General features: G+C 40.6%; 4 protein-coding genes across 5 annotated transcripts; 3 read left to right on the forward strand and 1 right to left on the reverse strand.

Annotated features, from left to right (window-relative positions):
• Nucleotides 1-16,438: 16,438 nt before the first annotated feature.
• On the reverse strand, nucleotides 16,439-19,484 carry trim13 (tripartite motif containing 13). The gene is made up of 2 exons (XM_069663510.1): nucleotides 19,002-19,484; nucleotides 16,439-18,904 (listed from the first exon to the last, which is right to left on the reverse strand). Exon 2 carries the CDS (start codon nucleotides 18,896-18,898, stop codon nucleotides 17,696-17,698), a length of 1,203 nt encoding a protein of 400 aa, XP_069519611.1. The 5' UTR covers nucleotides 18,899-18,904; nucleotides 19,002-19,484; the 3' UTR covers nucleotides 16,439-17,695.
• Nucleotides 19,485-20,550: 1,066 nt separating this feature from the next.
• spryd7b (SPRY domain containing 7b) lies at nucleotides 20,551-28,395 on the forward strand. The gene is made up of 5 exons (XM_069663511.1): nucleotides 20,551-20,668; nucleotides 22,362-22,478; nucleotides 22,860-23,026; nucleotides 24,637-24,739; nucleotides 26,776-28,395. Exons 1-5 carry the CDS (start codon nucleotides 20,563-20,565, stop codon nucleotides 26,871-26,873), a joined length of 591 nt encoding a protein of 196 aa, XP_069519612.1. The 5' UTR covers nucleotides 20,551-20,562; the 3' UTR covers nucleotides 26,874-28,395.
• A 526-nt stretch (nucleotides 28,396-28,921) lies between these two features.
• kpna3 (karyopherin alpha 3 (importin alpha 4)) lies at nucleotides 28,922-51,302 on the forward strand. Its single transcript, XM_069662728.1, has 17 exons — nucleotides 28,922-29,043; nucleotides 32,341-32,385; nucleotides 36,317-36,406; nucleotides 38,930-38,959; nucleotides 39,076-39,128; nucleotides 39,216-39,311; nucleotides 41,553-41,638; nucleotides 43,693-43,779; nucleotides 43,864-44,033; nucleotides 44,359-44,403; nucleotides 44,532-44,663; nucleotides 44,761-44,889; nucleotides 46,193-46,297; nucleotides 46,581-46,652; nucleotides 46,943-47,105; nucleotides 48,183-48,277; nucleotides 48,381-51,302. Exons 1-17 carry the CDS (start codon nucleotides 28,975-28,977, stop codon nucleotides 48,477-48,479), a joined length of 1,566 nt encoding a protein of 521 aa, XP_069518829.1. The 5' UTR covers nucleotides 28,922-28,974; the 3' UTR covers nucleotides 48,480-51,302.
• Nucleotides 51,303-52,832: 1,530 nt separating this feature from the next.
• On the forward strand, nucleotides 52,833-66,184 carry LOC138592225 (RCC1 and BTB domain-containing protein 1-like). 2 transcript variants are annotated; one of them, XM_069662929.1, is made up of 12 exons: nucleotides 52,833-52,938; nucleotides 55,089-55,334; nucleotides 56,722-56,872; nucleotides 56,956-57,122; nucleotides 58,704-58,862; nucleotides 59,449-59,556; nucleotides 59,773-59,915; nucleotides 60,005-60,195; nucleotides 61,664-61,790; nucleotides 61,875-62,026; nucleotides 62,118-62,248; nucleotides 64,111-66,184. In XM_069662929.1, the coding sequence occupies exons 2-12, from the start codon at nucleotides 55,209-55,211 to the stop codon at nucleotides 64,249-64,251; spliced, it is 1,596 nt and encodes a 531-aa protein (XP_069519030.1). In that variant the 5' UTR covers nucleotides 52,833-52,938; nucleotides 55,089-55,208; the 3' UTR covers nucleotides 64,252-66,184. The 2 variants fall into 2 exon arrangements, with proteins under 2 accessions (XP_069519030.1, XP_069519031.1); XM_069662930.1 differs by lacking the exons at nucleotides 61,875-62,026; nucleotides 62,118-62,248; nucleotides 64,111-66,184 and having other exon boundaries at nucleotides 60,005-60,205; nucleotides 61,664-61,720.
• The last annotated feature ends 2,705 nt before the right edge of the window (nucleotides 66,185-68,889 follow it).

Genomic DNA, 68,889 nt, shown 5'->3' on the forward strand with positions numbered 1-68,889 from the left:
GCATGCATGTGTGTGTTTGTGTGTATGTACGTGTGAGATGTCTTTGAGTACCGCATCATGATCTTCCCCATGGTCACGGTAGTGTTTTTGCTGGCTCATCCCTGCCTCTCCACATGCCTGTTTAACAACACAGAGCTCCTCCTTACTGGCTTCCTGTCCAAACCAGTTTATCTGTAAACAAGTGTGTTTTTTTCCTCTCCGCCCCATTGTCCACACTACACCAGAATGCACACACAATGGGCGCCCTCTCTCTCCCGGGCTGCTCTTGTACTCCAAAGTAAAAAACATTATGTCTTTACCAACACAATGCAAAGAAATTATATGCTGCTTGAAACTTTTGTATGCTTTTACCATGGCTGCAAATAAAAAAGTAAAATAACCTCTTTATCTGTTTATAAAAAATGTTGCATTGAAAGATTAGCCTTTATTCACTTAGGCACACCTTAAATCTAATAGCAGGTTGCAGCCTGGTGGAGCCTACTACTGACAGAGCAGGTGAATGTTATGTATTGTTATTATGTGTGCATTGGGATGAAATGGCCGTCTCTGTTTATCTTGCCCGAGGTACACTATGCTACAGCAGATATGATAACAGCAGGGTTATTGTGGCAGAGCCCAGCCCGTCCCTGCTTTGGCCGTTGCATGTACACTACGGCAGATTATGTGTGTGTGTGTGTGTGTGTGTGTGTGTGTATTCGCGTGGTGTTGCCAAGCTTATCTCAAATTGAGAAGGAGTGGTTATGCCATGTAATTTACTTATGGAATTTGTTTCTTTTCAAAGCTGGATGTCCAAGTGTTGTTAAAAAGGTGTTGGAAAAAGTTTAAAAAATGGGGCAACTGAAAGGGAAACTTCATTAAAATTAGAGAGGGCAATATGATGTCACAGCAATTTCAGATAAGAAAGCAATGTCCTCATTCAAACTGTGGAAAATAAACTAAGACAGAGTGGATGAGAACATAACTGCTGACTGAGCCGCAGCTCTTTTACCTCACTGACTCAAATTTAAGGCTTTTATTGCTTTCTGTTCCCCGACATCCTTCATGATTTGGTTTGCATCTCCTCGGCCTTACGAGTAATCTCACAGATTCCTTTACTTCTCCATGTAATAATACGCATATACCAGCTGTTACACTCCTGTCATCTTTGGCCGCAGTAATGTGTTTTATTCTGCCATTGTTTTTGATGTGCCTGTCACTCCAAGACAAGCACCATTGTGCTAACTGCAGATATATTCTGTAAATAAGGAACACATTTTGAATAGACATTCATTGCACTTGTATGAGGTAGGTAAAAAAAAGTATTCAGTGTTCTTTTACACCAGTAAGACGATGTTCAAACCTAAAGTGACTCTCCATATATTTATGACATGATGTATAAAAAGGCTTTATAAATGTCTGTAGGCTTTATGTTAACTGTAAATAGTGTGTTATATGTCTGCAGTTTAAAAGGTGTTTTGTGCGCTCTGACAAACAGCTTTTTAAAGGCCTTTACTCATATTTCATATCGGACAGGAAGTGATGAAACAAGTACTCAAATCCCTTAAGAAAAAGTACCAACACAACAAAACAAGTACAATCCTTCACTCAAAATCCTTCTCAAGTATTGTTAGAAAAATCTACTTAAAGCATCAAAAGTAAAACCCGCTCTGCTGAAAAAGGACCCCAGTGAATTTTATGTTATTATCCCTGGGGAAGTGGCTCTCAACCTGGGGGTCAGGCCCCGCCAAAGGTCCACAATATAATTCTGGATGGCCTTTTCTTTGATCTTTGCTATTTTTAATGAATATTTGACCTCTTGTGACCTCAAACGTTTACTCAAATGAAACCTAGTCAGAAGTTTTGTGTGGAAATGTCTCTTTTGTCGAACTTATAATGACTAATAGATGTCTTAAACGTGACCGAGGGGCCCTCACAAGTACACACTACTTTTTAAAAAAAGGGATCAAAGGCCAAAAAGGTTGTCTGGCAATGGTTTTATCTTTTGTTTATTATATTTCATGAGATATTGGTGTACTTTTATTGTGTTCATCTAAATCTGAACAATAACTTTACCTGTCAGACAAATGTTCAGGTAAAAAAAGAATACAATATTTGCCTCTGAAATGTAGTTGAAATAGATGAAGAGTCAGAAATTGGACATACTTAAGTAAAGTAGGAACACCTCAACACTGTAAGTGCAGTACTTCATTAAATGTCCTCAGTTGCGGTCCACCACTTACAGAATGTTGTTTGCAGGAATAATCAGTGGATTAAAGTGCAATAGCAGACTTACTTTTTAATCCAGGCCATCTGAGTGAAGAACAGGGTGTTTTAACCAGGAGGTCAATTGCATCTCTCAGTCATCGCTGAGTCATTTGCTCAGTTCAGTTAGAAGCATGGACATTGCAGGCTTTCCTTAAAGATTTTAGGGAATTGCTGAGAAACCTGGAGGAGAAACAGTGGTGAGAAACGTTTGTTGGGTTGTTGTTTGGTATAACATTAAGGCAATTAACCTTTTGCAAGTATATATTTTCTAAAATATACAGGATTTATAGTTGTGTTTGTAAATACAGTGTGTCTAAGTAACTGAATAATACTATTTCTACTGACCTCATTGCACTTTTGACTTCTTTTAAACTTCTGTTTTTTGTTTTTGTGGTACATCTTGTGACTTATAAAAGCTGCCTGGTGCAACAGTGCACAGTCCTTACAAAGAATCGTGGCATTCATTTCATATAAAAAACTGGTTTGAACAAGTTTGAACGTTTAGGTTTTAGCATTGCTGGTTACTGTAAAAGTCGTTGAGGGACCTAAAGAGTTAATTTGTCTCTCTCTGTTCAACGCTGCGTGGGCTTGCGAGATCATTCGAGAGTGCATTTTCAGCAGCCAATCAGCTGCGCGGAGTCCACTCCGCATTCAGCCAATAGGGAGAATGGGAGGCTCTATCGAATTTGAATGAGGAGTGTATCTTTCGGCGCCATTTTCGAGTGAGCAGCGATTGCCTCAGCAGCTGCGGAGAGAGGATGCTGCGAATATAGAAAGCTGTCGCTGAGACGGAGGAAAACCGAGCGCTCAAAATTAAACTGCGCTTTTAGAGAGGGGACTCGCGTATTTCAATGGAAACACAGGTAATTCAAGCCACAAAGTATTTTTATTGATTTTTATCGGACAGTTTAAACGGACCTGGGGAGAAGAATACGTGGAAAAGAGGAGAGACCGACCGTGGCGGGGAGACGTTAGCCATTTGGCCAGCTTTGCCAGCTTCTACTTCTCCTAGCAGCTAGCCTGCTAGCTTAGCTTGCTAGCACGTATAGAGGGATTTCTGAGTTTGCTGCGCTGTAACGGTAGAAAAAAAAATGCGCTCATACAGCGGTCCGTTTTATGCAGGAGGTGAAGGGGAAATATTTGAAAAGAAATGAATAGATGGAAAATTATATAGCATGGAGGAGACACTTTAACATAGAGGTTATAAGTACAAAGTTGAACTATATTGGACTATTTTTTTTCGACCGGTTTTGAGCGGGAGGTGCAAAAGCAGCCAGGCTCGAGCAGAGGAGAAGCCCAGTCGGCAGTGTCAACAAATGCACACGGCACCTACACTGGCTTGGGAGGGAAAAAAATCAATAGGAGAGACCGTGACAGACACAGTGCCTTTTGTGGTAACTTAATTTTGACAAGCTTGTTACCTACGGCAGACTTCTTGTCCGAGCTGGTAAACAGCATATGTGTTGTTGAAGGTTTTTTTTGATAGTTAGACAGAAAACACCCGGTAAGTTTTTCTTTATATGCTGTTTGACCTTACACTCAGTGATGCCCTTAATAATAATAATGACGGAGTTTGGTTTGTTTTCTTGCATGTGTCGTGAAGTGGTTGTTAACGTCTGTTTGCAGTCTTGACGTTGCCAGGTCAACTCTTATATTAACGTATTGACGAGTAACATATTCAACATTGCTTCATATGTTGTCGCGTTAAAAGATGTGAATATCTCGCATTCATCATTATTTTGTCTCTCAGCCAAGACACAACAAGCATAACTTTAGATGATTCAACTTTAACAGCTGTGTAGAACGTTAAACGGTCGAATGTTCGAACCAGTAACGGTCCAATAAAGTTGAAATAACGTTCGATATGTGAAATAAAGACAGTATTGTTAGTTGCGGTGATGCTCGTGGTTTGCTGTAATGTTTGTGATTCTGGGTACATCGTAGTTAGATGAAGGGTTTTCAGTCATTCCTTTCTGTCTCCTTTTGCCTTTTTTGCCCTCACTAGCCTCGCTCCACTTTCTGTGTGCCATACACCCTGATTAAATTCACGTACATTGAAGGGGGGAAAAACCCTCTGCGTGGTCTAATCGGTTTAGTAAAGAGTGATAAAACGGACCTAGTCATTAGTACGGGAGAGGTTGTTTTTTGTGGTATTTTATGTTGCCTTTTGCTTCTCATAATGACTAATAAAGCATAGGAGAGGAAAAGAGAGGCTCAATATAATTGTGCGTCTAAACCCGCCCCTTCTACTTCCTTCTAAGTAGAGATCGGTTTAATGTGTTACATAATGCGAGGCCTTCCTATCTTTTGCAGTGTTGCATTCATTTAATCAAATGGCTGTCAAGTATAATGTTTAAATTAAAGAAAAATAATTCAGATTCAAATGAACTGCATTGAGGAAGAGTGAGGCAGACTGTAAGCACCTAATTTCCCCTGCAATGCCTTTTCCCCCCCTCTTGGCCCGTCACAAATGACAGTGTGCTTACTAATAGCATTTTTCCAGGACTTTTATTTTGCCATACATATTCTGCAGCAGTAAGGTAAATAGTTGTGCTCCACTTTAATTAAAAAGCATGATCTGAGTGAAAATTTAACTAAATAGAAGGACCATAGTCTTAGGCATCGTTTTATCCACCACAGCTGCAGATTGTACCCTTTTATATAAGAATTGTTGTAGAAGTGAAACAGCATCTTCCAAATGTAACTCCCCGCCTCATATCGTAAGTTTTTGTGTATTTTTCTCGGAGGGTATTTAGTTGGTGGGAAATAAGCTATCGTGATATGAGGGAAAGAGCTTTTACAGTTCTGTAGCAGAGCAAAAAGGTGGAGGAGGAGGAAATTACTGTACTGTAACATCTGATGTGTCTGTCTGACAAGCAAACTTTAATTTGTGGGTGTATGAAACACGATGAATAGTGTGATAACTTCCAAATCTGACAGGCATGTGATTATCAGCTTTAGAAATCAGGGAATTTGTTGATATTTATTTTACACCACATAGTGTATGTAAAATGCAAGGGAAATTTAGACCCAATAGAAAAATAGACCCGAGTTTACATGTTAATCTCTATGTGTACCTGTTTTAATAGTCATGCTCTTAAGACATACACACATAATGTAAAAAAAAAACCTAAATGTTTTTTGATAATTAGGAGGGGAAAATCTGCTTGTAAATAAATCAGTCTAGTGTGTCTAAAACGTAAAAATAGACTTTTGACTCAGGTCTCTACACCTAAGTGACGAAGTGGAAGCATTATTAGAAACGGTGTAAAAGTAGTGGATGGAAAATAATTATTCAAAGTATGTATCTATTTCCTTTTATAAAATCTTTTCCTAGTCTAATGTATGCTCAAAGGTATTGCAAGACGAAGTACACCTACCTGTTTATTTTGTGCTTAAAGTTGAAATTGTCCGTCTCCTAGTCTGGCATTATGTAAATTCAGCCACATAGCTGATAGTTGTTTTAAAGATAGGATGTTAAATTTTGAATACCATAATTTTATAAAAAATATTACTGATCACTTGGCTGTGAGAGTGTAGATATAAAAAATACATTACAAATGGTAGGATTTATATGGTTTGTCTATATGTAAAAAGGGAGAGGGGCTTAAACACAAATGTTAAACATTTTACTTTAATGTTTTTTAGCTGATTCAGCATTAGTGATTATTAAAATACTAGTTCACAAGTTTTATTGATGTAGGCAATTTTTGTGATCAATTTTACAATATCAGCTGCAGTGTGTGTGTATTTCTGTTATTCGCGTTTGCTAAAAACTACAGATTTGAATATGTTAGATGTCATCTCTAGAGGGGAGGAAGTATCACTTTGTCATAGAGAAATTTTATGACCAAGAATCTTAGTAATACATAAACTTTTACACACAGGCTGCCTAGTTTAAGAATACGTATCTAATGTGCTCATACAGGTGAAGTAGGTGTAAATATTTCGCCCATATTCCTCTTAAGTGGGATTACAGTTCATTTGACAAATAGTAGTGGTGTATTTTAGCAGTTTTATTTAAATCGTGCCTGCAGTTAATCTCCTTTTAAATGCTACAGGTCTGTGTCTTCCCTCCGTTCTCTGGTATTTGCCTTTTCACTCTCTTTGCAGAGCACCGTTGTGCTGTTTCAGACTGTTAGCATGACATTGTGTGACTCATCATTCTGTCTTCTCAGACCCCTCCAGCAAAATGGGCTCCCACCCCCATTTCCTGGTGAAACTGTGCCTCTCTTCTTGTACTTGCTCACATGTGTTGTAGCCAGACTGAAGAGAACCCCCACCCTTCTCTTCCTTCTTTCTGCACCACTCAGCACAAACTTTATAGTATTCAAATCTGCAGTGATGGGAACAGGTTTTCGCGGGTCTAGTTGGTTTTGTTCCAGATGCTGGCGTTGGTTTTAGTTCTTTACCTCAACAGCATTAAATTGAGCCTGTCAAATAGTTTTATGTGCATCACTCAGTTCTCTAGAAAATATCATTTAAGTTTTTGTGTAGTTGGAATAGTGGACAATACAATATACCTCAAGTTAAGATGTAGCAATGAGTTTCCATGTATTTGCATGATGATGTACTTGTCTATAAAATTAAGGCTGATAACACTTGTGCTAGCAGAGCAGAATATGAGGATGCCAGGTCCTTGAATGCTTCTTACAAGCGTATGTTTTGCATTGGCTTTGGTTTTTGCATATAGAAAGTGATGCATCACTGTAGTGTGCTGGGTTTACACCTTGTTTGACTAAAATGAAAATGTTTAATTAAAAAAAGGTGAATTAGATTGCATTAGATATTTTAATTAATTGTCAGTTATGTGCTCAGCTACTGCTATTGCTTGTGTACACTCTACCACCTTTTCAGTTAATCTGAAAAAAATTTAAAAAAAATGTTTCACTAAAGTTTGATCATCTATTGTGTACACTGATGTATTTAGTTGGAAAAGGAGCAGCTTTGAAAATGTTAATACATTTTAAAAGCTCAAAGCTTCTCTAAAAATGAGATCTTTTGAACCCCTGCACTACAAAATGTGCAGACTCCCTTTAACTGTTGCTTTGTTTGGAGACAGGAGTACCTATGGACTTGGACAGCATGTTTAGAAAGAATATGTAAGCTGTTAAAGTCCTGGTGAATTCTCTGCCTGATAATTAGATTTCAGGTAGTAATATGATAACCTGCAACAGCACTGGCAGTAAGATCTGACATAGCAAGAGTGTTCCTCCTCTGAGTACACACACATGGTGTTTTCATTTCTGCTGCACCAGCCTTTTTTCACCTGAGGGTGCTAGATTAGACGGCCGTATTAACATGTAAGCAGTTAGATTGGAAATAGTTCTAATAAACCTAAAATGTTGGTGGCTGGTTGTTCGTGTATTTCTATCTTAATATCCCTGACCTGGTAAGCAGGTAACACCACAGACTGCCTACAGTCAGGCTGGGTGCTTGGGTGCAGAGTGACCTGATATTTTCTCACTAAGTGTGACCAACAATGTCTTATTTGGACAGTTATAAAATGTTACCCGGCACATGTAATTTGGGGTATTTTTCACAGTGATATAAACATACATCATTTTGGATTTTCTGTTGTCGCTTATGTAGATCTGCTGGTGTGTAATTGCATCTGCCTATACAGTTGTAAGTAGTAAGGTCAAGCCTAGCAAGGAATGTGGCGAATCATTAGCGATTAAAGATGCTTGTATTTAAAGTTAATTATTTTTGACTGGAGCTTTACCTACTCCTGAGCCATATTACACTGCATTTACTTATTATTTAAAATTTTGTGTCGACATTTAAACTCAGCAAACAGTGTGACAACAAAACTGAAAGCCTTTGGGAAGCCTCATTATTTTTAGTATGAAATATTTTGGTTGTTTTTACTCTGAACCTGAGTAATGTCACCATGTGAATTCAACCTAGACATTTGAGTGGGAATATGTACAGAAAAAAAGCCAAATATAGTCTGTGTTTGTGTAATTGTTGCATGAATGTATGGGTGTGACAGTCAACTCTCACACTTTTGCTTTGCTTCCTCTTTCGCCCCTCTTGCTTATGTGTGCATGTACAACAGAGTTTACACTGACTAGGATCCGAATTTCAGCCTTGCTGGTGGTTCTGTAAGTAGTTATTTACTGCACTTAAAAAGGTTGTTGTGGCCATGTTTCATATTGTGGTAGTTATAACATTTTAATTTGATTAGGTGGTTGTAGCTGAGCTTTTAAAAAAAAATATAGTTCAATGTTTTTGGTCAAGTGTCCTCAGGTCGTAGTTTTGACATTGCATCACCGTGTACTGCTTTGTCTGCATCCTGTTTATTGCTGCTCTGTGTTTCGTGGGGGCACTGGTTAGTTCAAATGAAGTAGTAAATAAATGTTGAGATCAGAAATTAGTTTGTTGTGGGATGAGTAACACTGAGTTGAAATGCACTGTTTATGAGTAAAGGCAGGTACAGCAATTTGTGTTCAGTTTAAATATTACACTTTGTGGACATGCTGGTGTGTTTAGATGACAGACACTGCTGTTGGTCATAAGGAACCTTGTAATGTGGTCCACAGTTTCATTCTAAGTGGTTAAAAATGTCTTAATCTATTATTAACCCTTTTAAAGACGTGCACTGTCCTGTTGTGAGAGCTGCTGTCACTAATTCAAAACAGTACAATGAATCATATTAAAGTTTACATGTAAAATGATTGTTGTGCTTTCACCAAACCGGTTTCAGGGATTGGTTACATCATACTTTTATTTTATCATTTGACAAAACAAAACTGAATTTCCCATCCAGTGTTTGCAATGATTTTAATTCATAAGTTTGGATATTGTGTTCCTGAAGTGTGAAGAGTCTGTCACACTCACACTATACAGTAAATGGAGGGGGTGGTGTTTACCTGTGGAGAATGACTCAGAGGTCACTCTCTTACCTGCTAGTGTTGTCCTGTGAAATACGTTTATTCACTTGTCGATCTTAGGGATGTGTGTTCACATGTTTCCGGACCTTTCTGTAATTAATTTGACAAGATACGACTGAGGCCTCACTCTAACTTGCTGTGGATATGATATGATGGGTATGCAAATGTTATGTCTAGGATTAACACTTCTCATTACAGTACTGGTGTTTATATGAAACTGAGTCAGTCTTTATAGGTAGCATCCCTATTCAACAATTAACAATAAAACTGTTAGCCACCCCCTGGGTTGGTTTTTGACTCACACACTCTCTCAAAATAGTTTTGGTAAAGCTTTTTTTCTGTTATGGAAATGTTATTGCAATTGGTTGCTTTGTAATTATGGTTGAATTGGTTTTATATTTGCTTTTACAACTGTAGAGATCTCATGCTGTGTACACGCTGCCCCTGTAGCTGATGAAACATTTTATCACACCTTATAAAGTTGTGCCACAGTGAAAATAGTTTATTTGTACTGTGTGTGTGTTGTCTTGCCAAACAGAAGACAACAATGACTGGGCTAGCCTATTACCTGGTGTTTATTCAGCTTAAAAATTTCAAGTGGTGGATTTGTTATTGTGTAGAGTTTATGTTTCTTGATTCAAAGTGAAAAGGAAAGAAACAGTGCTCTAACCTTATTGTATCCTTGGATCTAATATACTGTGAAACTAGTATTAATCAGTAATGTTTTTAAGATGTCAGTGCTCTCAGAGTAGGAGTTGTGTCTGCAGATATTTAACTTGTAGGAGTTTTTAATGTCCCAATGACTACAGACAGAAAGCTTATGAACACAGCAGGAAACCTTAATTTGCATGGGCCTTTTCATGTGGATAAATGTGATCGCCAGTCATGTTTTTTTCCCTCCACAGCTGATGGCATTGTAGATCTCCTTTTAGTTTGTGCTTATGCCGGCATAAGACGCTGTTACACAAGAGAGGCCGGCCCAGACCACTTCTGGGGAGGTGATGAGTTGTCATGTCCACATCCCAGTACCCGATGGGGTGTAGGGGGTTACTTGACCTTCAACCTCGGGGTCAGGTGACTCTTTGAGGCCATTGTATAGGGAGCAAATGTCGTAGGAACGGGTTAAAAAGGCTGAGCAGTGAAGGTGACATGTCTGGGCATGCTTCCTTAAAGAAGAGAGAGAAAAATAGGGAGAGGTTAGAGTCATTGATGTGAACAATTCCACTAGGATTTGTCAAGAAATTATCAGCTTAGAAGAAAAATACACAGCTTACCTGGTTAGTACCCTTTAGTGTTAAGTAATTTATAATAATGGATATGGTAAAAATATTGTTTCATAGCTTCTACTGAAGTTTCCTCGTATAATACTGTCTCTGCATAGATATGAATGTACACATGGAAGAAGATAAGGAAATGATTGGGTAAAAATTCTGTTAGTGTGGGTTTTTCTTTTTTATGTGTTTCCACTTTGCATCTTGCAGATACACAGTATGCCACAAATGCATCAGCTTTTTCTAATGGACCGTCCATTAACTGCCTTAGCTGTGGTCTGTAATTGCAGCTTACACATGGGTAAGCAACAAACTATACATTTATTGTTTAGCTGATTTTATATTTTTCCATTTAAAAAAAAATATTTTATTCATTCTTTTTTCAAATGTTATAAGTGACTAACACCGGTATCCACCTGTGACTTTGTGGAGCCCATTTACCTTTATAAATATCTTACTTTGGCTGAATGCCCAAGACGGTTGTTTCAGTTTACAAACATACAACACTCAGAATAGCTGCAAATTCTCATGTTTGAAAAGCAGAGACGAACAAATATTTGGCCTTATTATGAAACAAACTGTTAACTGACTTTATATGTTATTTTATTTAATTTAATTTTTTCTCACACTTTTTTTAATAAGGCACTGCACAGTATGACGGCCATGACGTCCTTTTCTTTATGGTAGGTGATGCACATTTTGACAGAGGATGTGGAACCTATTAGCCAAGGACTGATAAAGGGAGATCTGCTCATGCCCCACGGATCTGATAATTACCCAGCCCTGATGTGAAGTTGTAAATTAACCTCGGTATAACTTGTGGTGTCTGACGTCTCAAACATCCTTATGAGATGCCAAAAATATTTGTGATATTGGTGTTCATTGTAAAACATAAAGGAGTGCTTTGTTTTCATACTAAAGTATCTTGTAACATGATTTTCATTGCTATGGTTGTAGATTTCATTGGAGTCATGATGCATGTTTTATATGGGCCAGGCCTCTACACACATTAAAAAATGTCCTGCACTCAGTGTGTTCCCACCCTCCTGCAACTTTCTGGTGTGTCTTACTGTGAAACATTGTTGAACTTGTCTCTCTACCTGTGCATGAAATTTTTTGCTGTGTTATGGATGCAGGGTAATGCCATTTATTGGAAAGATCACTTTGAAAACTGTTTTAGTGTTTGTGTGACACTGACATCCAAAGTTTAAAGTCACATTACTTTTTGAATGCAAGAATCAACCTAAATTCATATATCCTCTCCCAGTGTAACCTTCTGGGTTTAATCGACTGACAGTATAACTGACTGAAGCAATATGTTTGTGCAGCTGACCCTCAAATCTTAAGCAGAGTTGTTGTTGTTATTTTTTTTATTTTTTTTTATTTTTATCCAGGGTTGAAGCTTTATTGCTACAAGACAAAAATGTGACTCAGACAGGGAAAAAGCCACAAATTGTTAATTATTATCTCAGTCAAGGAAATGAATTTTTTTTTTACTGCCATCAGCTCTTAGCTGCTCTGAAGTTTTGTGTACGTATGTGTGAGTGAGTGTGTGTGTGTGTGTGTGTGTGTGTGAGAGTGAAAAGGGTCTTTTTGGAAAGGAAGTCTGTCAGAGGCATTATCAGGGTCAGGCTATCAGGTCCATTTCAGGGGTCATAATTACAGGTCCATTGAGACCTCTAGTGGCAACACATCCATTGGAGCCAATCTCCTACAGGATTATTATCAGGATAAAATTTGTTCTTACACCTTTGCTCACAAATTTTGTTAGAGGAGCTTTGTTTTAAGAATAAGTGATATTGTTGATATAAACTAGGACAGCCTAAAACTTCTCGGTAGAAAAGTCGACACATTCTTGTTGTAACTGGACAGAGCTCCTTGTTATGGTACTTTATCGATTCCATCAGTAGATTAATTCTGTCTTTCAGTAGCGTGAGATTAGCTATTGAACTACTCTGGTGCTGGTAGAGTTTTAGTGATTTGCTAAATGACACTTGAACAGACAAAATCTCTTGTCACTTGTTCAAACTTGGAATTTGCAGGCGCACAAATACTTTGACTCTCTTGCTTCATTAAAAGAGTTGAAGTGCATTTTTAAAATACCAGAGGCTTGCTTCTCCACAATGAAACTGTCATCTAGGAAGTCAACTTTCTTTTTTTATTTTGCTTTGTTGTAGTTTTTCCAGGCACAGTGGTTTCTGTTGCATACTAAGCTGAGTACAATGGAGCAGTAATTATCTTTGTAACATAAGAACCAGTGAATGAGATACTGAACTCCCCCTCTTACAAGACACCATCTCTGTAGCTCTGACAAAATGCTCACTTTACATTTAAGTGTCAATGGATCTCCTGTCAATAGCAATACTGTTTGTTACAGGGCATGGAAATTAGTGACACAGGGACTCTGTAGAGAATGGAATATTAATGGAGTCATGCAATCTGTTAATCTTCTGTGTTAACTGCTGTTTTATTTTCAGATTGTTTAGCTAACACACACCTGTGTAAATCAATTGTTTTATCTGTACCATGTTCTTGTCATTAAATTGCTTGTAACATTAGCTTTGCTACCACTTGCCTCAACAGTATCAAATTTGCAAATGCAGTTTTTCCTCAAATAGTTTTGAAGTTGTGCAGCTTCTGTTACAGTAAAAGCAGGTTTAAACTTCTCATATTTCTACTGAATGACATCATTTGTTACATTCAGCTCTATTAGAAAAATATGATTTAATCCAAGTCCCAGTCCTTGGAATCTAGATGTAAAATACCTGTAGTACACTATGTGGCCAGTATGGGGACAACCCTCTCCATTTAAGAAGAAGTTAAAGCATGCAATGATAATTAAGACACCCGTGTGCTACCAGTGTCATAGCAGCAGGTTAGAGAAGACCCTTTTCTGTTTCTAAGCCCTCCCTGTTCATTAAGCAACCCAAACAGCTTTGGGGGCAATTGGAGGCTGACATTGACCCAGGCCTTTCTCACCCAACATCAATGCCCAGCCTCACATTTTGCCTAAATTAATGCAAATCCCTGCAGCAAGGTTTCAAGATCTCGTGGAGAGTTTTCCTAGAGAAGTCGAGGCAGTTAAAGCAACATCATAATTCTCCACAGTGAATTCAACCCTATGGGTGAAACATTCCGGTGTCCACATACTTTTGGCCATATGGTGCATTTCTTTGCATAATGCTGCAATTTAAACCCACGGATCTCAATGACATTAAACTGCATTGTCTTTTTGTGTGTTTCAGGTGGAGAACCTTCCTCGCCTGCTTAAAGAGCGAACAGAAGACTTGCCTCTGCAAAAGGCTTCTGCTGACCATCTGAACGTCTTTAGGTACATAAATGATAGGTGATAAGTCTGTGGCCATCTTTAAACATGTGGTTTGGACCAGAAGCCTGCAGAATGACAGGAGGGGGAAGCAGAGGGACCATGACTGCAGTTCTGGTGATGCTGTAGCAGCACGGAATGGTTTGTGGGTTACACTGAGATGCAGGCCATACTGTGCTGCCGCAGTACAGCCTGAATACACAACCTGGCTGCCACCTTGCACTTCAACCTGTTGCACCTTTTCCCTGACTTGATGTTAGCTTGTTTACTATTTGGCACATTTTCTTTCCTGTCTGACATACTGCCACATAAATTATCGCTGTTTTGATGTTAAAAAAGTTGGTTCGATTGTTCCTATCTGCCGGTCGCCTTACTGTAGCAGCACGTAAATATTGGAGTTAAGACTCTAGCTGAAGCCTCCAGTATTGATCGTGCTGCTGAAGCAAAGCAGACCACTCACAGTCAGTGCCACCAACCGCTGGGATGCTCACAGGTACACCGTTTCCACACAGGTTTAGAGTCAACCTCCAACACCATGTTTTATTAATGTAATATGAACACACCACCTGTTTACATTTCACTGCTATGTTTGCACACTTGAAGAAATAAAAAATGAAATTGCTTCTGTCTGTATGTGTTTTGATTACGATCGTTTACAGAATGCTGTCACTGTCGTGTCTTACCGTTTTTGAAGTTGTACTTCAAATTTTAGTTTACACAGAAAAAGGTTTACATGGTTTTAAATAGCCGCGTCCCCCGCACAGAAGGAGTCACGCACATGACGGCCTGCGTGGCCTCTCCGCAGCGCTGCTGGTGTGTCCAGTCTGTTCAGTGTGAGCCGTGATGCGGACAGATTTTCACCGGATTAAAATTTTAGGATTCTACAGACTGTGCAGCAGAATTATTAAAAAATATCGAAATGATTTCAATTTGTGAAAGTGGACATATTTTTCTTGCATAAATATTTCTGCTTGTTTAAAAACCCTGCCGGATTTATTAATCTGTTTACCCTGCTTATATTACGCCTATCTCTTTGGACTATCGTGCATAATGATTGCCTTATACCTGGAAACCTTTGATTATTTTCTGATGTTCTCTGGTAGAACCCCGCGTGCTGTCACGAATGTAATATAGTTCCGTAACATGGCTAAAAACCTCCATTTTAAGTCGTGTCGCGTGCGGACTGCATGCATCTCTATTGTAACAGATCATTCGATGACGGTAATCCCAAATCAGACTTTCCTGACAAATGACTACATCCGTGTTGTCACAGGCCTTTAAAATAACGTGGCATGCTTTGTTAAATGTGTTTTTCATAACATTTCAGACCTCCTGCTTTATGTAAATTTACGGTCAAATAAAACACACCACAGAGAAGAAAGTGACTGAGTGGTTACACTTGTTAACACAGGCATGCGAACCACACCTTTCTTTAGGTTAAAATATTAGGAATAAAAAACCCTGATCTATTTTATTATAATATTGACATTTTTCACGGTGACACGGATCTTTTTGTTAACAACTGAAGGCCCTGTATTATTTTCTGCTGGCCAATGAACAGACGCTTCTTTCAGCAGTCACGTTTCCATTTGGCCTTGCAGGCCTTTTTAATCATAATTCTGAAATCTTCTATTTTATTTCTCGACTATAATTATAAACAAGCTGGAATTAAAGCATCTGGCAAAGGTGACATTTATGCAAAAGGATATTAGGGAGAAAACCGTGAGATTTGTGCGCATTTCAGGATTACCTCTTCGCTTCGCACTTCGAGCCTGCATTTTTTTTTATTTTTAATTGCGAGAAAATACATCTAAAATAAATCTAATAACATTCATATCTCTATCATTTTGTATTAATTTAAAATAAGCCTGAACACAATATTGTGCATTATTTTATAATAGTTGTGGCTGCAATGCGGAGTTGGTGTGTGTGTGTGAGGGAGTGTGTGTGTGTGTGTGTAAATATAAACCACCTCAATACAATTCAATTGAAATTAGAAGGGAAATTTTTACATTCTTGCATTTTTTCCTATTTGTAGTCGTTAAAATTTAAAGTATTTCTGGCTGTTTTTCGTTTTTAAAATACCTACAGCACACCCGGATGTGGAATCGTCTTTCTGCGGCTTTAAATTCCACATTTTCTCTCACACTTTATGTTCAGCTTCCTTTTTTTTTGCTCTAACTTTTTCTACACGTTTCCCTCTTTTTATATCGGTCGTACTTATTTTATTCTCTTTATATTTACATAATTACACGCCCGTTTGTACTTTATTTGCAACCTTTTCCAGTAAACTTAAAAAAATGACTTGTGTATAAAATTAATATTTTACCAACCGCAAATAAAACGAGAAAATTAGCTTTAAACACGAATACTAAAACAGGTCCTCACTTTATTTCCCATCACACACTCAGAGCCAGTGTGTGAAGGAGTGTAAGAGTGCGGGACCTCATCTAGTGATGTGATAACACACTGGATACACTTAATATGCTTCTCACTCATTATTAGAACATGAAGTCATCGTGATTTACTTGATCGATGGTGATTTCCACTTTATTTTCGAGGACCCTCACACAGGCCCACTGCTGAGTCAAAGTGACTGACCGTGCGGAATGCCTTCATGAAAATGTGTCACAAAAGTCTCATTTATTCACTTACTCACACGAGTTTGTCTTAATATGAATGGAGTTGACGTTTTTCGGGCTATATTTAAATTCGCGTGCCGTGACAATTAAAATATTAATGTAGAGTGCTATATTTATTTTCATCCTATATTTGCCTGGCAACAGAAGGCTATATATATGTACGTGCGTGCCATGACGTACATCCTGAATTATGGTCAGTGCTGACATCACGGATTCACTTTGTGGTCTGATCTTTGGATTGTTTTGTTCACATTGCATTTCTGTCCAGGATAATAAATAAATAAATAAATGACCAGTTGACGATGTGTCCCTTTGCTCTGACCTATTAAAATAAAGAGGGCTGTTGGCGATGTGCCAAAGATTTTATTGAGCTAACATGATTTTACAAGAATTTTAATAACTTCCTTTTACCCACAGTTATATTTAGATTTAAGGTTTGAAAGTCAGTTTTCTAAAAATTCAGATGCACAGCATGAAAATAGGCCCGTGCACACTGTACTTTCAACAGCCTGCAGATGTTTGACTTTATAGTCCGAACGAGTCATGCAACGAATGAGTCACATCCACAAATAAATCTTGTGTAGAAATAAAGTGAGTGCCTGACGATCAAGTACCCCTGTTTTATTATAAATGATTAACATAATACAGAATCAGCTTTTTAAGGCTTCATGTAAAAATCAAAATCAGATGAGTGCTCTGTTTTTCTTTTCCTGCACCGTGGCTGCAGCCTGGTGAATATTTCACACGGGCCCTGTTATGCAACGTGTGTAACCTTGAAGAGGTTGCAGCATCACTGTGGTGCGGATGCGCTCTGTGGGGAAGAGGCCGGGAATTACGCTGTGTGTCTCTTTTATTATCACTCGCTTGGTTCACAGGCTCCTTTATGCCCCTAAATAGTGATAGCTGGTTTGGCCCGTGGCACTTGATAAAAAACAAACTGAAAATGGATGTGACTTGAATTTGTTTTATTTATCATGATCGTCTGGACAAGTAAAAAAAAAAAAAAAAAAAAGTCATCGTTTTTATAAAAAGAGAGATGGTACATTCGTGGAAAGAAATAATCAGTGTTGTTTGTCTTATGTAGGAAAAAAAGATGCCACAACCTCTGTGGATTAAGGATTGGTTCAATGGCTCAATGAGGTAAAAGCTTGTTAAACAAAAACAAAACAAAAGACATGAAACTACTGGGTAAGGAAGTGTTTCCATATATTCAGGTGCATGCCTGAATACCGTATCTCTTGGTAAATGCACCTCACGGATCACTTACGTAACATTTAGTAGCTGTGAGTGCATGGCAGTGATGCCACAGGCTGGTGTTTAATACAACTTACAGCTGCCAATAAATTTGACAGTGTAGTCAATAAAGTTCACGATACATTCCTGACCTGCACCCATTAATCGTGCGTACATGTCAATCATTTCCCGCAGGTACACACCGGTGTGGGAAATGTGCGAGGAAGCTGCAGCGAGAAACGGTTCGATCTGCAGAGACACAGAGGATGCAGGGATGTGCGGCTGCAGCAGCAGCAGCAGTGATGGCAGTAATATACTCGATAGAATTAAGATGATCCATCTGGTCGCTGACATCCGTGAGCCCCCCACTCGGTAGGAGCCACTCTCGTGGGGGACTGAGATCTTGTCCACTTCTCTGAGCCTCAGTGAGTCCCACTTTTTAACATCGAAATTACGCACGAGGGGACCGACGTCCGTGTCTTTTCGAGAGGGCAGCGGAGTCTCTTTAAGGACCCCCAACTTGTCACGAAACTCCTGCATCTGCTGCAGAAAGCACAGGGGGTCGGACACGCTCCTGAAAGACTCGGCGATGCTGAGCGCCCGTCTGTGCTCCTCCATCGCTGCGCTCAGCTTTGTGATCTCCGGGTCGTATGATTGCAACACCACCAGCTTTAGTGTTTCGAAATCGGAGAGGATCTCATTCTTTTTGCATTCGAGGGCACTGATGAGTTTGTCGAAATAGTCGGTTACCTTTTCTGCGTCTTTGGTCACCGACTGAAGCGCCTTTTTCTTACTGGCTTGTAGTGTCTCCAGGCAGGACAGGATGTCTGCGCTCTGCCAGCTCTCCACCCCCTGAAGCAGATCTTCAAATGCCTCCTTCTCCCGCTCGTACGCCTCCTCCAAGGAACAGAATTTATGCCCTCTGTGGTCATCTGTTGTGGCGCAAAACCCACAAATGAGTTTTAAGTCCGTGGCGCAAAATATGTTGAGAGGCTGGCCGCAGTGTTGTTTACAAACAGACATCTTAGGCATGAACCTTATTCTGCTGTATTTCTCCACTATTCCGCGCAGAGAATAGTTGATCTGGAGGCTGTTCGCACCGTTGTGAGGGGTCTCTTTGCGGCATGTGGGGCATTTGAAAGGTGTTCTGAAAGCTGGACCTCGGTTCCCCTCCAGGAGTCCCTCCAAGCATTTCTTGCAGAAGCTGTGCGAGCACAGCAGCACCCGTGGGTCCTCGAAGAGACCGCAGCAGATTGGGCACGTAAGTTCCTCTTCTAGCTGCTCCATGGTGTCCTGTAAACACATTATCCTTGTGTCAAATCGATGTTTAAATTAAGTAAAGAAAACTCAATAAATCAGCAGTTGTTAAAACAGGCTACATAATACGCACCCACACTCAGAGGGATGCAGACCCATAAGGCAGCACAGGCAATAAATTACACACGAAAATGCTGAAGCATCGCAAAGGATACAGATTTGCAGTCATGTTCCAGCTGTTTCTGGAGTATTCCCATCCTGAAAGTGAAACTGAGTCTCATCGCTGTGCCCGCGTAAAAGGAGGTTGGCACAAGCTCTGCCAAAAGCTCCGTTCGCCCATCTAACGTTAAGTAACATCCTGCTTTCTGATGTCTTTCTGTAACCAGCTGGCGTTGAAGGAAACTTAAAAGCGCGTCTCAAACCCAGGCTGGATGCAAGTCAAAATCGTTAACAACTTTGAAGATGCAGAATAAAACAGCGAAGAATTCTCTCCTAGCTTTGTATTACATAAAAGCAGGACAGTGGTTAGCTGAGTAGAGCCCTAAATTCCCGCCGTCTACCCAATCCAATGCGACAAATTATCGACAAACAGGGTGCGCGTTAGCGTTGCTCCTGTTGGCAAGGTACTGAAGTAGAGCTGTGACAGATTTTGCAAGCGCATAGTAACATGCAACTACTGGACCAAAAGAATCACTCACCAGCTGCTGAGACGCACAGTGCAACGCAATCATGGCGCTTGTTGCTGTGCAGACTTCGCCCTTTCCGGGTTTAGATTTAACCATTTCAGTGGCGCACAGAAAATGTAAATACACGGAATCATCAGTATTTGTGCACATGTTCACAATGATGTACAGTACAATGCATCTTACACGAAAGCTTCTGGTATTATGAGGTTTTTTGACGATACAATTTTAATTAATGGGGTGTTTTTCGTTTTTGTCCCAGCTGGGTAATTTGCAGAGGATCCCTGCATGCCAGATGGGGGAGGGGCTGTTGCTATGCAAAACATTACAGCGTGAAAAACTGTCAACTAGGTTTTAGTCCCAGCTTGGCATCGCAGGTTTTTCTGCTGCCCCACTTCAGTCGACTCGCACGTGTGGGTACTTGTCAACATCTGTAAACGGTTAACGTGAATAAGGGCGCAAGTGAAGGCGCCCAGCTGCATGTACTGATATAACAAGTAAACTTCATTGCTGTGTCGCAATGAGCAGATAATTTGCACATTATCTTGGCACTATGGCCAAACCGAGACTCTGAAAACCAACAATATCATACATTAGCACTTTATAAGTATGGTTTTACATTTGAGCCAACTGTTCTCAACCACTGAGGATGTCCCTCTGCTATGCCCGGATATTAGCAAATCAGCATTTCTCCACAAAACATTTAACATGATTTCCTAAACTTACTTTCTTTTCACTTGTGGTTATGTAACATCGATACCCAATAGTTACCAAGTCACGTGTAGAAATTTTGACCTTGATTTTCTTCCCTTGTTTCCATGCCATCAGGAGCAACTGCCTATCTTAGCCACTGTGATTGGATACAGTCGGGTACCAGGGGCTTATGTAGTACCGAGCTCTGCCGCGGGATGTCGCTGTTGTGTTGGAGGAGTCTGACGTTTGAACGCTGAGCACTCTTTGGTTTGATGGTTTGAGTTTGTTTCCGGATGTGTAGCTAGCATCAAGACAAGAATGGCTGCCCTGTTTACGTGTTGTCTAGGCTGCTGTGGAGATGGCGGATCGGGGCATATTCCCCTCAAAGAAATGCCCACCGTTCAGTTAGATACTCACCACATGGGTACGTACGTGTGTATTTAAATTTAATCTCGAAACACACATAGTTTGCTGTGTGTGTGACGTGATGGTTTGCTACTTCCGCCGTTAGCATTAGCTAGCTAACCGATAGCTGCTCGTAGTGTTATAATCTGAAAGTATGTGTGTATTCTGGTTGTTAGGACTGGTTGCAGGGGTTTATTTAAACACGCCCCTGAATAAACTTCTTAAAAGGCTACACCTTGTTAAATACAATTCGACTGAACACGCACAACATATAATTTTAACTCAATAAACTGATGATTGCTGTCAGAATAAATATTTCCTATTTTTCCACTAACTAATCACTAAATATCCTCTACACAGATATTTTAAAGAAAAAACAACCTCTTTTCTTCGAGTAATATTTTTTTCTGATGTGTTTTTCTAGTTCAGTAACCTTTTAAAGCACATCTACTCCTTCACACTCATTGAAAAATCCACATTATGCAAATGTTTGCCATTTTAAATTAATACCTATTTGACCCAAGGTTTCTCCCACCTCACTGAAATGTTGACAATATTGAATTTTATCTGGCTACAGAATTGAAAATAAGGGATGCACGATATTGGATTTTTTTTGCCGATATCCAATATGCAGATATTTTCCAACCATTTCTGCCGATTGCCGATTTATATATCGTTATATTAGGCACATGTCTTTTTCCACCTAACTGCAGAGAACATCAAGTCTCCCCTGTAGTGGAATTGATATCATGCCTACTCTTATTGTAGTGGCCCACTGGCAGATGCAGAAATAACATAATACAGTGCTTTTTAAAATGTACACATTCACTGTACAATATAAGGAGAGTACTTAAGCTTAGGTTATGCACAAAATGCCATATTTTTTTCTATGTAACATTTTCTTTCCAATAAAACTGTAATATTCATACATTCAACTTAGACAGGCTTATATATATCTGCCGATGCCAATATGTCATTTACAAGCCATAATCTGCAGATACAGATAATGTGCCGATAATATTGTGCATCCCTATTGGAAATTCTCCTAATATGTATATGTCCTAAACTCAGATTGAAGTTGTCTTTACCAACAACAGAGGAGATGGAAAGCTGTCTGCTGGTTTCAAACTCAGCACAACTATCAGACTGCTCTGTGAAGACCAATAATCCAAGTTACAGTCATTTACCTCAGTTGGGTTAAATCGACTTCCATCAGATTTCTCCAATGGGATAAAACTGTAGCTTTAAACCTGTATTTAAGTATTTAAAGTAGGCCTGCATGATATGAGTAAAACCAGTGTGCTTTAATATAGTTTAATATGTCATCAAAATGTGTTTGCAACATGTCTTCTTCTGAATGCAAAATACTTTCAAACTCTGTAAGTGCAGTTCTGTTGTACCACAAATGCTCCTCTCTCCTTCCTCAGTAATTGTGCTTGCTAACCCTGCAGTCTGAGGCTAGCTAACTTTTGTTAATCTCTTAATCATGTGTCATTTATCACGCATATATCTCAAAACATTCTCTGCAGCCTCCTGGAATGAGACTTTGCTGCTTATATCTGACTTGTTTGTTGATTAACTTTGGGTTCTTGGTTGGACGGAACAAACCTTTTGAGTTGTCATCTCGGGCTACTAAACGATGGGTTACAATACCATGCAAATTGATTGATCCATTTTATTTTCTGAATTTGTATTCTTGCTTTGTTTTGCAGGCACAGATGTTGTCATTGTGAAGAGCGGCAGAAGGATATGTGGCACTGGAGGCTGCCTGGCCAACGCTCCCCTGCACCAGAACAAAAGTTATTTTGAGTTTAAGATCCAGTCCACTGGTAAGGACTTGTCCTCCAGCTAATACTGATCCTGTTTTCTTCTGTCCTCTTTACTTGACATTATGACTTTTTTCTGGAGCATTCCTAGTAGGAGTTATGATACTAACACGCTGCAGTTATTAGTAGCTATACCATCTTGTGACTTCATGCTCACTGGTGGAATTCTCTTCACTAACAAAGAAAGTATTGGAAAGCACGAGGGATTTGTTTTTCTTAGAAGTATGCCCTCAAGCAAAGCTAACCTCACACAGCCACATGGTAGCCACAGGTTGCTTTACAAGCATTCAACCTTCAGTTTAAAATGAGCCTCGGTCAATGACATAGAAAGATGATCGTGTTTGTGGTTAGGAGTGTTTTACTCAACGTTGTCCTTGTGTGTAGGTGTGTGGGGAATCGGTGTGGCTACACAGAAAGTGAATCTTAATCAAGTGCCTATGGGCAGAGACACAAACAGCCTTGTCCTGAGGCATGATGGGTCTGTGTACCACAATAACGAAGAGAAGAATCGTCTGCCTGCAAACAGCCTCCCTCAGGAGGGTGACATTGTGGTAAGTGCAACATTTATATCACTGATCCCTACCTGAAGACTGATGACCAAAACGTTGAATAATTTAAGAGCTGCTTCTGAAGCTCAAAATGGACAACTTGTTTTCTCAGAATCTGAGAAAGAAATGAGAACAGACGAGCGTAAATTGACAGAAACCAAAATGATTAATGAGCTGCAGTCATTTTGGTGTGAGTTTGTATTCCAAAGATACAGATTGGGTTGTCTGACGTTTGTGCATTGCTTTATCAGTTAAGTCTGTACACATAATGAACAGTCTCATGGACCTCCAAAAGGCACGTGAGTGTAGATTGTGTGCATTACAGAAATGCAATCAATCCCTTCAGTCTAATCTTCTGCTGGAGCAGGCTGGCCTGTGGGTCCCATGAGACCCTCAGTAGATTTTGGTATTGTAGGTTTTTTCCGAGGCAGCTGGCATCAATAGTCACAATACGTGGTCTTATAAGGGCTGGATAGCCTTGTTTGTCCAAATGTGCAGCATATGTGCACCAATTTGCGATCTGGCTTTAATTTATAAATCCTGACGGATATTTAACTCTGAGATAACATTTATTGGATGCTTTCATAGATTTGGTAGTTCAGTACTTGGGAATAATTTAGTAAAATATGATGTTAATGAGCACAGACTTGGGTTGGGAGTGAGCTGGTGAAGCAGAGAATTCTGCAGGCGGCTCCGTCACAAAACCCAACAGGGGCAGACAGGAGATGAAACACATCAGACCTCCCCTATGTTTGTAAGCAAGCATATTGTTGTCTGCTAACTGCAGTGTTTGACACATTGTTCCTGATCTACATAAGAATAAGAAATATATTGCTCTCTTTCTTTTCCCAAACGTACATATAGACACATAAGGACTGTTTTTGTACTTAATGCTTATTAAAACTTTTTGTAGTAGCAGTACTGTCTTTATTTATGTTGTGGGGTTGGGGCCTCTGTAGTACAACATAATGTTCTGATGAACTTGTCAAACTTGTTTGCAGAACTAAACTAAACTAAAATTATTTTTCTCCTGACATGTTTTCATCAGGATCTAAATTCAGGTCAGACTGTAAAGCTTTGTTACAAAGCCTAAATTAAGTGCTCGTTGGTTATAGCTTTTCTTTTGCAGGAGGCGCATGTACAGGATATGTAAACATCTGTGTAGCTCATGATCAGCTACAATATAATTCTGATGCCTTTTGTGTTCATTTTAAAAAAACAAAAAAAAAACAGGCATCAACACTTTTGATCCATCACACGTCAGAAACATTTTCTGATTTGATGGAAGTAGCGTGTCATCAACCACAATTATGCAGTGATGATTATAGCTCAAGCCACTGTGGTCTGCTAGGTGAAAGTGTAACTGCAGGAGCAAGAAGAAAGCAAACATTTCTGCTGGGTTAAAGTATCAACTTATTTTGCAACTAGGCTTACCCAACCTTTTCATTAACCTGAACAGGAAAGTGCTCTATTGGTGTCTTTAAAAAGGGGACAGTCACCCATTTTGAATAGCCAGGCTACACATGCGCAGGTTTTTAATAATCATACCAAGTTTAAAAATGAGTAATCACTTTAATATGCAGCTTTGTTCAATTTCTGCTTGTGTTCCTCAGGGCATCACATACGACCACGTGGAGCTGAATTTGTATCTGAATGGAAAGAACATGCATTGTCCTGCCTCAGGGATCAGAGGCACTGTTTTCCCTGTTGTTTATGGTAAGTTTTTTTTTGTCTTGGTTTCATTTGTTCAGTTATTTTCTGATTGAAATAAACTAAATTAACGTTGAACACCAAACTTCTCGTTAAGCATGTTACAGCTTGCAGTTACAGTTATGTTCCACTAGAGGGCTGTGTTTGTGTATTTTTACAGAACATTGTTCTAACTGCATACAGACTCCACACATCTTAACACAGCTTTTAGCAGGAAGTCACAGGCTCCCCACAGACCATCAGGACATGCAAGTTTTGATCTGATCTAGTCCTAGATCCTTTACTCTGTTATCTGGTTGGTTTTTAAGTTAAACTGCTCAGACTGCCTATCCATTATTGATTACCATTGACACCATAACATATTATTTTTCCATTTTTTTTAAAATCACAACACTTTATTACCGGTCTTTAATAAGGCAAAAAAAAAAAAAAGTTTTTTAAGATGGTAATGGAAAACTCTAAATTGTAATTTTCCCACTTTTCACAAATGTAGTGTTATGAGCTGCTCTGACACATTAACAAAGTTCTCTTGTATCTCTTTTGATTTTTGAAGTTTTCCAGTAGATACTTTAAAGAACCACTATCATTAACTTATGTGTCAGTGAACGTCCTGACTGTAAGATGATTATTTGTAAAGGTGACCTAGAAACATTAGCTTTCAATTTTGCACACCTCTTTAGGTGTACAAAAGAGACAGTGTAAGTTAGCTTTGGAGTAGGGCTGCAACTTTGATGACTATTTTCAAAGTTAGAAAAATCTCTTGAGTGCTTTCTTGATTATAAGAGTACTTGTTTGGTCCATAAAATGGTGAAATATATTAGAGATAGACCGATATGGTTTTTTCAGGGCCGATACCGATTATTAGTAGTAAAGGAGGCCGATAACAGATATTTGGAGCCGATATTCATTTGCAGTCAAAATTTTGAATAATACAAACTCCAACACTTAACTTTGTTTAAATGCCTTTAGGCATATGTTTATTAAACAAACAAACAAAAAGCGCAGGGAGTTCCCAGGGTCAGCAGCATCTCTTATAAAGTTAACTGAAAATTTAAATAAATAAATAAATAAATTCCTGAAGTTTTATAAAGTAAATAAAACAAAGTTAAATACAATTTGCAAAGAAATTAAAATTTCTCCTCTCCGCCATGTGTGTGAGCACTCTGCATGCACAGCTTTCACTGCTGATTGGCTGTTACCCGTGCCATGGCTCTGAGTGTTACCAATCAGTGCTGTGGGTGGGACAATGCTGGAGACAGAGTAGTGACTGCAGACAGAGAGGGGCAGCTGCGTCAGAGCCAAAATAACCCAGTTTTAAATTGATCTCTAAACGTCCGTCGGATTAAAAAAATTTTAAAAATCGGCCCGGCCGATAATCGGTCTATCCCTAAAATATATATTGATTAGTGTTTCCCAAAGCTGTTTGGTCCATAACAAAGGAGTAAACACAACCGAAAATATTCCCATTTAAGTTTAAATCAGATCATTTAGAACATTTTTTTTCTCAAAAAAATTACACAAACTGATAAATTGTCAAATAGTTTGCTTGTAATTTAATCGTGGACCCCTAATCGATCAATTGATTAATTGTTGCAGCTCTGCTTCTGACAGTGTTTGACCTGGAGTTTATGCTACGTCTCACGCTGAGAACTGGTTTGTAAGATTAGTCAATCAGCGTGTTTACTGTATACAACAAAGACATTCCTGCAGCCAAAGATTTCCGTATTAACAAGCTCATACAAAATGTAACATTGTGTACTCAGAGATTATGTTCAAACAGTTGCAGTTATGAGGCATTTGACCTAATTTCTGCATAACAAATAACCTTGCAGGATACACAAGGAAAAGGTTGGAGCGTTTGATATTTATCCGGTTGGACAATTCAATTTAATTTTACTTTACATCACCGGAACAATTTAGCAACTATTAGCGTTAAAGTTCTGGGTACATATATGAGTTACTTTAATTTATTTTTTGTTTTTTATGTCTTAATTATTGCTTTATAATCTGTTAAAGTATGTCTCTCCCTTCTTCCGTTCCAGTGGATGACAGCGCCATCTTGGACTGCCAGTTTAGTGACTTCTATCACACAGCTCCACAAGGATTTGAGAAGATCCTCTTCGAACAACAAATCTTCTAAAGAAGCACTCCAGCCTCAGTCCCTGTTTTCATTGTCATCGTCCCCTGTATCTACTATCAACCTCTGTGACACTACAGTTTGACCTTGATTGGATAATATCATTATGTGTGGCTTGATTGCCTCTTGTTTTGTTTTCCCCTGATTACTCTGTCTCTGTGCTGCTGCTCTGGATTGACGCTGGAGTACCCTTGGAGGAGTGGGGATTTCTAATCATTGGTCGGTAATGATGGGCTGTTCCAGTCTGTGCTGATGGAAAACTGTCAGAGCATTACCTTGTGTCAGCAGTAATCACCCTATATTAACTGAAACACTTTCAATTGCTGCTTACAGTTTCAATCTGTGTGTAGATGCCAGGCAGGTTTTGTGATGGTGACAAGCTCCCAGTTTTCAGGATCAGAAGCCATGTTCTGTTTTCTTTACCTTTAATCTACTGACATCTCGGCATACACCATCATATTTATTTGTATTTATTTGAGTCAGAGATCAAGTATTGTCTCTTTGGTGTGTCAAAATATTTTTGGGGCCAGAGTTTATGAAGTATTGAAGAATAAACTGTGAATACTGATCATAAAGAAATATTCATCCACTTTTACGCTGCCTTTTTAATTAATGGTACAATTAAAGTCGGGATGTTGCAACACTTTTTAATCTGTTTAATCTGAGTTGACACAGAGATGGTGAAAAGTACTAACCCCAGTAAAGCCATGCAGATTTCAGGGGACAGCCAGTGTCTGAGGTCGAGTTTTAAACTGACATGCTGAGTTGCTGTGCAGATAAATATTTACCAAGAGAAATATTTCTTTAATGGATGACACTTCTTAAAATTATTTCTAAATCACCCCTTTGAACAGCCCTTTACTTTTCCAACACTTTCCTTATCCTGAAATCTTATCTGGTGTATTTATTCTAAAAATCAGAATATTACCACAGCTGGTGCTGATTGTCTCTGATCAGAGATATATGGTTAAAAAATGTCAATCTGTTGTGTTGTATTGGCATTGCATTTCTGCTGCTGAAGTGTGACAGTTAAAGCTCCTGTGAGGAACTTTTGGTTTGTGTTGATTTTGGCGCCCCCTGTGGACAAAGCCGTACCTCTTATCTCTTTGCTGATTTTGTCTTGTACATGCTAAAGTGGTGGTTTTTAACAAATAATCTAATTCTGCTTTCTTTAACAATTATATGTGTCACTCGCTTTAAACTGTTGCCCTGAAAAATGTAAGGCAACATGCAGTTTATTGCTTTGTCTGACAACTACCCACCGCTAGTGGTTTCAGGCATTAAAAATAACTATATAGAAATAATCAATCTTGTCGCTGATTGTCTGGTTTTCTTCTGTAGGTTATAAAAAGTAATCAGAATTAATTATTATAATTAATTACAGTCTGTTTCATAACCAGCGAAAAACTTCTCACAGGAGCTTTAAATATTTCAAAAGCTTGTCTTTGTTTGCACTAATGATGATATATTGTACGAGCAAATCCAAATATTGTTGATTCATTAAACTTTTGTGTCTGGAAGCATACTTTTTCAGAGTCCTGTTGTGTTTCTATTGTTTTTTTACAGCCGAAATTATGACTTCTAACAGGAGGAAAAGTACAGGTGTTAATAATAACTTCAACAATAGTTCGGTTCTCTTCAGTTGTCTGAGAAAGCCATGACAGGCAGTCAGCATGCACACAACCAGGACCATGAAATTGAAGCAGCTAAATGGAATACAGCCATCATTAATGCTACTATAAACATCTGCGCGTTTCCTACTGTGGTATGCTAAGAAGTTGCCTGTGAAATAGGCCTATTAGATGCGTATCATCTTAACTGTTACCCCGCAAACATGGCGACCAAGCAGAAGGCGTCACATGTTGAAGGATGTCTGTTGTGGCCAGTAAGTCGAAGGTGAATTTATTATTACTGCGTCGAGGAAGCCGTGGAAACCAGGACAGCCCATGCAGGAGGCATGCATTAACTCCTCCCCTCACTCTGCGATCTGTTACGTCCTCCTCCTCCCCCTCTCCGGAGCCAGCAGCAGCACAGGAGCTGCCGTGCCTCGTCTTTCACGGAGGAGATCCCGAAAGCCGGAGTAATAGCTAAACCCCGTACAGCCATGGCAGAAAACGCCGGCTTGGAAAACCACCGCATCAAGAGCTTTAAAAATAAGGGACGTGATGTCGAGGTGAGTTGACACATAAATGCGAGTGTGTGTATCATGAATCGACATAGTTTTACGTAGAAAACCTCAGTCTTTGGGCCTCGTTGGGGAGCCTGGCCCCGGCTGCAGCTAGCTAGCAACAGCAAGCTAACGCGAAGAGTTCGCCATCAAAGTGTACATTGGCCTCTCCTAATAACGGTGAATCCACCAGTAATTAAGCTATTGTGATAGTCATTACTAAGTTAACAGCAGTGGCCTACCAATATTGAGTAGTTAATGTATGTAAAGAGTGAGCAACATCACAGTTGGACCGCTGGATTGGGGGAATTAAGGGCAGGCGTTCTAGCTGTCACTGCCGGCTAACGTTAACTAGCTTGTTGGATAGACACCGGTCGCGAGCGAGGCTGGGCCTGCCCGGCACCATAATCCTGACATTTACCAAACTTTACGACCAGCTGACCTCAAGTAACACCAATGCTAACATGGGAACGTCAGAAGGATGTGTCGTTATTAGTAAAACGTTAGTTTAAGTTAAATTACATGGCTGCTCTTCATCCACCCTAACCAAACATTGCCCCTCCTTGTTAGCTTGTTAGCATGTCAAGCCGACAGTTAGCATGTAGAGCCAGGTGAGCTAACCTGAGCTGCTAGCTAAGCCACTAAACACTGAACGGTAATGATGCAATGACCTTAGTTGTAAGGTCTAATTTGAAGTGAAAACGGCAAATGTGTTGCTAAGTAAAGGCATTTTATACTATAAATATGATTTGATTCGCCCAGTTAAAAATAGGTAGCTAGTATTAGATAACATTGAGCTAAAAGTCCTATTAATTATAACTTGGCATAACATTTATAACGGTAATGTTACTTCTGAAATGTTAGGTGAGGTTATATGTAAACATTTTAACGAGATACTGTACATAAATGTTATAGTGAAGGATAGGGGTTGGACAAAATATCATATCGTAATATATCGTTGTCCCGACTGGTGTGATACAATTATCATATCGCTGGCTCCAAATATTGATACTTCAAAAAAGTTCAGCGCTCTAAACAGATCTCACTGCCAATTTGAGTCACCACATCATTGTTTATCTCAATATGTGTCAAAATCTGTGAAACTGACACCCAATTGCAGTGAATAATACATTAGTTCTGTACTACACATTTTTAGGGGCATTTTATATTCTTCGGTTAATCAGATATCATGATGTTGTGAGTTACCCTGCGATTCCCACCCCTAGTAAAAGATAATTGTGGATACTTTACTGTCAACATATTCTAGAACAGGGGTTCCCAACCACCGGGTCGGGGATCGGTACTGGGTCTTGAGTTGTGTTGTACCGGGCTGTGAAAACTCAGTAGGCATCTGTGACATGTACCGTACACGGGAGAGAGCGGATGCTCGCACCTGATGGTTCTCATATGGGATCACCAGCGTGCACTGTTGGCAGAGTTTGAGAGATATTTCCCCTCTGTAAAGGACACAAGGATCAGGAATGAGTGTATATGCGATCCTTTTATTGCCGAGCCTTCATCTCTCACACCAGGAGGAACAAGAGGACAAGCTACTGGATTTAAAAAAACAAAAACAAGGATGACTAAAGACTTTATCCCCCACCCCCACGCCAACAGTCTGTCAGAAATATTAAAGCTACTGTCTGGTCCGTGTAGTCAAAAAAGGTTTGGATCCACTGTTCTAGAAAACGCCACCAGAATAGTCTGTGCCCTAGTGGCAAACCGACCATGTAAAACGTTGAGTTAGGATTGCAGCATCATTCAACTAACAAGTCTAATTATAAATCTCTGTGACAGCTTTAGTCTGTAATGCTCATTGACATGATGGCCAAACCATTTGGCATGGACTGGTCAGACGAGTAAAGTTAATAGTGTACGACCAAAAAAGATGTCAATTTAACAAATATCTAGTGTTGTTTAGGTTATATACATTACATAAATGTTACTTTTTCAAAATGTAACTGTCCAAGCTTAAGGCTTTGCCAACAAAAAAACAAACAACTGTATCTCTGAGAACAGACCTTCATATTTCACAGTTCATTTACTAAACGCACAGCTTGATGCCCCATAGGTTGTTGTTTTGAGTCAGTGTGACAAGCACATGGCTACTATGGCAGACAGACTTTGCCAAGTGCATTCCTGATGCTATTTCGGGCCTCTTAGATGTCCGACCTGGGTCCTCTTAAGAGCCTCTGTATGAATTTGAGTTTTCCTAAATAGATGAGTCAGACCAAAGCCAAGGAAAAATGCCAGTTTGGGCTTTATTAATGTAGGTCAGGCATAACAGATTGCTCTTCATATCTGACATCATTAGGAACAGCTTTGACTTGCAAAGCTGTTAAGTCTTGCATGCGGCGGGTCAAAAGTTCCTCTTTTGTTTTTCCTGTTGCCTTATAGATATAGAGACGGTGCTGATGATCATAAAGCCTTTTCTTCTCTGTCATATCTCTTGACTTTCAGAATATCAACATTTTGTTTTTGAATATTAACTGTGGTGCTTTTGTGGGCTCCCGCCGTTTTGTCTTTGTTGTCATATATTGTTTGTTTTAGGAACGTTTCATATTTTGGGTAGCGCAACCAACAGAATTAGGATAAAATAAACCAATTTAAGTATTAATATGTGTTGACAGTCAGGCCAGATTATTGTAGTTTGCTGTTCATATGTCCGAAAATTGCCTTTTCTTTTCATTGGGGTAAATGTAGTGGCATTATTGTTGTTTAGCAGTGGTTGGGAGACACCTCTCTGCTCTGCAGCCTCCTGAGTTATGACTGTCCCAGATTACGTAAGCGGCTATTTAGGAAGGCAACATGAACCTCTTCAAACAGTCACAAGATGTTAGACCATCTCAAACTGTTCTGGATGAACTGGAAACCCAACTAAACACACAAACACTGCGTGCACTTAGAAGAACTGTTTTTCCCCGCTTGATGTTTTTAGTCATTAGTCTTGAGTAATTTTATTGATCTCTGAACGTCTGTTGGCTTGGCGGTGGTTTTAAATATTCAGTCATAAAACTGAAACTTGTGTGGACTTGTAAAAAGTTGTTAACTTGCCCCATGTTGTTAAAGATTTGTCATTGAAATAGTTATTCCATCCTTAAATGAAATTGTTTATTAATGATGCGTGTAATCCACTAGAAAACAAACATTTTGAGTTATTTTGCTAATGATGATTTTATTATTCATGTGAAAGAGTACACTATATTTGTCACTGCAGTTAATGGGTGAATTACTCAAAAAAAAAATCCAAGGACAAATTTTTATTTTCTCGTTTGCTGATTTCTTTTTCCTTCTTTCTTGCAGACTATGAGAAGACATCGAAATGAGGTGACGGTCGAGTTGAGAAAGGTGAGAAAAGAAGCGCCATCTGCCTACACACCAGGCTTCAGTCAAAGTATTATAAATCTGTTTCCAGATCAGCGGAGTCGGGTGATTCAGGCAGATGTTACGAGCCAGAAGGAAGCATTCATACAGTTTTATTCACAGTATAAATAGAAAAATGTTAAAAGCTGCAAGTAACTGAAAGGTTGAGCATTTGGGTTCATTGCACTTTTAAACCCAAGCCACTTATTTTGCTTTCCTGCAAAACTTCTATCATTCTGTCAGTTCTATTTGGAGGGACACCTTGGGTACACCCCCAGATACCTGTGTGGTTGGATACGGGTCCATCAATAATTAACATCCCTTTTAAAACAGACACCTACGAGATAAATGTTCTTTATTATATTATACTATATTACCAGTTGTCAGTCATTGATACTTTTATCTTTGAAGCTAGCTAGCTGTGAATTTAGCAGACTATTTCAGGCCTCATTTGACAGTAAAAACTCTTATCTTTATAAGTAGGATATTAAATGATTAGTTTAAATAGTTTCTTTCTTTGGGAACCATATTTGGCTATGCATGTGAAGTGCAGACGCCACCATGCAGCAGAACATCAACCAGACAACGTGGAATTTTGTTTGTCTTTTGGCAAAGCAAGTATATTAAGATGAATTTGCCAAAGCTAAGCTGATACTGCTCAGAATGCTCACTATTAAACTAAAAATGTTTTGCTGTGTTGTAGCCAAAATGGAGTAATGGTCAGTGGACCCACATTTACCCGAGAACATGCCACATCTGTAGCTGTTGGCACACGCAATCGTCTGTACCCTGTTGATCTGTTGCAGGCCAGAAAATGACTGAATCTGCTGCAGCTGTTTTTGCTCATGCCAATTATGAATATTTTTGTGCATTTTGCAGCAAATTGTGGTATTTATGAAATTGCTTGTCCAAGGGGAAAATGTGATTGTTTAGAAATTAGCAGAAGAGAATTCGCACAAAGTTATTTTACTCTCAGCATGTATTCATTGTGTCCAACACGGTCTGCTGCTGAATGATCCCTTTTCCCGTTCATTTGCTGCACTATCGTTGTTCCGAAACGGCGATGCAATTAAGCACAAACAAAGGCGACTTATACTTTAAATAGGCATAGCGCCACAGGCAGTGTGTGCATACAACACATTTTTAGCCGTTTCAGATCATTTTGCTGCTGCTTCTTTGTGATGCAGTATCCAAAAAGATTTGCTGCGTTCAATTTAATCTGAACCGACACGATGTATGCATTCATTTCATCGTGCTGCTGCTGCTGCCGTCAGCAGTGACCTCATCAGTGAACACAAGTGAGCTGGTTCCACCGGCAGACAAACATACCGAGGCATAAACACCACCACCATGTCGCACTGTTTTTGCAGAATTTTTCTCCCCACTTTGTCTTTAGTAACACCATAACTAACTAACTAAAATCTGTCTGTTCTATGCTTGAGGCCCATCAGTATCTTTTTGCATCTGGTGTTGAGTTTGTGTCGGTGTCATTTCTTTTGACACAACCGCACCAGCATCCTGCAGACGGCCCATAATCTGATTGTTGTTGTGTCCTACTGTCGGGTCAAACGCTCAGCTTTAACCTGTTCAAACATTAGCATTGCTTTTGCGCACATGTGGGATGAAAAGGACAGTTTTAGTGTTGTGTAAAATAAGCCAGAGGACACTGCATTTACTATGCATGTTTGATAATAATATAATTGTGTTGAGTATCGTAATGATTCCTTTATGCATCCAATCTTCAGAGTCAGAAGGAACTGAGCCTCGACGTAGCATGTGGTTTGACACTTCCGAGTTTCTCCAGCGACACTCAGTAGGAGGCAGCCTGTGTTGAAACTGTAACAGTGCCTGGCGGTGGGATATTTCATACTGATGTTTATGCATTTTTTGGTTAACAAAACTCACTTGGTTAAAGAGGCTTAAATTAAATGAAAAATATGAAGTGGTTGCATCGTCTTAGACTTAAAGCAGATCCTCAAAATGCTGCTTGGTCAGATCAGACTTAAGATGATCAGGCTTGAGTTTAACAATGCTTTGAGGCACATCGTCTGCAGACTAATGATGTTTGAATTAAGCTTGAGACTAGTTGAGTTTAAGTGGCTTTTGTGTCTTTTCAATTGAGTACAAATTTTTGTCCATTGTCAATTTTTGGTTGATCTGTTTACACACGTAATTGTGAGCTCATTTTGGTTCATAACAGATAAATTGATCAGTCAAATCTTAGTTGGGTAAAGAGCACTTTGTTCCTGTCTAAATATGAGATTAGATCCGATGTCGGATCCCATCGGCTATAGTCTGACGCCGATATATCCTCTGGGGAGAATAGTGAACATGTAGCTAGCAATTAGCGATAAACTTCCTCCAGTCAAGACTTCCTTTTCCGCGTGCTGCATTGTTTACATAAAAATAAACTGTTTTTCTTGTGATTCACTTTAATTAACAGGTCTTACCTTCGCTGAAATTTCAACATCATGTTGCAGATTAGTAAAAAGTAAAAATGAACCTTTGTCAGGTCTACAACTACTACGTTTGTTGAACGGAGTTCGGATCGATCTGATGCATCCGAGGAAGTTGGGAAATCTGAACACTGAACGGCTTTCGTGACACAGCATCATGGGAATTTAATTTTAGATCTAGAACGGATTGCTAGCTGTTAGCATGCAGATGTCTGTTTAAAGAGGTCATTGTCAGATAGCCGCTGATGGGAGCCGGGATGTCATTACGGCGCATTACGTTCCACCTGTTTTTGCTCTCCTCATGGACTGTTTTTTCTGCATGCGCCGCAGCCTGCTGCGACGTGATTGGTCAGTATTAGTCGGACTACAAGTGTAGTACAAATGGAAACCAGAACACTTGCCATCCCTAAAATCCATGTCCCTGCCTACATTTTCTACATTTCTATGTAGAATCTGTAAATAGGCTAGATCTGACATGAGGATGACCCATCGCAACTAAGCATTTTCAAAGATCTCACTTCCTTTCCCGCAGAGGAACTGTTTCTTTCTGGGAAAGAAATAAATTCCAGGAAAGTCGTTCCTTTCCTGGGTTAAGAAAGGCATGAGTAGGCAGAGGAAGAGGAAGGTGCACTGTAGCTTTAGGAACCTTTGCCAAGTCTCGTCTCTGCTCTGTAATGTGTTTTATTAAAATATCCTGACATGGCACAAATTTGACAATGTCACAGCAGGTCACCGTCATATTTGAAAATTAACTATTTCACTTCCAAAGGGCTATCTGAACGGATAATTCTAACAAAAGAAAGATTTAAGGGAGACTCCAGCACCGTGCTGATCCAGAGAAAGTCCGAGAAATACTGGAAGGCGTGCATGTCAAACAGCACAAAGCATCAGTGGCACAGCCAGGGGTGATAAAACACAGCGTCACTGCTGTGTAGTCCTGAGGTGTCCTCAAGTCTAGCACATTCCATTTAGTGGGATCAGAGCAGCAAGAAGCACTGCACTGGCTGATTAGTCATCAGTGACGCACATCAGCACGACGCACAGGAATGTAGGGCAAGGGAATCTCCTCCTACCACTGACTCACAGGCCCTGTCAATGGATGGGATGTGTGGGTCTGTACGTACGTGCGTGCCTCTGTGTTTCCACGCTGAATTAATGCATGCCTGCTGGGGGGCTTAACAATATGTTTATGGCTAGAGGGTAAAAGTTCACTGTCCTACAAAGATGAGTTTGTGTGTTGGTTTCGAAGTCTGCGCAAGGATTTCTCCGCCTTTCCCACTTAGGCTGGGATTTGTAACATGTAGGCTGAGCTTGAGAAAGTAAAAGTTTCGGGAAGAGAGAAATTGTTTGTGAGTGAGGCATAGATTCACTGTTACTTTAAGAATTCATGAATGTATTAATGAATACTTTCATATCCTCCCCTCATCGCTTTTCTGTCTTTTTTTTTCTTTTCTTGTCAGAACAAACGAGACGAACATCTACTGAAGAAGAGAAATGTCCCGCAGGAGGAGAGTCTGGAGGACTCTGATGTCGACTCAGACTTCAAAGGAGTAAGTGTGGGCGTGTGCATGAGCGGGAGTGATAAAGGGAGACTGGACTGTCTGGATAATGGGTCAGAAGGGTTAAAGTCAAGTGGGCAGTGCATTTATTACACTTCAAAATAATACCAAACTGCTTAGAAACCGTGGAAGTGATTTGGGAAAGGTTCTGAAACAAGCATTCCTAGTGTAAATTAAATATTATCGTGTTTTCATGTTCTGAGCCAATTTCACCCCAACTGTAAAAACGGTTTGATTTTAGTTGGGATTAAAAGTTAATCTTTAAAAGAGACGCTTTCGGAGCTATCAATCATATCACACGTCCTTCCGCACCAGATGTGGTTTTCCCAGTTGTCATGGAGACGTGGCTGTTCAAATTTGCAACACATTCAATCTGGTGAGGATGGTTTGGGTGGATTTTGGGTGGCTACTTGTTAGCTACGTTAAGGTTAGTTCCGTCATTTTCTTTTCCGTCATTGTAGCTGTCCATGCAGTTTTTAATTTGTAACATCTGCTGCTGACACTTCTTCCACAACGCTGAAACATTGAAGGTCATTGGAATTTAGTTTGTGGTCCTCACCTTTATAATTTCTCAACAGATTTTTTGGCTGTTTGCTTTATGAATTGTCAGAAAATGGTAGGAAATACTTAAACATTACTGAGAGATTATCAAATTAGTTGGCAATTTATTTAAACAATTAACCAGCTCTATGTATGTTAGACTCGACCTCAATGTGTCTCTACACAAATAGGGTTCCAGTTTCTCAGGATAATCCACTGAAAAATGTGTGTCTAAAAACTGTTCATGACATGTTCTCTGGATTGCCTTAACCATCATTAAATTCAGTGGTAATCTCGTAGATCTCAGTATCGTTGTCTTTTCGTTGTCTACAGCGATGTTCAACCATAGTAGATTACTGTTAACTCGCAACTAGAGATAGACAGATATGTTTTTTTCAGGGCTGATACCAATACCGACTATTAGTAGTCAAGGAGGCCGATAACCGATAGATATTTGGAGCCGATATTCATTTGAACTAAAAGTAAAAAATATTGGCGTCAAAATTTTGAATAAAATGGCACGGGCGGTTACCCGTGCCATGGCTCTGCGTGTGACCAATCAGTGCTGTGGGTGGGACAATGCTGGAGACAGAGTAGTGACTGCAGACAGAGAGGCGCGGCTGCATCAGAGCCAAAATAACCCAGTTTTAAATTGATCTCTTATCGGCCGTCAAAAAAAAAAGGCCGAAGCCGATATGCATCAAAATGCAGAATATCGGTGCCGATAATCGACCCGGCCGATAATCGGTCTATCCCTACTCGCAACATTTGCAGAGACCGGAAAAGCAGCCGCTTAGCTCCGCCTACCCTCTCTGGCAGACCAACCACTGCTGGGTGATGGAAAACGCGTCACTAACTGAGCGACGCTTGTGATTTTTTTTCCTGCAAAAGTCGCCACAGACAGCCGGTCTGTAATACTGCCAGGCTTTCATAAGTGGGCCATAGGCTCAGTCAGCATTGTGTTACCTCATTCGGCGACAGTGACTGAACAGACATTTATTTAAATGAAAATCTTCGAGATGAGTGCAAATATCTTTTTTTGTGCTTCCAGTCTCCTTCACCAGTGGAAGGATTTTAAGTGTGCTTTTGTCACTGCTTGTACAAACACACCCTGGTGGATACCGTCCATGGTTTTGGAGTTAAGACAGAAAAAGCCCTCTCGAGTGTGTGTGCCTTCCAGTTTCTTCACATAATGAAATATGCTGTATGTGGGCAGAGTGTTGCGATACGCTGTTCCGAATGTATTTAACTCCAAAGCTATTGATGTCTGATGAAATTCTTTCAGCAGATTAATTAACTGATATGCTATTTACACTGAAATCGCAGTCACAATTTGCAGCATTAGTGGGAAATGATATGTAGAGTGCTGATTGTTTCGTCTTTATATTAGCACCAAAGCCAATGCTGTCCCTGTATATTAAAATATCTTCACGTTTAGAGCCAGCACAGTAGTAAGAAGTTATTTTAAGAAAGTGTTTTCAGAAATCCTACATGTAACTTGATACTGAAACAAGGCGGCCTGGTAACGACCGCTCAGGGAGAAGAGAGGGTGCAGCTCATTGTATCTTCCTTCCACCAGTTGGCAGCCACCAAACATTTAGCATATTCTGCATTACTTTACTTACACCAAGATGTGTTGGGAAAGCTGTTAAAGTCTCAATATATACCTGTAAAAAACTTTTAACACATAATGTAAAGTGGTGTTAATCGGGGGGGTTATTGTTCCTCATGTATTTTTAGCTTCTTATAATGAAAAGTATTCGAAACATCCACGTGCCAACCTCTTGTCTGTACATGTTTTTCAGAATATCAATCCCTCCCACATCAAGAAAAATAAAGCACATACAAAAGTTACATTTTAATAACATTGCATCCTAATGACATAAGAGAAACACGTGTGCATTTTGCCGTTTACTGGGAGCTGTTGCTAAACTGTGACCGTGCTAATGCTCCTCTACATTTCTCTCTCTGCAGCAAAATGTTACGCTTGATGCCATCCTACAGGTAAGATTTATTTTTAGATTCTTTATATATACGTATATATCTCCCCATATGTGCCAACAATAGCTCCTAATTATTCAGTGCATTTATTATTCATTTATTTCTCCTCTTCTCTACAGAACGCTACCAGTGATAATGCAGTTATTCAGCTCAGTGCTGTACAGGCAGCCAGGTGAGCGATTGACAGCATACACATGTACAGATCACAGCATTTTTTTCTGGGTATGAAGTTTGTGACATTTTTTTTCTTCCCTGTCAGAAAACTGCTCTCGAGTGACAGAAACCCTCCCATCGACGACTTGATAAAGTCTGGCATCCTGCCCATTTTAGTCAAATGCCTGGAAAGGGACGACAAGTAAGTCTGCCTCCACGGCAGTTTGTGTTTGCCTTCGGTGTTGTCTTTTCTCTGACGCGATGAGCCGAGCGTTCTGGTTGTTAAGACTGCAGACTGCTGTGATGGATTACCAACACTGCTACATGAAGTCTTTGCTCCAACGGGGGCTTTGTGTGCCGGAGAATGTGTGTGTGTGTGTGTGTGCGTGTCCTTCTGTGTCCACACGTGAGAGTGTGTGGAGGCGCGCAGGGCAGTTGGCTGGTCTTCTCAGTCCAGGCCAAGCCAAATATAACAGCATTCCTGCCTCTCGGAGTTCCCGAATTCCCAGGACCTTGTGTTCACCGAGGGGGGGGGGGTGAATGGTCTGGTTGGAGGAACTTGTAAGGAGGAGGTTGTAAGGATTATACCGCTGCAAACGATAACAGATAGCGATATGCTATCTGACACCAGCCTGTGTCGGACATTTTTGTGTCTAGTTTAAAAATAAAGTATAAAGCAGCCATGTGCATCCATGAGGAGACAGTAATTGTCCACTTCTGTATGTTGCCATAGCATTCAGGCAGGAAGCCAAGCCTGCTAAGCTCAGCCTCATAACATAATGAGCTACAGAATCACAATGCAACGCACAGCATGAAAATAACCATTTTACACGAACAACAGCAGCCTGATACATACTTTTCAAATTAAACCTGTGAATGCTTGAAGGGGCAGAAAACTGAACTATTCTTTCCACAGGCGCTCACAGTGGCCGGTTACATCACAAAGAGCGCCACGCACTGGTTCCTGTTTTAAATCCTAGATAAACCTTAAGAAAAGCAGCAGGAGCTGCAGATCATGGCCGGCTGCCTGATGAAATATTTTGCAGGGGGAGACAGTCTTACCACACACTGCCATGATTTACTAGCATTTGGCTTGTGGGTGGTGTGAGGAGCACTTGTAACTGTGTGATTTCTATTATTTGGTGTTGCATCATTGTCATATTCTTCCCTTTTTGAGCACAGCCTCAGTTGGACGGTCAGCATGATACCTAGACGACTGATCCGGTTTCAGATAGCGTCAGATCTACGCCGTCTCGGTTTTCATTCAGAATTCACTTTTTTCTTAAGAATCCAATTAAGGAAAAACCCCCAGACACATTTATTAAGCCCCAGATTCCCATTCAGACATCAAAGAGTACGCTGCAATGAAGGCTGACTGTTGCATCAACACAAGTCTCTTATGTCCAAGCCAAGAAGTTGCACTTGAACACACCAGAAAGACTGCAGCCAATAGCAATCTGGTGCAAACACTTCATACCAGCATTTAAAGGGCCAGTTCGCAGATTTTTAACCTCAGTCCTGTCATGCTATTATGAGGAGCTAATGCCATTATGGTTGGAAAAAAGTACAATTTTGCTCTGTGCCTTTAAAGGACACTATCCGCTTCTCCAATGGGCCCTGGAAAACCTCCATCAGACGATGTAAAACATCTAGCGGAGGCCAGGGAGCTCGCTAAACTACACTTCCTCAATGTAGGACTCCCGCCTCCGATGTCATGTCTCGTTCAAAATCGTCAGGGTTGAAATGTAGACGGCAGACCTGAAGATTTTTTAGACGATCCACCGGGATATTCTGGTCGTGTTTCGGTTTCTGTACCGCTCTGACCCATTTCCTGCAGCGACCTTGACTGGAAAACATTAGTATTTCACTCCAGCGTATCTCGCTGGGCCGTTCCTTTCAGAGGGTTGGCGCAATGCACGCTGGGTGTTGTAGGAATGTAGAATGGGTGAAACCACGAGCTGTTTGTACAACTTTTTCCGCAGCTATGGCGCCAATTTCAAATATTGCTTCTATCGATGACAGAGAACACCAGCTCTGACTGACAGCAGCTTTTTCCAGGGGCAAATTTCTCCTTTAAAAAAGAAAACTGTCAGACCTAGGACTGTGGACCTTAAATCTGTAATACCACTCTTACCTTTTAGATAGCTTTTATATATAGCTTCTTCAAATCAAGAAAAGATCAGATTAAAAGTGTACAAAAGGCTCTAGAGATGCAGCCCTTGGTGTTTTGCTTGTGGAAGAAGAAAGGACTAGTCGTCAGCTGGCTCTCCTCACATCCGTTCCCTGCTTCTCTCACACTGATTTGCTGCTGGTCGAGTGGTCGCTCTCACCGACGGGCTTCACAGCCGATTGAACATGATAAATCAGCCGAAAAATAAATGAGCTTTCTAAATGTCTAACTTCTTTTTTTTCTTAACTGGTTTTCTTTTGTTTTGCCCCACAGTCCCTCTCTTCAGTTTGAGGCAGCTTGGGCGCTGACCAACATCGCCTCTGGGACGTCAGCACAGACTCAGGCTGTGGTTAAATCCAGTAAGTTGACCCCGCAGTCTGCTTCCCCCCCTGCAGCCTGTATTTGTACGCTTATTTATTTATTTTTTTCATTAATTGAGGCAGTCAGCTATTTTTTGGAGACTGTTTTTATAAGATAACAGTGGAGTCCTGTTAGGAAGAAAAGCAAGAGTGGCTGGGGAGCGAAAACAACCATCACCATCATTCATATGATTATCTGGCTGCTCAAGAGGCAGCACAGATTGATGTAGTCGATACAGATACGAAACACTCTTAAATTAAGATATAATCATATAACTTTAATATGTAATCAAACATTTTAATGGAATTACATAATCAAAATTTAATGCAGTGCTTAAACCAAAGTAATTTATACTTCCACATTCACTGAACATCATATATGCAGTGTTAATCTGGCAGCTATTTTAGATTTAGTCTTAGTCTTTAGACGAAAATGCTTATTAATTTTAGTCACATTTTAGTGATGTTTACCCTTTTTAGAGGTTTAGTCAACAACTCAAAACATTTTATTCCATTTTGAGTCAACAAAAAGTCACATTTTAGTCAAAATGTTTTCTCTCTTTAATTAAATTAGCCTGATACAGGTTCAATGTGCTGTAAACCACGATAATTTCATTAATTATTTCCTGCCGATGTTCTCCATGTGCAATATAGCTGAGGTTATATATGTAAACTTTTGGAACGTAACGTTAAGCATGTAAAACCACAGAACGAAGCTGTGCATATACAGCAGCACGTACTGCACATTCCTCTCTTGCAAACGCAGCAGCAGCAGCAGCAGCAGTGTTGGTTTCTACACTGTAAAACGTTTCTCATTTAAACAAACTGACTGAGGCAGACAGCTGATAATCGCACCTTTTTGTGTGGAAGAAGTGTCAAATGACGCCTGACGCAGAAAGCCTGGAGTTTTGCGTTTTATTTTGCGTGCGTTGTTGTCAAGCTGCCGCTTTGGCACATCATCATCTGTATGGCTGGGTCGGATTCAGGGGGATCTGCACACGCCCCTTACAGGAATGCATTGCCTGTATTTTCACAGACAGATTAGACGCACAGTGGGAAAAATATCATTGACCTTAAATGCCTGACAGCCCACCACTGACATTTCAGTCCCGTCTCGTCTCATTGACGAAAACAGAGTTTTTATCAACCATCTATTATTTGACGAACATTTATCGTCATAATTTTCGTGAACAAAATTAACACTGGCTTAAACCAAAGTATACTTAATTTATACCTCTACATTCATGGAACATGTATTTTAGCATTGAAATGACAAATCTCCAAGTAATGGTCTATATCTAACTCTCTGATTTTATTTAAGGAATAGGTGTTTTAATTACCTCTAGGTCACGTTTTTCCTTTCAAAGTCTGCAGTGTTTTTATTCTAAATGAAGAGTCATTTGTGTCTGAAATAGAGATGGACCGATATGGTTTTTTCAGGGCTGATACCGATACCGATTATTAGTAATCAAGGAGGCCGATAACCGATATTTGAAGCCAATATTCATTTGCAGTAAAAGTGAAAATATTGGCGGCAAAATTTTGAATAATACAAACTCCAACACTTAACTTTGTTTAAATGCCTTTAAGCATATGCATCAGAGCCAAAATAACTCAGTTTTAAATTGATCTCTTATCAGCCGTCGGATTTTAAAAAAAATCGTCAAAATGCCGAATATCGGCGCCGATAATCGGTCTATCCCTAGTCTGAAATAAGATCTTGAGGATAACTTTTGGTAATGATGTAGCTAACTTTGCCAAGGTGGAAACTGGACCAAGACGGTCTAAAATCCACACACTATCTATCTGAAGAGTTTGTCTTGAATACCCAAAGAGGTGTTTGTTATGGCTGAGCAGATCTCAGGTTGTTGAAGCCGCCAAATATCCTCCATTAAAGTTCAGTTTAGCTGTTTACAGGGGTTGTGACACAGTCGTGTATTTCTGTCTATTTTATTTGGCTTTGGATGTGAACATGCGACAGAGCTTATCACTGGAGTTTCACAATCTTGTCACCCTGGGTAACTCTTTTGATGTGTCGATGTTTGTGTTTGCAGATGCAGTGCCCCTGTTCCTGCGACTGCTGCACTCTCCCCACCAGAATGTCTGTGAACAGGCTGTATGGGCTTTGGGAAACATTATAGGTAAGTCGTGCACTCTCATTGAAGTATACTGGTTTGAAGCAGCTGTTTAGATTTGTGTTGACCTTTGCTCTCTTGCCTGTGCAGGTGATGGTCCACAGTGCAGGGACTATGTCATTTCCCTTGGCGTGGTCAAGCCCCTGCTGTCTTTCATAAACCCATCGATCCCCATCACGTTCCTCCGCAACGTCACCTGGGTCATTGTTAACCTCTGCCGCAACAAGGATCCACCACCGCCCATGGAGACCGTGCAAGAGGTGGGTGTGTGTGCGCGCATGTGTGTGCAGTCTTTCATGTGCCAGACAGATGGATGTGTTGCTCCGCAGTCGACTGTGACACTGCAGACTGAGTCACAGAGAGTTTTTGCAGAACGTTTTTTTCGGCAGCCGGATCAGCCGCGTCACCCGGGGGAATTACAAACTACAAAGCTCTTTTGGTGACATTTGAAGTCTGGTTTTGACAGCGATTCCACTTTGTAATATTTTTTGTCTTTATAGTCTGCCCTGTTTCTGCCTCCAACTGATCAACTATTCCTCTGCCAACACCCAGCCCACTCACAACCCACTTTTCTTTCCCCCACAGATTTTGCCAGCCCTCTGTGTGCTAATATATCACACCGATATAAATGTAAGTATCAGAGAGACGGGTGATTTCAACTGTCAAAGAAAAAACACTTCCTTTGTGCCGCCAGCATATTCTCCTAAATGCTAACTATTGCTCACGGTCTTACGAGCTGCATGTGTCTGTGTGTTTAGATCCTAGTAGACACAGTGTGGGCTCTGTCCTACCTGACGGACGGGGGGAACGAGCAGATTCAAATGGTCATTGATTCTGGAGTCGTTCCATTTCTTGTGCCTCTCCTCAGCCATCAGGAGGTCAAAGTTCAGGTGAGGCTTCTGTTTAATCACCTGTAGGTTGACAATTCCATCTTGTGTGAATGAATCATCAAAGTGATTTCCTTCCTCTGCTGCCTTCAAACGACAGACGGCAGCTCTGAGGGCAGTGGGTAACATCGTGACAGGGACGGACGAGCAGACGCAGGTCGTGCTCAACTGTGACGTCCTGTCACACTTCCCCAACCTGCTCACACACCCTAAAGAAAAGATCAACAAGGTATGACAGACCTAACCATGTTTCTTCATGTTTGATTTTGTAAGTCTGTTTTCATGTTAAGCAACAAAAAACACCAATCAGAAGTCTCTGCCTTGTGAACTGCAGTGTAAATTACCGTAAAATCCGGAATATAAGTCTGTCTGTTTTGGGGTTATACCAGAGGGGGAAAGTTTTTCGATAGTTATTTATTAATAAAAACATCTATACAATGTGTTATTTCAATACAATTTTAATTTATTTTAATTTAAAACACATAAAGAACACACAAATTACAGCCTACCATCTGTTTTCACCATGTCGAGTTTGCAATCCCGCTAGCTACTAGCTAGCGGTAGCTGGCAGCCCACGGTAACATTGATTGTTGTGAGGGTGGCGGCTGCAATGGCGATCTTGATGGTTCATGTCCGTGACGATGCGTAAGCAACATTTAAGTTAGTTAGAAAACATCACTGCGGCATATTATAAATAGGAGACGTCGTAGCGGCCTGGATCCGGAGCCAGTTTAATGCGGAGATGTGACGTCACCACTTAATTTCTGGATAGCGCCATCGTCTGGGTAAAACATCCCAACACTCGGCTTTTTTGCTTAGTGGGAAAGGCTACAATCGGCATTCAGACCCAGGTCATTATCACCTCAGCTCCAATCGGCACTGATGGGAACACACAACTCGGGTCGACACGCTAATTTCCGCTCCCTTTCCGGCGCGATGCTATGCTCCGTCGGTAACTTCTGCGACTCCTTGTCATCTCAGCTACAAATTCCACCCGTCTCCATCCAAGCAGCTCTCGAACACTGGTCAAAATTTGTCGGCGCCGAGTTTGATAAACGGACCGAACCACCGTAACATCTTCACTGTTTACTAACCCTGTCTCCGGCGTGTTTGTGACGCCAGACAGTGACGCAGCAGAAAAGAGACTGAAAGCCGTATACTCCACTGACAATGGGAAAAGAGACTTCTATAAGCGGGTCTTCCTGGGTCTGAAAAACCTGTGTCAAAGCGCTAATTTCGGTGGAAAGGGGTATATAATGCCTCTCTGCATTTTATACTGGTATATTGGTTACACTGGTATAAAGGACGCAGCCCACCTTTTTAGATGAAGAAAAAAAATGTTTTAAGTGTGTCTTATACAGCGAATTTTACGGTAAGTGTAAAAGACAAATGGAATTCGATGTTGACACAAAAATTGAGAAAAGCAAATCGAGTGGAAGAGAAAAACGCTACATGACGGAGTGAGAGAATATCTGTGTGTGCATGGAGGATGAAGTGCCAGTTTTGACCATTTGTGATTGGTCTGTTTCCAGGAAGCAGTCTGGTTCCTGTCCAACATTACAGCTGGGAACCAGCAGCAGGTCCAAGCTGTGATCGAGGCTGGACTCATTCCTATGATTATTCACCAACTGGCGAAGGTTTGTACATGTAGGAAGAACGGAGAAGAAACTCTTTATGTATCCATTCTTTATATTCGTTTTCCTCATACTTTAGATTTGAAATGCAGACATGTTGGTGTTAATTGTGTTACAGATGCATTGACTGTGTTGTGCTGCCAGAGAAGCAGCACAACTCTTCATGCATGAACTAAATATTGAATGCAATCGTAGCCTAGATTTCTGCGAGTCTTGGCATTATTCTGTTGTACACAAAAAAAATCCTGCCATGTCCACATGTTAGTGACAGCCTGTCTCTCTACAGGGTGACTTTGGCACTCAGAAGGAGGCAGCATGGGCCATCAGCAACCTCACCATCAGCGGGAGAAAAGACCAGGTGAGCTGGGCTTTTGGGCCAGAGGGGTACAAATCCGGTACCCTAATTTACTGCAATTTTTACTGTATGTGTTTATATTTAACTGCAGAAACACTACCAAGCATGTGAGTCAGTCATATGATATTGCATAATATTTCAAGTTGCAGAACTGTCCCCTTTACTGAAGGATGAAACTAAGCGATGTTGAGTTGTTTACACATGAAGCTCGTTCAGGACGAGTTCCACCTTGTAACCATGTACCTGTGTTGTAATCAAGTATGGATGTGGTGTGTACGTGTGGGTTTGTGTAGGTGGAGTTCCTGGTGGAGCAGAATGTCATCCCTCCGTTCTGTAACCTGCTGTCGGTGAAAGACTCGCAGGTGGTGCAGGTGGTCCTGGACGGCCTGAAGAACATCCTCATCATGGCGGGAGACGAAGCCAGCACCATCGCTGAGATCATAGAGGAGTGTGGAGGTGTGTGTCTGGCTGGTGGTTGGCTTGATTTACGTCTCAGTCTGATCATTCCTTTTGTATTCGTTCTTTTATCAATAAGATATTGTGTTTAGTTTTATTAAAATCTGTGCTATGCTTTTGATCACAGATAAATTTCCTTTTGTTTTTGGTTGATAAGTGCAAGTTTTCACTGCCTTCTTATTCGATTGAACTGTGAAAGTTCCATTGAAGCGCCAGCACCAAATTTTAATGTTGTAACAACACTTTATCCCACCAAAATAAGCGTGATTGTCTCTTTTCCCATTGCCAGTGAAGTATCCTCCTTTTGGTCTCTTTTCTGTGACACCGTCTGACGTCACAAACGCTCCGGAGCAGGGGTTAGTAAACAGTGAAGACGTTGCAGTGGTTAGGGATCTATTACTCATTCAGTCTATTTATAAAACTCGGTGCCGACAAATTTGGAATGATGCTGGGACGGGGACGGGCGGAATTTGTAGCTGTGATGAGAAGAGCTGTGTCCCAATCCACGGGCTGCAGCCTTCGAAGGAGGCGGTCCACGGAGGATGCTCCATTCATAGCCTGCGTAGACCGTTACAGCCGAACTGACATGATAGTGTGCGTCACTGGTGTGTCGCCAAACACCCTCCTGTTGCCTAGCAACAGGTAGCTAGCGGGCCAACTAGCTGTTATAACTAAGTTAACCAATTATTTTAAAAAGGGCCCTTTCGTTTTCTTAAACATTTGTATCTCCAGCTATTCAATTGAGTTGAAACCAAAAACGTTTACATTTTAAGTGTATTCCGCGTAAAAGTCCGCCATTTAATTTGAATTGGCGTCACATTTGGAGGAGTCACAGAAGTTACCGACTGAGCATAGCATCGCGCCGGAAACAGCAAGGTGATTTGCGTGTCGACATGGGTTTTGTGTTCCCATCAATTCCGATCGGAGCCGAGGCGATATTTACCCGGGTCTGCTGCAGAGTCATTTGACCCGGCTCTGAATGCCGACTGTAACTTTTCCCACTAAGCGAATAAGGCGGGTGTTTTGACCAGAGGGAAAAGGGCTCAAGTTTATGTCATGATTGTTTTGATTTTTCAGGTTTGGAGAAGATCGAAAACCTGCAGCAGCATGAGAATGAGGACATCTACAAACTAGCCTTTGAGATTATTGATCAGTACTTTTCAGGAGACGATGTAAGTTTCCCACCGGTGATTTACACCTCAAAATGTCACAAGTTTTTCCTTCTCATGTCGTCAGCTTACTCTGTTTTGATCGCACAATGTCTGTCTTTTACAGATCGATGAAGATCACAGTTTGATCCCCGACACCACCCAAGGAGGGACATTCAACTTCGATCCAGCTTCCAACATGCAAACGAAGGAGTTTAACTTCTAAAAAAAAGCCAGGATGTTTGCTTCTACCAGCTGCACGGGTACTCTGTAATCACCCCAGACATTCATCCATCTCTCCTCCAACCTGGCAACCTGGTACCGAAGGATTTACTTAACATCACTTCAACAAAGAAACTCACCACTGAAGGATTTACCCACCCCCACCTCTGCACTGCGGGGTGTTTTTTTGTTTGGTTTTTTTTCCCCTACATCCTTCACTGAACACGGCAAACCTGCAGTCCTGGTCATCCAACAGGCACCATCACCATCTGGCAACCTGCATCAGGACGGTTGTCAGTTTTTCTCTGCCAGTGCTTCAAAAATATCTCACAAAAATAAAAACCAGAAGGAAGAAAAAGCCTTCGTGGCAATATTTAATTGCCAAATGTTAAATCTTCATAGAGACAAAAACACAAGCACATTTTAAGACACACACACGCGCTCACACATGTACACACTTTTTGACACTTAGAACATGTGTGCATACTTCTGTTAGAAGTCATCATATCACTTATGGGGAAGAAATACTGCTGTTCGTTTGTGGTTTATTTTTGTGCTTTCCCTCCCCTGGATTGTCCTCTGGTGTTAACTTCACCCACGCGCACGCACACTGACATACAAGTACACACACATCATCACACTTTAGTCACACAGATTCCCGATGGCCGGGCGCCCCCCAATAACCCTCTCTCACCCAGTTTAAAGAGTTAATCCTAGAGCTAAGCCATGATTAACCACGGACCCCCGCTGCCCCTCCCAGGAGAGTCCTGGGGCAGGTGGAGGGGCGAAAGGGCTCTAAGGCAAAAAGAGGACTCCGTGGCGAACTGACTGACGGGACTTCTGACTCAATGACGTCACTTTTTTTAACGTGACCTCTGTTGAATTATCAAACTTGTTTAAAAGAAAAAAAATCATCAAATGTGAAGAAAATGCCATAAATATTATTCTTTTTTTTTCTCCAATTCATACAACTGTAAGACCTGCTAACTGGCCTGCTTCTGATTCAGCAGAGCGACGACAGTTTTTTGTTTTTTGTTACGGATGTGATTACCTGCAACGGGAGGAAGCACCTTTTTAGGTGAAGGCGCAGAGACTTTCTAGAAGAGGAACATGTCAGCTGTAGCGTTTTATCCCCCTTACAGGACATCCATTTGTGCAGCACGAGCTCGGTCACGTCGTGTGACCCAGTGATCCGTCTGCTCTAAACTCCCCTGTAATGTGAAACTTGGAAGTGGGGGGGGGTTTAACTAAAAGAAAAAAAAAGAAAAGAAAAACGCGTCGAGCTAAAATCGACCCGAATCGTTTATCAAACCTTTTTTTTTTTGAATTCTTTTAAATTCTCTTTTCAAACAAATAATTTTAGGTTCATGTTTGAGCTTCTCCTGGTCGAGTCTGTGGAGCTTCCATTTGTCTGTTTTCCTTTTTTTCTTCAGTCTTATGCACACGTCTGAGAGGCATATCGATGTCTGCCTGCAGAAAGGGACCTATACACCTCGAAGACTAGACTTATATAAACGAGTACAGGTCCCGACCTTTACAGTACTTAACTACTTTCAATGAAGCGGTCACATGTCATCACTCAATTTGAATAATTGTACAAAAACAATGTGATGTGTATCTCTCCTTTGCCGTCTAATGAATATATGAATATATTTACATAAAGCCTGTACAAAGCTGCTGCAGCTGACAGTCATTGGATGGACGATTAACCTTACTGTCAAAGATGGCTGGGGAGGGTTTTTTTTTTTTTTCCTTTGAAGCAATATTTCTTTGTTTCATTGTTTTTATTTTTGACTTGCATATGTATTGTGATGACATGCTGATGAATTGGAACAGGCTGTTTTTTTTTCTCTCTCTCTCTTCGTAGTGGTGACGGGTTGTTTAAATATGTACCGTCCCATGTCCCAGTTGGTGTGCGGGTGCGGGTTCAGGGTGTCAAAAGACCCTGAACCTGACCCCAGCCCTGGTCTCGAAGACTTTATGATCCTCTGGTTGGCTGCTAACTACTGAGAGGGGGTCAGAGCGACGGTTGGGGTGGGGAGGGGGGAGGTCACACTTTGGGTTTTAAATATTGGGTGGGGTTGTTATGAGCAGCCCAGGCTTGTTTTTGGGACTAGCTGTTTATTACTGAACAAAACTATAGAGAGGGTGTACAGTCATGAACTAGCAGACTAGACCGAGCCACTTTAAAGATTTACAATTTCGTTGCCTTGTATCCGCATTGGATACAAGCTTATGTTTGTTGCAAGATTTTTACTTGCTAATGAAAAGTTGTTTTAAATAAAAAATAATAGGAGAAAAGCAACAGACAGCGTTTTGGCCTCTGATTGTTTATATCTTTTTATAAATTTTAGATTGAATTCCTCTCTTTAAGGTGGCTCATTGATGCTTTCAACTCTTGTGCATATTAAAGACAAGAATGAGTTGAAAATCATTGTGCCTTTTGTTTTTCATTTCAACTAAAACGACGTTTTATTGAATAGAAAAAGATTCTTTGAGCAACTGGAGAATTTAGAGGCGGGAGATGTGGCTACAGGAATAAATGTGCTCTCCCTGTTGTTGGAGTTTGCCATGGGAATGGTCAATGCTGCTCTCTGCTGTTGAGAGTAACTGCTCCCCCTCCGATCTTATTCACTGAACATTGTAACACACCATCTCTCCCACTCATTACCCCAACTCCCCCCCCTCCCCCCGAACACCACGAACCATCATTGCCATATTTCAGTCAGGGGATTTTGATATCATCTCCCCTCATCTCACCCTCAGGACATGATCTGTGTTTCTGATCCTAACCAAAATAAACTTGCTGTTTAGCCGTTGGATCCTCCGTGCTTGCAAGTGTTGTGATTCACACATACAGTCGCCTATAACATCGATTCATGAGGTTTTATGCTCCTGAGTTTGCTGTTAAGATCTGCAAGACTTCCTCTCCCTGGAGAAGAGAAAATGTCAGTGATATCTAGTCAAACAGGAAGTGAGTCCTTTACAGATTAGATTGATACACAACAAATAAGAGGATGTTCATAGTGTCATTTGCAGCTCATGGATCTCAATATTTCCCTCTATAGGTATTGACGTGTTTAACTTACCTGGCACCCCAGACCTTACAGATTCTTCCAGCAAAGGTGACTCCAGGCCAGGGCACATTTGCTGGTCAATGTGGAAGCTCAAAACCAGTCATTGTGAAGTTAATGTTTTATAAGGGGCGCCGTTTCCGTTTGTTGAACCGATGAATGTGCATTCGTAAACACAACTCACTTTACAAAAACATGCCAAACTATATAGATGGATAACCGGCCTCCAATGGATCATTCGACTCAGAGTCCCCATGACCCAGGTTAACTTTGTTGTAATTTGATTGATGCATGTTTACATTATAACTTATTCCTGTTAAATGTTTAGTTTTAATTTATTTATTTTGGTCGATTTTGTACTTTATTGCTGCAATTTCCAAAATATTGTATCTGCAATTAAATTAACACAAACTAATACAGCAAACCTAGTTAGGGCGAAAAATATTCCATTAAGTGTAACTCTGAGTTTAGATTAAAAGTTAATTCTTGACCTTGAAAATGGCAGAGGCCAAAATAAGTACATGATGTGCGAAAGCCAAGAACAGGTGTGGTTGCGATATTTTATTAATGCAGTTATCTCAAAATCACGCTTGTTTTCTTCTGATGATGTGTAGAATGATCTTTTTATATAATTTCTCGATATAATGAGATAACTTATCATGATGAAACTACTTTTGAAATATGTGAATAATGAGACCATTTGATCTCATTTGATTTTAGCCCTCAAGAACACCATGATGACTATAGGGGATGTTTCATTACCGTCAGTCAGTCAGTCTGACATTGATTATTGATGGTTACCCCTGATCTAAAATTTTCAAAGCTCAAATGAGCTATTATAGTTGTATATTATGTATGCATTCCTTATCGCTGATAAAGGTATAAAAGGAAACAAACTTTAGTTTTCTCTTGATAAAGGGTAGACTATGTTATCTTGAGATAACGGTATAACAAAATATTGTTAGCATGGCTAATTTTGGCTTCCATGCCAATGGAAGGAACTCCTCCAGTTGTCATTACTATATTTGTGTCTGATGTGTTGTTTTTCCTCCAAAGTGCCTGAAAAACTCCTAAATTAATCAAATGTTCACACTGATTCTGTATTACATTGATTTTTATCTGCTAAATCGACAATATTGCCCTTTAACTGCGTAATAGATCGACTCGTCTCTGGTTCAAACTCTGTCTGCCATTGATTATTTTGGTCTACTACATCACGTGACACATTTTATCCTCCTTACTTCCGCAAATAAGCGTCAGAGCAGTCGAGTGGTGAGGCTCGAGCGGAAAGTGAAAACACAGAAAGACATCCCGCCACCGGACACGTTTGTCATGGTGAAACCGTCAGCCAGAGCCGTTAACTACAGCAGAGACGGACCTATTTGACAGGTGGGTTTAACGGAAATGTTATTATTCTTCTTCTGTAGTTTTTAAGTTGTTTGAAAAGTGGTGTTCTTCCGGGCTACGTTGCTAACCACAAGTTAGCCAGTTGAAAAACAAGTTAGCTCAGATTGGTCTAGTACCAACTCCGCTCATTTCGCAGTGTTGTGTCAGCTGGACAGTTTGCTGAATAATGCGTTTGTAACAATGGCATCAACATTAGCCCGCTAGCCGCCTGTTTTCATTTAACGATGTAGTGGTCAATGTTCGCTGGGGATCTTAGGAAAACACAGGTAGAGGGGGTGATAAGAGTCGCTGTTGGTTTAGCAGCGTTGTTACAACACTTAAATCCTCTGTGACCTAGATTTTCAACACACATTGGGTCCATTTCCTAAGAAATTCTTTAGGTTCGTAAGCTGTATTCACCAATAACATTTTTAGTGGGACAGGCAGTGCAGTATGTTTGTGTTATGAACAGAAAGTAAAAGACTCACCCCAGAAGCAGATGTTACAATGTTTACATCTGACAGTACTAAGACTACTGTCTCTCTAAGCTTCATGTCAGAGCATCAAGACTTAAACTGGGTGAAGCTCTCAGGAGAGATGGACGACTTTCTTTCTTTTATTTCAAACCCAAAAATAGTTTGTGTTTAAGTACTAAAATTCAAGTGACTTTTGATTTGAATGTTGGGTACATCAATTTAGCTTTGGGGAAAGACAGGCAAGGCAGTAAAATAATCGGTATGAAAATATATTTTGTGAATTTCCCCACTAGTACATTATTATTACACTGGCAGCAGTATCACATTTTAATTTCATGCAATACTGGGCAATAGCTGTACCCTTTCTCCACTACAGACCAGGGGTTTGAGATTGTTTACAACTTATTGTAATCTATTAGGGATGCACGCTATTGGATTTTTTGCTGATATCCGATATGCCAAATTTTTCAACCCTTTTTTCCGATTGCTGATTTCGATACCGATATATTAGGCACGTGTTTTTTTCCACCTAATTGCAGAGAACCTCAAGTCTCCCCTGTAATGGAATCGATATCATGCCTACTCTTATTGTAGTGGCCCACTGGCAGATTCTTGAGATGGGCGAATTAATTTGTAGTGTTTAATGAATGAGATTTGGCCCCTCTGACCGATGGGTCACGACCGATGCTGAGCACAATCTTGCAGTCCATGTCGGAAACTTTGAAAAACTGCCGTACCACAGACATCTTGCGCGCACACACTCGCGCAGAGCATTACGTCAAGCTTTCTTTAGGGAATCATCGAGCATTTAGGCAGAATTAAAGTGTTGTTTTATCAGCAGAAAATATCGCCATTTTCAAGCCATAATATTGTGCATCCCTATGATCTATGTTTCCCATTATTTTCTTAAATAGTTGAGATTAGTTAAATATCGTTGCTAGGCAAGAGCTGTGTATTAACCTTGATAAACAAAGGATTTATCATCTATAATTTGTTAGTGTAGTGGAGTAAAAGGTACAATAAAGAAGCATATATATTTTCCACCATAGGTAAAATGAAAAGCATTTTTCTTTTTTTAAAACTTAATATATGACATTGTTTTTAAGCGTGGGTCACCATCTGATCTAAGCCATCTGATAATATAACACTGTGATAATCTGGGCTGTAATGAATGTTTTAAAGCTGTGTGTCATGCTGACAAAGTGTCTGCATCATCTTTGGAGCAACTCCAGGATTGTTGTCACCAGCAAAGCCTGTGTCTCTGCTGGTTCACATTCATTAACTATTTCTCAGCTGTGCACTTTTGCAAGAATAACAGAGGTGGATTTTTTTTCTTGAAAGTCCAGACAGAAGGAGAGTCTTGCCCGTCCCACTTCGTAGACATGATTTCAGGAATTAGGAATTTTTATGCATGACCGGTAATGCTACTTATAAGACTGTTAAAAATGCATATCACTCTTACAAGTTTTACACTGAGGAGCTTTGAACATACCGGCCCAGATCTGATTGAGCTAATTTTATACCACATTACCCAACTTCTCTCTAATCTCCTAAGAGAAGTCATGCATGAGTTTAACATAGTTTCCTATTAAGCCGAACTGGACTGTATATGTATGAAGCCTGTGTTTCAATAATGTCTTTCATAATGAGATTATTTTTTACACATTATCACAACAGCGACTGCAGCACTGGCACCCTCGCCTACCCACACCCTCCCCCTGCCCCTGTCCCCTGCACTGCCTTTGGACTGAGGTTCATCCATCCATCCCGTCCCCTTCGCCAACAGACAAGATCATCATGGTGGATGTAACCAAATGGCCCATTTTCAGCCTGATGGGGCCCCAGGAGCTCTCCAACATACGGAAAGCGTGCGTGTTCGGGACGTCTGCTAATGAAGCCATCTACATTACCAATGATGATGAGGTGAGCAAAGTCACTGCTGACCCTTTTAGGTGATGGAAGGCTTCCAGGTGTGCTTTGTGGAGTTAAATGGTGCATAACTAATAGCAAACAGACGTGTTTGGTTTTCAATGTTTGATCCATTAAACTGCAAATCATGTTGACTTTACTTTACAGACATTTTCTTTTCCATATTGTGAGTTTTAGATTGATTTCATACCTTGAAAGCAGAGTTTATTTTCATTTCATGCAAGGACTCTTCCCTCGTGTCGAAACATAAAAGAACAAAAGGAAGTAAACTTGGATATTAATGAATCAAGTTGCCAGAAACACGACTCAAAATGATGTGGATGCTGCTCTGGTTGTGCTGATGTTTAGGCTGTTGGCTGTGACTGCTTACAGGTCACAATGAGAACTTTATAAGGCCAAAATATATGTTAATGTTATGTTTACAGCCTGTTCTGTTGCCCCCATGTGGCCAAAACAATCCAATAATACAGCTTCAACTTTATTATGTGGAACCAGTTTCTTGTTTACAAAAAGTTGATGAAGATTTTCATTTAAATAAATGTCTGTTAAGTCACTATCTATCGCAGAATGAGGTAACACAATGGTGATTGAGTCTATGGCCCACTGATGAAAGCCTTTGCATTTGCAGTATTACAGACTGGCTGTCTGTGGCGACATTTGCAGAAAATATCACAAGCGGCGCTCAGTTAGTGACGCGTTCTCCATCAGCCAGCAGTGGTTGGTCTGCCAGAGAGGGAAGGCGGAGCTAAGCGGCTGCTTTTCCCGTCTCTGCAAGTGTTGCGAGTAAACAGTAATCTACTATGGCTGAACAAACAAAGGAAAGATCGATGACTACAGATACAACTTCAAAAATAAGTGAAAATCCAAAGAAAAAGAAACAAACTCGACGCTCAGATGAAGACAAACAGTCTAAAAAGGAAAGCGACCGTCAGCGAGGAAAATCAAGAGTTACAACCGGAGCCAACCGTGGACGTCACACATGCAACACTGTCTGGATATCTGGCAAGTGTGCTCCTGCAGTCACAGTTTATCGCCATAGGTGCCGCCAAAGAGAACGAAACTGAAATCTTCAAGATTACAACTTTCAATAATTGTCATAATTTTAGTGGACATTCAAAAATGGAAATCTTTGTCATGCTTCATTAATAAACTAATGTTAAAGTAAAAAAAACTCTAAGCCCATGCTCCTTCCCTTGCTTGCCGCCTCTCTATCAGTGCTGATGTTCTGTTCTGGGTGTGTGAAGGGAGGGATGTTTTTGTAGCACCAGGCCAGCTCTTATCAACTCTGTCCACTGCTGTTGATGTTTTGTGTCTTGTATGTGACCTGTTACCTTCTGATCTAAATGAAGTGTCCTCTCCTCCTCCCTCTCTCCACACTCAGGTGTACGTCGTCGGGTTGAACTGCAGTAACTGCCTGGGAACAGGGGACAGCCTGAGCACCGTCGTACCGAAGAAGCTGGACTTCCTGAGCGGGAGGAAGGTGGTCAGCCTGAGCTACGGCAGCGGACCCCACATCCTGCTGGCCACAGAGGGTAGCCGCACACAACCCTTTAATCCTCCTCTTCACAGCGAGATTAAAAAGTGTCTCAGAAGGACTAATCGCTTTGTGTTTCAGACGGAGAGCTGTTCGCCTGGGGTCATAATGGTTACAGCCAACTGGGAAACGGGACAACCAACCAAGGAGTAGCTCCGGTGCTGGTGTCGGCCAACCTGCTTAATAAGAAGATCTCGGAGGTGGCATGTGGGTCTCACCACTCGATGGCTTTGACCGACTCAGGAGAGGTGAGTGTCCGGTGAAATAAGGTCTTTTTATAGAGCAGAATTTTTACATAACGAGCTACACACAGCTTTGGCTAAAGGCAGTGCTTAGTCATTCGCACCATCTGAGGGGGCTAAGACCACTCACAGCAGCAGTTGATCTGCTGAGATTAAACTGAGCTCTGCCTTAAGGAAACTAGAATGATTCAAACTACTTCAGACTTAGTCAGCATGGCGTGTTATCCTGCTGGTTCAACAAGTGTTTAATGTCGTGTGGCTAAAACTGAAAGTTGTATTTTAAAAGTGAGAGTTTTTAAAGGTTATTCGCTTTTTCGCCGAGTTAAATGAGCAGATTGACATCACTGTAATGTTTGTACAGATTATTCAGAAGAGAAAGATGAGTTTTTGTTGCTAGCTGTTTCCCCCTGTTTCAAGGCTTTCTGCTAAGTTAGCCTTGCTGCTAGCATTAGCTTCATACTTAGCATACAGAAGGGAATGTTGTCAGCCTTCTCATTTAACTCGTGGCAAGAGGAATGGATTAAAGTTGGACCTCTTTAAGTTTAGTTGTTAATTGGCGCTATATAAATAAATATTGATTGATTGATAGATTAAAGAAAGTGAATTAGATTATTTACCAAAATGAGTGTTAGGGTTAGGGTGATTTACAAATGACCCCTTCACGCCTGTGTTTTGTGCCGCGCTCACACGGGATAAGCATATCATGCATCTCATCGTCTTTATAGATTTCGCTCTTGTGTTGGATTTCAGTTTGCTCTTTCTGAGAATGGTTCCCCATGCTCTGTACCGAGATGAGCCTCCTGAATTTGCACCCAAAATGCTGTCAAAACTTTCGTTTATAATTTCCACCGCATCCTCCGTAATTCTCGACCGGGAAAGAGGCAGGAAAAAGGCACGGAGATAACAAAAACATTGCAAAAACATATATATATATATATTCAACCCCAAATTACGGAGATGCCGATTCGCACAGGACTAATATTATCAGATGACCTCTGTGTTTGCCACAATATGGTAGGTAATTTGTGCTGGAATTTTTACTTCACAAATGGCCGATTGGTACAGGATTAAGATCACAGACGACTTCTGCAATTATTACTAATTACTAGAGGTCCCCAGGTAATACTAGTCCCGTACGAATGAGGCTATAGTCTAGGATTATCTACAGCTGACTGCTATAAATACAGCTAAATATAATAAAAACACCATCAACCGTTCTGAACTACAATCACTGTCAGTGTCACATTGCTGGCATTCTGCAGCAAACGACTCACTTAGCATTAAGAGGCCAGGCTGCTGCACACATGAAGGAATGTTGGGCGTCCTCGAAGGAGATTTAAAAGCTGGAATTTTGGAGTGTAGGGTTCTGGTGGGAACAGATAAAACATTTTGTTGAGTCATGATAACAGTACAGTACGACTATATAGAAGATGTGTTATTTTTGATGGGATATTTAACTGTTTTTCATCCTTAATGGGTTGGTTTCTCTGCAAGGAAAATAGATTTTATCCTCAAGGGACTTGCTGCTTGAAGAATGGTTCAGTAACATAAGAATAAAAACTTTTCACCTTCTAACTTGTCTGCCAGGTGTATGCGTGGGGCTACAACAACTGTGGCCAGGTGGGTTCAGGCTCCACAGCGAACCAGCCCACCCCCCGCAGAGTGTCCAGCTGCCTGCAGAACAAAGTGGCTGTCAGTATCGTCTGTGGTCAGACCTCGTCGGTTGCAGTAGTGGACAATGGAGAGGTGACTGTTTCATTCATAATGTACCTTTCATTTGTAATGGATCTTCTCATATTTTCATGGGTTTCACATTTTTGGGTGTTTATGTTCACAGTGAAAAAGTGAAAACTGCATAATTCAGTGTTTTTCCAGAATTGCATGTTTAAAAAGGTCGCCTCTGAAATGGGCCGTTCAGAACAGCTGCAGGTTTAGAACCTTGCTTTCGACCGTCATTCACCTCAGGCTGCCAACTTACATTTCCCGCTACCTCCTGGGAACTCCTGGGTTGTTGCACTTGCTCCGGTGTCTCGTACATATAAGGCTGAATAACTGATCCTAGACAAACTTTAGTATCTACAAATATTGTAAGCCAATCGTGGCTAAGGTCTAACCTTTGAACGGCAAAACAGCTTGTTCGATTCAGGAGGAAGGAGAGGCTCTGAAAATAATGAAATAAAATATATATACAATTTTTAAACGAACTTTACCAACGTGGTTCAAAAACACATTAGAATAAAAGAAAATTGATTGCATAGCTAAAATATGTCCCCTTTAAGTGTTGTTTATATCCGGTCACCACAGCTCTCATGTTGTCTCCATGCCTCCGCAGGTGTACGGTTGGGGCTACAATGGGAACGGACAACTTGGACTGGGAAATAATGGGAACCAGCTGACTCCCTGTCGCCTTGCAGCTCTGCAGGGTTTATGTGTGCAACAGGTTTGAGATTACACACTCAAGATGCACAAGTAGCTGAACCTATGGGCATGTTTAATATACATAAATACAGTGTGATTCAGTCCTGCAGCGATGTGATTATTTCCGTTGCAGCTCTGTCATTTTTATAGTGCTCATAGTGGTTATGGGAAAAACATCAGGACATGGCAGGCTAATAGAATTGTTGGTTTTACATCTAAAGTTTTTCCCCCTCTCCAGATCGTCTCAGGCTATGCCCACTCCCTGGCTCTAACTGACGAGGGCTTGCTTTACGCCTGGGGCGCCAACACGTACGGACAACTGGGCACCGGCAACAAGAGCAACCAGCTGAGTCCGATTCAGATCATGGCTGAGAAAGAGAGGTGAGCGAGAGCCTCGGCGCACACTTGATGGACCCTGTTTGTCACTGTCTTGCACACTGCTCAGCTCTCTGCTCTGCCTGCTTTGACAGGATCGTGGAGATTGCTGCCTGTCACTCCACACACACGTCAGCTGCTAAGACCCAGAGCGGTCAGGTGTACATGTGGGGCCAGTGCAGGGGCCAGTCTATTGTACTGCCTCACCTCACGCACTTTACCTGCACCGACGATGTCTTTGCGTGCTTCGCCACCCCCTCAGTCATGTGGAGGCTTCTTTCCATGGGTAAGACAAGGTACAATGATGTTGTAGTACTGGAAATACTGCAGTGATTGATTGACCTGATCATTTTTATTGACCACAAATCAGTTACAAATTATATTTATTTTTTACCCCCCGGTGAAGTGATTAAGGTTTTAGATCGTGCATGTCTTGAATGGCGATCAATCATTCATCATAGTAAAAATTAAGTAACCCTAATCATGACATAAAAATCATGTAGATACAAAGCTGAACTATTTTGCAAAGCAAACTGCACCAACAATCAGATGTCAGATTTTTCCTGAAGGCACCAGCTTTTTTAAAACCGTTTTTTAAATAATAATAAAATAATAAAAGTTAAAAAAAGAGCTGCAACACAGACCTATCCTGATCCAAGAGTCAGTATGTCTATGTTTTTATCTTGACCTGAGCTGAGACATACTCTCTGTGCACCTGCACTGGCAGCACTGACGAATGAAACACGACTGCAGTACTAGTCAGTTACTTTACAGGAGATTGCACACATGAAACAAAACTGGCTAAAAAGTGTCTACCCTCTCTGGCAGACCAACCACTGCTGGCTGATGGAAAACGCGTCACTAACTGGGCGCCGCTTGTGATTTCGCCACAGACACTCTGTCTGTAATACTGCAAACGCAAAGGCTTTCATCAGTGAGGCTCAATCACCATTGTGTTACCTCATTCGGTGATAAAGTGACCTCACAGACATTTATTTACATGCAAATCTTCAAGATTATTAATTTAATTGAAATGATGAAATAATTCCAATTCAAAGATAATTTTTTTATAGCTTTATTTATGGAGTTTTGAATTTACATAACATATACACAAAGACAGACCCCACATTATGCCCACCCATTATCCCACCCCTAGGACCAAGAGCGCACTGTTAAGGAAGAACAATGAAGTTGGACTAATTAGGGGGAAAGACATTGATTGACAAGGATAGAAAGTAGTATTTAAATAAATTAACAAGAAATAAAATGTAAAAATAAAACAGTTATGGACAATAAACAAGTTAAAAAAGGCAAAAAGAGATCTAATGCATAACCATTATTTACAGCAGCAACAGGCCAAATAGGTAAGCTTCAGTCAGGTGGCATGATGCATCAAGGAGTCAGTTCCTTTATATATTGAATAAATGGAGACCACACTTTAAACTTGTCAGGGGACCCGCTCAGTGTGTGTCTAATTTTATCAAGTTAAGGACAACAATTAAAAGAGTTTAATCATTAAATCGTGGTGTGCCAATGGAGAACTGTCTCAATTCGACCTTTATTTAGTGTTGAATTGCAAAGCTCTCTCTGACAAACTGACAAGGAAATTATTGTGAAGAAGGAAAATAAAGATAAAAGACTTCAGAAACCCGTCGTCTTCTTTTTAAGTTATTCAACTCACAGCTTCAGTTCCTTTCCTTTCTAATGCCAGAGCTTGACGTGCGTGGGTGTGTGCGTGTGTTTTCTCCCTCCAGAGCACGATGACTTCTTGACCGTGGCTCAGTCTCTGAAGAAAGAGTTTGACAACCCAGAGACAGCCGACCTCAAGTTCTGCGTCGACGGCAAATATATCTGCGTCCACAAAGCAATTCTCAAAATCAGGTCAGGGATTTAATCTCTCGGCTGTCACGTCAGGGCATGGCTCTGCAGAATATAAACGTGCTCTGAAACAAACTTGTCTTGCAGGTGTGAACACTTCAGGTCCATGTTCCAGTCCCACTGGAACGAGGACATGAAGGAGGTGATTGAGATAGACCAGTTCTCCTACCCGGTGTACCGCTCCTTCCTGGAGTTCCTTTACACTGACAACGTGGAGCTGCCGCCTGAGGACGCCATCGGTTAGAACCACACACACACTCTCCAGCCTGGTTTTACTGGTGTTTGATTGTGTGTGATGTGTGAATACTTAGAGTGACTCTGTTCTGTCAGGGCTGCTGGACTTGGCCACGTCCTACTGTGAGAACCGCCTGAAACGTCTCTGTCAACACATTATAAAGAGAGGGATCACAGTGGACAACGCCTTCTCCCTGCTGTCTGCTGCTGTGCGCTATGATGCAGAGGTTAGTATCCACCATCAGTCCATCAACTATCATCTGTTTGGATGTTTTAATGAGGAGAGATCAGACGGGGATTAATAACTATATTTACACGCAGAGAAAGAATTTGGCCATTCATCTGTCGATGTGAAGCATCTCAATGAAAGTATAGGATCAGGATTTTAGTTGACCAGACAAAAATGTTTCAAAAGTTATGTTACTTTCCATTTAATGTTGCTCTCCATCCTCCAGCTTAACAATAAAACTACTGAACACATATTATAAGACACAATATCTTCAGGTAAACGTGGACAAGAACAAAAGTAGTGGATTTTGCCCCCTGGCTTTCGTCTCACATTGAAAGCGGTACTTTCAGGAGAAGATACTCCACATGCAGTGTAAAGCTACGGAAGCCCGTAGCGGACATTTTTTTTACTTTACTGGTCGAGATTTTGACTTTTTTATCACGTTATCAAGAGATGACAACGCTGCACCACCATAACATCAGATGATCATAACTCATATGCTCAGAGAAAAGCACAAAACAAACAGAAACAGGTTTTACTTACCTCATTAGTACGGGCAATGGCAGCATGCCATGTCCTGGTCTGTAATATCAATGACCAGCCTGTTGTTTTCTTTTCTACATCGCTGGAAAATTATCCTGTTAGCACGAGAAAACCAGCTTTGACGTCTCTAGATAATGAGATTAATTCATCCTTATAAAGGGAAAACCAGCTTTGTTATCCAGAGATAATGAGAAAAACAAGTCAAGATCGCGAGAAAATGACTGGAAATTTTACGTTATCACGGGAAAACGGAGTAAATAAAATGTATGGATGCATGTCCGCTAGTGCTGTCAAATTTGCGAAATATGACGTTCGACTATTCCTTCTAAAAAACACAGGTTCGAACTATTCAAATATCTTTTTTTGCACAATATTTCCACAACATACCAATACAACGAGAGATAAACTTGCATGCAAAGATATATTTATTTAAACATAAACATGCCTTTTTAAAAGATCAACATCTTCCTACATCCTGCAAAAAAAACCAAACAATTAGGTTACGTGTAATCAACTTACCTATAGGCTGCCTGTCTGTTATGCTGGGGACAGAGTCTCTCTCTCTTTTCGGCCGGGCTGGGATTTTAATTCTCCGCCATCATTACACACCACACGGTTGTCGTATGAATTTGTTTCAGCTGGACTAAAGTTAATTATTAACGTACAAAGTGACGTTGTGTGCATTTAAAGACGCTCCATAGCCAAGAGAGTCCATGCGCGGACATACAAGAACATGCGAGACAGCCACGGTAGTTTTTTCACATCTAATATTAATCTTAATATCTGAATATCTGTTTTTTATTACAATTCGGTTTTATATCCGGATTTAGAATATTCGTTGACAGCCCAAATGTCCGCTAAGGGCTTCCATATAAAGCAACTGTGTATAACGGATATTGCAAACATCCCTCATATTACCTGTAAGATCATAGAAGCTGGCATTCCTTCTTCAACCACATTAAATTTCATTTTTATACGCCTATTTAAATGTATCTACTAGCCAGCGGGTGTTTTAAGAAATGTTTTATTTACGGTTTAAGCATTAGTGAAGTTTCTGCACAATTATTTTGATGGCTGTTTATGAGAAAGTCACAAGATCGGCAGCAAATGTGTGTCACGTCAGGAACAGATGAAGCTATGCGACGTCTATTCTAAATGCAACCAAAGTACCCCCAACTTTCTTTACACTGGTAGATTTCAGCCATTGTGCTGTACACCAAAGTACCAGAGAGACCGGCAGAGTGAAATTCAAAGTCAGAAAAGTACCAAAGAAAAATACCAATTTGCTAATTTGTACTGTCACCTTTTGTCATTCAGGACCTGGAAGAGTTCTGCTTTAAATTCTGTGTAAATCACCTGACTGAAGTCACCCAGACCGCTGCTTTCTGGCAAATTGACGGCAACCTGCTCAAAGATTTCATATGTCGAGCCAGCCGCTGCGGAGCCTTCAAAAACTGACCTCAGCCCGAAAGGATTCATGACTCAGATGCAGCGACACTGCAGCGACGCCGGTTGCGATTTCTCAAAGGACTTCTTCACTCCCAGTCAGCTCCACGCCTCCTCACCGACGGTCACACGTTGGTAATCTTTGCATTATTACCACTACTGTTGTTCATGTCATTCCAGACTAGAGCTGCTGCATCTATGCGCTGTACATACTGTAATCAGGAGGCTGAGCTGACAGGTAGCAGCGTAATTACACAGTCCAGCTGCAGCAGTTGTTTTCCACAGTGCCTGACCAGCTGAAGTAAACTCTTGCTACATCCAGTGGTTGTTTTATATGAACTTGAAAGATTTTTGCCAGTCACCTGAAATCACTTTACTTTTTCTATTATTTTGTTGAACTGACCAAGTTACTTCTCTAGCGTTTGCACTTGTGAGAAACGTTTTGAAGAAGATTTCGTCCCTCTTAACGAGAAGACTGGATCACAGTTTGATGTGCCATCTGGGATCATGGTTTTCACTTTGAGGCTTTTTGCACTTGTAGCTGTCAGGAAAGAAAGCATTTTGAAAACTGGACAGTGACATACCAAGAATACAGATTCAAGCCTGTGTCAAGTCTGTTTAGGTCAAACTCTAGTGAGTGATTATTGGATTGTAAGATGACCGAAAGAGTGGAGCTCAGGGTACAAGGTATGCTCAGAACGGAGTTAGATTAAGTCGTAAACTGTTACAGACTGGGCTGCGTATGGAAATGATTCCTAATGCTTTTATTTTGAAAGAAATTATTTGATTCATGATTAGTGGCAGTAATAATTTGAGTCACTTTTTTATATTCACAGAAGAATAGATTCAAATCAAGATGGAATTTGTTGGAGTCTGAAAAAATACAGGAATGTATGAAGGGCATGTGTGCAGTACGGAAGCCCTTAGCGGACATGCATCCTTACATTATATTTACTCTGTTTAGCCGAGTTATTTCTGGTGGTTTTCTCGAGATCTATTTATCACAAAATAACGATGCTGCACCACCATAACGCCAGATGATCAGATCCACAGAGCACAAAAGCTCTAAACAAATATAGAAACAGGTTTAACTTGGCTCCTTTGTGTGGGCAATGGCAGCATTGCATGTCCTGGTCTGTACTATCACAGTGACCAGCCTGTTGAAACCAACGAGAATAACAAGAGATTTCGAGAAAACGGCAAAGAAATTACTTGTTATCATGAGTAAATAAAATGTATGGATGCATGTCCGCTTTAATGCGTCCGTAGTTAGCGAAACTTTGCAAGTCCACTTCGGGCTTCCGTAGTTCAGAGCTACAGTAGTGCATTTCTCACATTTTACCTTCATCAGCAAAATAATTGGTGTAGCACTTTGCCATATAATGATTCCACTCATGATTCATTATGTAGCCCTTGTTACAGGTATTAAAATGATTATTAGTGTGTCCAACCTATGGAATCCATAAATGTGGCAGTGTTATATTGTGCAGCTACATCTCCGTAACATAACATTAAAGCTTCCTTAGTTTGTACATTATTATAATCGCACAAAACATGTCAGTTGGTGTTAACTGGTTGTTAAACTTGTCAAGCTGAAACGAATGGAGCCATTAAACATCAGTTTACAGAAAGGCGTGTGTCCTCGAAGAAGCTAAAGTTATAAAAGACACTTTTTTCATCCACATGATATCAAAGTGCATGTTGGAAACACTATTTTACAGTATTAGAATTTACTGCACTGCTGCTCTGAGTATTTTGAAGTACATATTTGCCAACTTCTATGCAGGAAATTTCTACTTTATAATCAATGATTATGTATATAGATTGATACTGAGTTATGCAAAGTGCCAGAAACATTTTGTGAACTCTGCAAGCAAATTAATAAAAAAAAGAAAAACCTCTTTGACTCAGTATTGGTCTTTTTTCAGTATTCAAACCTAAGCAAAAAAGAAGAAGGCGAATCACTCCAACAGGGCTGTCCAAGAGTTTGCTTTTGTCATGTGCATTACAGATTATTGATCCCGAAGATGTTCAGAGAGGTTCAGATCTGGTGACTGTTGATCAAGGTCATGGACTTTAAACAGTCGTATCTGCAACAAGACATTTTTGTACGGATGCATGATATTGGATTTTGCCATATTTATTTGTATGTTACATTTTCTTTTCTTTCCTTAGGAAATCATCCATCAAGCCATTATCTGCAGATACCGATAACGTGCTGAAGTAGTGATGCAAAAAAGTTTTGAAGTTTGTTCCAAACTTTAAAGAGAAAACAAAAATCTGTACTTAAATTAAAATTTTGAAAAGAATATGAAAGAAATATGTGATTTCTAACAACTGAACAGTTTCACTTAATAATTTCACATTTACAACATTTTCAAAAAATCGGGCAAATTTGGTTCCGCGAGAGTAATCTTTCATATTGTTTCAGTTCGATATGAAACATTATCAAGACAAATATTCTTTCACTGTGTTAAGTTTAGGTTTGAAACGAAACCAGTTTTCCCTTACGTCATAAATGCCACAGTACGTTTTCTCAACTCCAACCCTAGCAACTGTCTTTCACATAATCAATAAAAAAAAATCAAATATAGTCATTATAAAATGCTAAAAATGTACCGTTAAGAAACATGAGAAAAAAAACCTCCCTCTGCAGAGATCGTGAAAGAATTTTTTGTTCCAACAGTAAAATATTCAACATGTGAGTTAAGCTTAAACATTTGATAAACAAACCCAGTACTAAGCACATATTTGACATATTTAAAGTCTTCTTTTTAATGTTTCTTCTTTTTTAAAGCAACATTATTTCATAAGAATTTGGTTAAAGTAACACATTTTGAGCACATACAATTGAAATGATGTTGATTGCTGATCTGTGATTGTGAGCGCCCGCCCCTTTGTATTTAGTTTGTTACAAAATGTGTCTGTTCTGAATCAAACAACCAATCAGGGTTAGCGTTCCACATAACTAGCCAATCACTGCGACTCTGTACAAACTAAAACATTCCGGCTTCTACGTGACTTGTGTGAGCATTTCCATTGGAATGTTCATGTTGCTTACTGCCACTTTAAGGACAAGTCTCATATTTTGATTTGAATGTAAACAAGCAGAAAAACAAAGAGTAGAAGTGGAACTGTCATCAAAGGAAAAATTCCATGCGTTTGATGACATCATAAAGTTTTTATAAATAGGAGTGCAGCTGTGCAGAGAGTCATATCATTTCGAACCTTTCAACAAGTGCTACCACTGTCAGAAAGACAACTAGTGAATTGATAACAAAGGCAGACCGCAGATAGAAACAACTTCTAATCGTCAGAAAACCAGCCAAAAGATGCAGCGACCAGTGAACCAGAACAGGAACAGGAGGCCCTTCAGACAGCAGGCCTCAGGTAGAGCGCAGGGCACAAACTCGATGGAGCTTGAAACCCTTCGTCGAGATGTGCGCCAGCTCACTGAATTGCTGGAGAGAGAGAGGGCTCACTGTTGCAAGGAGAGGAAGGAGAAACTCCTCATCAGCCAAGAGTTGGAGGAGATCAAGAAAAACTTGGTGAAACAAAAATCCCTGAAGGAAATGTACATCAACAGGGGAAAAGACACCAAGAGAGACCTGGAGAGGCTGGAGAAGTACAGCCGTGAGGAAACTCTTAGCGTCACCAAGATTGCCAAGCAGGTGAGGGACACCACTCGGCAAAAAAAGAAAAAACTGCTTCATGCCGACTACGAAGAGCTGCAAGTGGCACACTTGGTAGGCACGGAGAGGTTTACCGCACAACTCCAGGCGGAGAGGGAGAATAGCAAGGTCTTCCAAGAAGAACTGGAGGAGAAGAAAGTTTCTCACCATGAGCTAAGCCTCAGGTATGAAACAGACGTCCTCAGTTCCAGACAGCTGGTGGAGGCTCTTAAGTGTGAGCTTCAACAACAAGTGGAGGCTCATGCTGAGAGAGTTGCACAGGACCAGCATGTGATTATGACCTTGCGGGCTGAACAGGACGCCCTCCGGCAGACAATGGCAGAGGAGATTGGCAACTTGCAGCAAAAGTCTTTTTTGAATGAGAAACGGTTCTGGACCGAGCTTGAGGAGTTAAAAACTCAGCTATGCGTTCAGAAACTCATCGAGAAAGATTACAAGGAGCTACAAGTGGCCCATAACATCTGCCAAGAGAAGTTCACAGCTGAGCTCCAGGAGGAAAAGAACAACAGCAAGCTACTCCAAGGACAACTGGAGAGCTTGCGAGTGTCACAGCATGAACTCTGCCAGCGCTATGAAACTGATGTGCTCACTGCGAGACAGCAGGCTGAGAGCAATCAGCGAGAACTTGAGAACCAAATCAAGTCTCTCTTAAACAAGCAGGCGGATGACCAGGTTCTCATCTGGAACTTGGAGGCTGAAATGGGCATCATTCAGCAACAGAAGGCGGAGGAGATTAACACCTTGCAGAAGAACACCATCGAGAAGGAGACCCGTTATTGTAGAGAGCTGGAGGAGCTGAAAACCGCTCTTAGCGTCCAGCTCTCACACAATACGGAGCTTCAGGACAAACTGCAAGCGGACAGGGAGGACGATCAGCCTCCAAGACGGAAGAGGTCGAGGTGTGTGGAGATTGAAGAAGACCAGCAATGCATGGACACCATCACCCATGCAAGCGCCG

This window comes from Semicossyphus pulcher, unplaced genomic scaffold (assembly GCF_022749685.1).
Source record: "Semicossyphus pulcher isolate SPU_LCO1_2020_fin unplaced genomic scaffold, fSemPul1.0.p SCAF_15, whole genome shotgun sequence".
NCBI lineage: Eukaryota > Metazoa > Chordata > Actinopteri > Labriformes > Labridae > Semicossyphus > Semicossyphus pulcher.

Coding starts and splice junctions, on each gene's coding strand:
- kpna3 (XM_069662728.1), top strand. CDS start 28,975: ATGGCAGAAAACGCCGGCTTGGAAAACCACCGCATCAAGAGCTTTAAA. Junction 39,312..41,552: donor TGCCTGGAAAGGGACGACAA/GTAAGTCTGCCT, acceptor TTTGCCCCACAG/TCCCTCTCTTCAGTTTGAGG. Junction 43,780..43,863: donor GGCTTTGGGAAACATTATAG/GTAAGTCGTGCA, acceptor TTGCCTGTGCAG/GTGATGGTCCACAGTGCAGG.
- trim13 (XM_069663510.1), bottom strand. CDS start 18,898: ATGGAGCAGCTAGAAGAGGAACTTACGTGCCCAATCTGCTGCGGTCTC.
- LOC138592225 (XM_069662929.1), top strand. CDS start 55,209: ATGGTGGATGTAACCAAATGGCCCATTTTCAGCCTGATGGGGCCCCAG. Junction 55,335..56,721: donor ACATTACCAATGATGATGAG/GTGAGCAAAGTC, acceptor CTCCACACTCAG/GTGTACGTCGTCGGGTTGAA. Junction 59,916..60,004: donor ATCATGGCTGAGAAAGAGAG/GTGAGCGAGAGC, acceptor CTGCTTTGACAG/GATCGTGGAGATTGCTGCCT.
- spryd7b (XM_069663511.1), top strand. CDS start 20,563: ATGGCTGCCCTGTTTACGTGTTGTCTAGGCTGCTGTGGAGATGGCGGA. Junction 20,669..22,361: donor GTTAGATACTCACCACATGG/GTACGTACGTGT, acceptor TTTGTTTTGCAG/GCACAGATGTTGTCATTGTG. Junction 22,479..22,859: donor GTTTAAGATCCAGTCCACTG/GTAAGGACTTGT, acceptor CCTTGTGTGTAG/GTGTGTGGGGAATCGGTGTG.